The sequence below is a fragment of the Sceloporus occidentalis genome, unplaced genomic scaffold (genome assembly GCF_023333645.1).
Source record: "Sceloporus occidentalis isolate IW3139 unplaced genomic scaffold, rSceOcc1.0.p SCAF_2, whole genome shotgun sequence".
In the NCBI taxonomy this organism is placed as follows: domain Eukaryota; kingdom Metazoa; phylum Chordata; class Lepidosauria; order Squamata; family Phrynosomatidae; genus Sceloporus; species Sceloporus occidentalis.
In genome coordinates, this window is record NW_028316982.1 from 196,329,978 (window position 1) to 196,402,066 (window position 72,089).

At 40.8% G+C, this 72,089-nt stretch overlaps 1 protein-coding gene across 3 annotated transcripts; it reads right to left on the reverse strand.

Moving 5' to 3' along the window:
* Window positions 1-1,526: 1,526 nt before the first annotated feature.
* On the reverse strand, window positions 1,527-46,717 carry NDP (norrin cystine knot growth factor NDP). 3 transcript variants are annotated; one of them, XM_089508088.1, is made up of 4 exons: window positions 46,321-46,717; window positions 32,752-32,909; window positions 10,414-10,769; window positions 1,527-2,433 (listed from the first exon to the last, which is right to left on the reverse strand). In XM_089508088.1, exons 3-4 carry the CDS (start codon window positions 10,588-10,590, stop codon window positions 2,206-2,208), a joined length of 405 nt encoding a protein of 134 aa, XP_089364214.1. In that variant the 5' UTR covers window positions 10,591-10,769; window positions 32,752-32,909; window positions 46,321-46,717; the 3' UTR covers window positions 1,527-2,205. The 3 variants fall into 3 exon arrangements, with proteins under 3 accessions (XP_089364214.1, XP_089364213.1, XP_089364215.1); XM_089508087.1 differs by lacking the exon at window positions 32,752-32,909; XM_089508089.1 differs by lacking the exons at window positions 32,752-32,909; window positions 46,321-46,717 and adding an exon at window positions 38,944-38,997.
* Between the last annotated feature and the right edge of the window lie 25,372 nt (window positions 46,718-72,089).

Below are 72,089 nucleotides of genomic sequence, written 5' to 3' on the forward strand. Positions count from 1 at the left end.
AATGCCTATCTATCTATTATGACCTAATGTTCTTCACATTTCTATCCTGGATGATATCCTGTCTATGAATGTAGCTTCAGAAAGCCACTCACACCTGCCACTAATCTCCATTTTCTTCAGTTTATTGATGGAAAGCCAATAGCAAAGAACTCTGGCGTTCCCTGGATGATCATAGTTATGGGCATGTAGATCATAAAGCTGCTTGGCTACAAATTTGTTGGGGCCATTTCATTTGTTGTTTTCATTAGCCAGGCAACCATTCCCCAAGAGACAGGAGGGACTCCTTCAGTGTGTTTAATGGAATCTCTGTGATGTAATTGTCAAAATCCTGGTTGCTATATATGGCAATTATTTCAGACAGATTAGATGACATAGAACAGATGGGCTGCTTGCCTGCTTTTTTCAGGCCCCCAACTTTACTTTTTTCATATTTAGCATTGTGTTGTAAAACTCCTCTACTTAATTTAGTATCACTACCGTTTTTAGATCTTTATACAAGTGATTGAGGGATTGGGCTGGAAGATGATTAATAATTTCCTCATATGTTCTTTGGAGCTAAAAAAAGGGTCAAAAACTGGTTAATGACTCTTATATCACAATGAAAGCCCATATGAACCATCAAAAGCCAGGGAGAAAAAGTTCTACAATCTATGACTGCATTGGCTTGCCCAGCTTTAATTCATCCAACAAGAAGTATCTGATCATCTTTAAGATAAGAATTCAGACTCATCAATTTGTCTGCTGTCAATGATGACTCTTTCATCCCATTTCATCTCCACCTTTGAAAAAGGTATTATATTCACTGGGAATGCAAAGATGCATTAATAAAAATAAGGCTCCATTATATTATTTTGTATTTGATTAATATAAGCTGTTAATATATAAAGCCCATGCCATGTTGATTTGGTTAGTTTTTGTGGTGTCTTCTTGATTATGTAAACTAAAAGGGCCACTTTTCTGGAAATCATTGCTTTAATAGTGCATATCCTAGCTATAATTCATTTATACATACATGTGCATCACAGTGACTCAATAACTAGCTGATGTGGATGAGAGTTGTGCTTAAGGTAGTGTCACGGGGCAGGAAAGCACATATAACCTGTGTTTTGCCCATGCAAGTATCCACTGATGTTGCACATACCAAGGAGCCTATCACATGAGGAAAAAAAGTGAGAACTGAAGAACTACGATGTCTTGTGGTGAGGTACATAAAAAGATGTTACTAACTGGCTGAACCTCCACTTTCTTTCCTCATGGGATAAGCTCCAAAGTGTTTAATATTATAAGGAAAATCTTTTAAAACAAATCTTGTACCTCCATATCAGGGTAGGAATTTTGTGGCCCATGAAATGCTAACTTCAACTCCCAGCATTCCTTACCTCTGGCTCTGCTGAGTAGGGCTGCCAGGATTTGAAGTTCATCATGATTCCACATGATTCAGACCCCTGTTCTGTGTGAATGAAAGAAGGCCAGCTATTGTCATCTTGCAAACTTTCAGCCCTTGATTGTAAATATGTCTTCCCAACACTATAGCAGCAGCACAAGTATTTCAATAAATTTTCTGTTATTTATTTTGTAACTGCACCTAAATCACAATACGTTGTCCAGCACTTGGCTGCCAGACCAGATAAAATATAACTCTTACCATCAACACAGTCCATTTTCAAGGCCAATATAAACTAAGGGGCACAGTTAAAAGATACAATAGGCTTCTGTATATAGGGATGGAATCTTTCACTTCTTCTAGAACAAAATATTCTGTACATAATGACATTCATGGTAAATATTCTATATGTCTTGACTTTTTCTGTGTGTTTCTTACATTACTGGCAGGACATTCAAATGGTGAGCCATAGTTCCTCATTGGCCCTTATTCAGGACTAAAGAACTGCTGAGACAGAAAATATATCCTTATTATCTTTCCAATAAAAATACATTTCTGAACATCAGTGTTCTTCCACACCCATCACATGAGTTTTTGTCTTCAACACAGATTTACATTCTGATGTCTGTTTCATGATTTGGCACTTTCCCAAGTATTGTCATAGTTGACACACTCTCTATAGCTTGCAAATGAAATCCATATTAATGATCCTGGGTTGTGTCAGAGTGTGCTATTGAAAGGCTGTCCTAGTGCCTGTGAGAGTTCTACTGCTGAGCATGTGTCCCTTTCACTTGTTCTGCTGCAGCAGGTTTTTTCTCCCCCTAGGAGTTGCACTCCTCACAATGGCATGAGAGGATGTAACGATAGGTAGCAGTGAGCCTCATGCCACCTGAGCAGCGCAACCTCATGGCCTTCAGCTTGGAAGTCTGTGGCCGGCAGCAGTGGCATGTGGATCGGAAAGGCTGTTTCAGGACTGTACTGAAGGATACCATTGGCTCAGAGCGTGACGTCTGAGTGCAGCGTCCCTCACAGCGAGCCAGAAGCACCATCTGGAGAGGAGGAAGACAAACAAATCAGGAAAGGTAGCCTTGGAGCAGGAAAAAATTCTGACACCAGTAGAAGAATGTGCCATTTAATAACTGCAGCCTGGATTATATCTCATTATTTTTATAATAATTGTATTATAAAGAAATATAATTGGAATTAAACTGCTAAAAAGCTGAAATCTTGTATTATGACAGCTGTGTTCTGAATACATAATATAAGCAAATTTGCTTTTTAAAATAAAGAATGTTTCATTAACATATGATGATGGGTAACTAACCCTGTGTAATAGCACGCTTGATCATTCCAGAAGGTTTTCATGTGAAGCACCTACAGAAATGTAATATTAACTGTCTTTTCTCCCACCCCATCCCTCAAAAACACATTTTCTGCTCAACCATGGTAAAGCAATACACAGAAACTACTATAGAAAGAAATGAGGTGAGAGCAAGATAAAAATTCTGGATAATGACCTCAAAGCAATGTAATAGAGTGCATTGTTTTCTATCATCTCTTCCTAAAAACTACACTGATAATGTTGTTATTACCTGCTGTCAAGTTTACTTCAACTTAAGGTGGCCCTATGAATGAGAGACCTCTAAGTCACCCTGTCATCAACAGCCCTGCTCTGGTCTTGCAGACTCAGGGCTGTGGATTGAGTCTATCTATTGGAATACAGTCTTCTTCTTTTCCTACTGCAGTGTTTTTATTTCCACTTGGTTATGTAATTACTACTATAATTCTGGCCTGTTCCTATTCTGGTCATAAAGTATCCCTACTCTTGATTCAAATTTCCCTTTGAGTTCTTGGATCTTGTGGAGGAAATCTCTTGTTCTTTTGTTGTTGTTGTTGTTGTCACCTTCTTTTTCTCTGCATTGATTATTATAGTAGTTCTCATTGCCCCTAAGTGTAAACCATTGAACAGTTGCATAAAGGGTTCTCACTTTATTTCTGTCACCTTTTATTTTTGCTTCTCATCTTCGCTTGAAGAGTTTTGTCTGTCATACAATGAAGTGTCTCTTTCTTTTTGGTTGTCTTTTTGCATTCTTCCCTGACAATATCTATGGCTTTGGAGTTCTTCTGGTTCTTGGTCATTTAGGCTTAATAGTGCAAACCTATTTTTCACGTTGTCTTTAAATTTTACAAAGATTTTCGTCAGCTTGTATTTCAGCATGATAGTTGGTTTTGTGTTCTCCTTTAGCTTTATTCTAATTTTTGATATCAGCAGTTCGTGATCTGTGCCACAATCTGCTTCTGATCTTGTTTTTGCAGAGAGAATGGGGTTTCTCCATCTTCTGCTTGCAATTATGTAGTCTATTTGATTTCTATATTGGCCATCAGGCACTGCCATTAGTGGCTCAAAAATATAGCCGTGCATATTTTGCCAAAATTGTGTTTTAAATCTGATTGACTATAATATATGAGGCATCACACTTGGCAGGCAAATCTTTATGCCCTCCACTTTCCACCTATGTTAATGGGTACAAAAGCAGCTAACTTTTATCTGCAAGAGTTGTCATTCCTTTTTACTACCGAAGAATTAAAAATCGATTGACATTATTTCTTCATTCTTGACTGTGTACCCCATGTTCCCTCAGAGTTAGATGATAGCTTCTTATTTGAAAAGCATAACTGAAGCCACCTGTCATCTTGTTGCATCTTTTTTTGGTCATTGCAGAGGGAAGAATTCACAACCTCCCTTGTGTAATTATTCCCAACCCCCTTGAAAATAACCTGGTTCCAGGGTGAGAGGGTAACACAGCCATAATCTATCACCATTATGGTCTTTCTCACCACCTGGTAGGTTATAGGGAAAGGAGAATTTTCTTCGCAGTCGTCTGAGCTAATTGCTAGCAGAGGAGTTGAAAAATCTGGTGATATTAGGTCCAGGACCACAAACATTCCTAGGGTGACTGGTTACCCACCTCTGCTTTAAAAACTAATAGATATGTTATGGCCTATGAGAGCCAGCATAGCACGGTGGTTTCAGTGTTGGACTACAACCCTGGAGATCAGGGTTAGAGTCCCAGCTTGGCCATGAAATCCATCAGGTAACCTTGGGCAAGTCACATGTTCTCAGCCTCAGGGGAAGGCAATGACAAACCTCCTCTGAACAAATCTTGCCAAGAAAACCCATGATGGGTTCACCTTGGGGTCACCATAAGTTGCAAACAATATGAAGACACACAACACCAATGTTATGGCATAAACCTTATGGACTAGAGTCCATTTCTTTAGATGCTTGATGTGAGTGGATTCTAGTTCATGAAAATTCATACCATAATACATTTGTCAGCTTTGAAAATGTCACAAGTCTGCTAGCTTTGCTGCAAAGACTATCTTGGCTGTACCACTGGAAATTTGTGTAATGCTGGTACCCCTTTATTGCTGTTTTCATTTTTTTTCTTCAAAGGAAACTGGAGGAAGCTAATTTCTATTTCAAGAGACAAGAGCTTTGAGTTTTGCATGCCCTATGGAGTTAGGTTTTGCTACCTAGAAAGCTAGGGCAAAGACAAAATAGCAGCAGCAGCAGGTGTCAGGGCTGCAATGGATGATGCTCTCATGCTTTACCCTCCTCCACCCAAAAGGCCACAGCAGAAAACCCAACAGCTGCTATTAAACCATACTGAATTTCTCCAAGCACAACATTTCAAACAAAAACACTTTTTTGGCATTTTCTCATGTTTCTAAATGAAAATGAAAGGTTGGCCAAAAATCACTTGAAACCATATGCAAACCACATTTACTGCATTTGGCTGAAACAAAAACTAGGTCTGAAGCAGTCATGAATGAAGGATGTGGATAAACCTCATAAATGTGAATAAAAGTCATATCCCTTGATAACTGCATGGATTTCACCCGGATTTTATTACCAGCAAGAACAGAAACATTAGAAGAAGCCATGTACCAAGTTAATGGTTCATACTGGCCCATTTAGCACAGCACTGTTTACACCACAAACTGGTAGCAGCTCTCTGGAGCTTCCAAAGTCCTTATTGAAGATGGTAAACACAGAACCTGGGACTTTCCTCAGGTTGAACATGGCCTTTTATCCCAGGTAACAGTCCCTAAATTTCAATCCCCACATGATTATTTTTCAGAAGCATTTACATGTGCCCAATCCCTAAGGAGGTATTCAAGATGCGGGGGATGGGGAGAATTTGTATGATTATATATTTGTGGATAATATTTGGAATTAATACACATGATTTGATTAGCTACAGAAAATACTTCAAAATAACCCAATGGCTGAGTGGCATTCTGAGGATTTTATCACACCATAAAGGGGATGAATACAGTTTTAGCCATGGACACTAGACTGGCAGATCTGGACTTCTCCTCTCATCTTCTCTACAGCAGTGTCTGCAGCATCCCAAAAATTCTATGCAGATTTCTGGCAGAGTAGGAGACAACTGAAGAAGGACAGTAGGGATGGAACAAATGGATGTAACTCTACATTCCCCACGTAGGCTGCTGCCACATAGCAGAATTAATGCAATTTGACACTGCTTTAACTGTCATGGCTCCATCCTATGGTATCCTGGGATGTGTAGTTTGTTGTCATACCAAAGTTCTCTGACAGAGATGGCGAAACAGCTCACAAAACTACAAATCCCAGAATTCCATAGCATTGAACCATGGCAGTTAATGTTGTATTGAATTGCATTAATGCTGCAGTGTGGTAACAGCCTTAGTTGCATATGCATAACTAAGTGGCACCTCTGATGCAACCATCCCAACCTACTTTACCACAATCATAGCACTATTGTCACAACTGTAAATGCCCCCTCAACCTACTTTACCAAACATCACTTGCACTGAGAGAGGGAGGTCTCTTCTGCTGGTGATTTTCATGTTGGTGGAATATGTTTTTACACCCCTCTTTTCAGCAAGCGAGGATGCAACAAAGAACTGAGTCAGAGATCGTGCTTCTGACTGTTGCAGCCTCATGTACTGGTTGGCAAGTAGGAGGTAGAAACTTCACTCATCCATGTGCAGATCACCAGCAGAACAGAACTTATCCAGGTGCAGCTGATACCCAGCAAAGTAGGTTTGGGAAGAGAATTACAATTGTGAAAATAGATTTAGGGTTGTGACTACATGAGAATCATAAATTCAGAGATGTTATGCACCAACTTGAAGGCAATTAACAAGTCAACCACTCTAAAGTGTTGTGGAAGAATTATTCTTAGAAGAAAAAGACTCTTTGTCCGTCCCCCCAGCCTTCCCTTCCCTTTTCTTTTCTTTTCTTTTCTTTTTCTCAAACCATTTTCTACAGAGAAAATGTGTTCCCTGCCTTGAAAACACTATTTCCTATGTAGGAAACCAGAATAATTCCTCAGCATCATCTTTGGACATTCAAATATGGGGAGCACACTGAGAAGGGATATTCTTTTTTCTTTGCTGCAGCGGGGAGAAAACAGTCATAATTATTTGTCCTCATATGTGAGAGCAAACTATTAAAGGATTTACATCCAATGTGCAGTCTCAAAATTTTGTCATGTGTTTCTTCACAATTTTTGGAGATCAACCCTTTCATCAGATGGCACTTTACTCAGCAGGGTCCCTGGCTCTTTATATAGCATTCTGAGGACACTGGGAAATTTGGAAGAGTAGCTAAGTTGCTCAGTTGTAGAGTTCTGTCTCAAGAGCATTCAGGCTACCTACATCTTTACTTGAAGCAGTAATATTTTGCCTTGTCATTCACTTAAAAAAATAGAATGTTTCTAAAGACCAGTTCATTCCATTCTACTTTTATACTTTTTTTTTTTTTGGCTTAACACTTCCAGGCCTGTAATGGGTTGAAATGCAATTTATAGTTTTAATATATTAATTAAAAAATATTTTCCATGTTTTAGTTGCACATATTCATTATTTACTTGTATGCAGTTGGTCAGGTATCTGTGCATCTGTGCCTTCATGTTGCCTACCACATAAGTCACATAAATTAGGTGGAGAGATCACGAATGTATTGTTTTCCCAGTCCTAGGCTGCCAACTCATTCACTGCATCAGGAAATGTGGGAAACATCTGGCCACATTTCTAGCTTCCAATACTTTCAGCCAGCATGTCTGATGTATGTGTATGCACCTTCAAGTTGCCTACCATAGAGTTTTCTTAACCAAATAATGCTCTGGAGTGGTTTTGCCAGTTCGTTCCTCTGAAATATAGCCTACAGCACCTGGTATTCATGGGGGGGGGGGGGGGTGTCTCCCATCCAAATATTAACAAGGGCTGACCATGCTTAGCTTTGAAGATCAGACAGGATCTGATGACTGCAGGGTATCTGATTACAGCAGGTGAAAACAATAGCATATTTACATAGTGTATACATTTTCAATGCTCTTCTGGCATTTTTGCTATCATATCACATTTTCAAATCCATAAATGTTAAGACCAAGTGCAACCTGAAGCATTAAGCCAGTTCACAAATTCTGTTTTATGTCTGCACAGGTAGTCTAAGTCCTTACCAAAGAATGTGCTACATAAATAAAGCTAATGTGTGATCAAAGATATGTCAGCAGAAATTTTTGTCACAGTTGTGGATGGAATTTTTTTAAAAACCATACTCCAGGGAAGCACAGCTGAATAAATTAGTAACTGGCCAATTCATACATTTCTTCATGCATGCATGTACCTGGAGGAACAAAAATTATATTGCCTTAACCAGAGATCACTGGAATTATCATGAGAAAGTTCCTTCAGGCATCAGATTCTAGAATGTCTCTCTGTTTCTGAAAACTCCACAGTCAGAATCCAAAGAAATGTGCAACTAGTCCTGCATACTGAACAGGGATTTGGGGCTTGTGTTTCTTGAACAGCAGCCTTATGGCAAATTCCTTTTCAAACTGAGGAAACAAGCATCTTATAATATGCTGTTCATAGATCTGATAGAGAAAGAGCTCCATAGTCTTTTATGAAAAGCATTATTTTAACATTTCACTTCAGATGCTAAAAGATCTTGCATCTCACCAGGAATTACACCATAAAGGTTATATTCCTTTTAATGGAAGTTGGACTTCTCAAGAATCTGTTGGAATTATCACAGACTCTTTGCCTACTTCTTCATAAGCAACACTTAACATCTGCATGTGTGTAACCAGTCACGGTACAGCTTTACCTTTTCAAAACTCTTTAATATCTGCAGCTCTCAACTTTAGCTTCTTTGTATTTACTGTATAGGATTAGGGAGGCAGATTTTTCTTAATTCCAGAACATGTAAATATTACTTTTGTAAACCCCTCACCAAACATCTTAAAATTGTAGTTAAAAAGTAACTTTGCCAAGGGTTGCTTGATTTGGATGCAATTAAAGTCATGGATAGTGTCTTCCATTTGTCTTATAAGTTGTCCCAACATTCTCACATAAATTGGAACAATGTTGACAGGGGTTCAGCGAATAACATTTGCTTAAGTGTACATTTTTTCCTATCTAGACAGAACAGTTCCCCCACCTCAGTAGTGAATAAGACCCATAATGTTCTTATGAATATAAAAAGATGTTGACCACCCATCTCGAACAGATTGTAACTGTGGTTTCAGTTCAGTTTGAGCACAAACAGAATGCAAAAAAAAAAAAAAAAAAAAAAGCTGGTTTGTCCTTTTCTGTTAAAACAAATATAACTAGACAAATACAATGCTACAACCTTTCAGTTGTAAAAAGTAATTTACTTGAGATATTTGAGATTTGGTATTGGTGCTAATTCCAGAGTATGCAAAAAGTCTCTGAACAATTTCTCACAGACATTCACATATCTCTGCTATCATCATAAATAAAATAAATAAATAAAACTTTTATACCACTTTTCCTGCAGATCAAAGCAGTTTACAGTCATTAAAAACTCTATGATCCATGTCATAGTACAATCTAATATACATACCAAGAGTACAATTAACAATTTAAAACATATATAACAAAAGTCGGGCATCAGATAAAAATTTAATCCATTAGGGACTGGTTTCCCTACAGCAGGTTGGGAGGATATGCTACCCAGAAGAGATAAATTTTCAATGCCTTTTTAAAGGCTTCCAATGTCGAACTGAGTCGAATCTCTTCCGGGAGCGCATTCCAGTGGGTTGGAGCTACTGCTGAATAAGCTGTTTGATGTGTTGCTGCCAATCTCACCTTTGGCCATTCAAGGACTAGTTTCCCTGTTGTTCTGAGGGTGGATTATGTAGGGAGAGGCACTCCCTCAAGTAACTCGGGCCCAAGCCATAAAGGGCTTTATAGGTAACGACCAACACATTGTATTGAGCCCAGAAGCTAATCGGCAGCCAGTGTAGAGATTTTAGTATAGGTGTTATATGGTTGGTTCTAGACGTTCCTGTGACCAATCTGGCTGCAGCATTTTGAACAAGTTGAAGCTTCCGAACTTGGTACAAAGGTAGCCCCATGTAGAGGGCATTACAGAAATCCAAACGAGAGGTTACTAGTGCATGTACTATCATTTCAAGGTCCTTTTGGTCCAGACAGGGACGCAGTTGGCGTATCAGCTGAAGCTGGTTGGTAGCAAAATATGAAGGCATCTGACAAAGCTGTCTCAAAGTGCTGAGGAAAAATCACTATATACCTTCTTGTGAGGCATATAGCACAATGTCGATTTACCACATTTGACAAAATCTCTGACACTGACTTAATGTTGGAATCCATGTACAGTGAGCCCTTGGTATCTGCTGGGATTTGGTTCCAGGAAACCCCATGCATACCAAAATCCATGGAGTCCAAGTCACATTAAATATAATGGGGTAGTAAAATGGTGACACTTATATAAAATGCCAAAATCAAGGTTTTCTTTTTGGAATTTATATCTTTTTAAAATAGTTTCAAACTGTGGATGCTTGAATCTATGGATAAAAGAATCTGTCAATACAGAGGGCTGACTGTATAAAGCTTCCAAAATGGTACTAAGCCTCATTGTAATGCATTTTTATGGAGCTGGCATGCATGTAACTAAGGCTGAGACAATTTTTTTCAGTGGCACATACCTTTGAACTGCACTTGTACAAAGGGTGGCTGATGGAATCAACGTAGTGATGCCTCATGCAGCGGCCTGGATCCGAATCCATCATGAAGGTACTTTCTGTTTTACTGTCTGTGTCTCCCATTATTGCCAAAAGGGACAGCATGGAAATTGAAGCCGCTAGTACATGATTTCCCATCATTGGAGAACTTATCAGGAGTAACAGTAGAGGGCGGTAGATTATCAAAAGAACTTTATAGACTGAGACCCAGTCCCTTCTGAGCAAAGTGAATGATCTGTTGTAAGTCTTTGGGTTGTCATTGCTGGTTTTGGGTCTGTCATTTGTTGAAGTTATAATCCATCAAAACATCTCCTGCATGGCTGGAAGAATATAATAAACAAAAATAAAAATAAATTATGATCCTGCTGAGACAACAAAATTGCCTCTAGAGGAAAATAGGCATAAATAAGAACAAGGCTGGAAAGGGTGATGTTATCCAAGAAATAACTCACTGAGCAAACACTGTCTTCCAGTAGGTGTAGTGAAAGAAGAGGTCAAAGCCCTCCCATGTTTCAGATCTCGTCTATCAACATTTTAATAATGAGGACATTGGCTTTTAATATTGGGATAAATGTTTCTATGAGGCAAAAGACTCCAGAGGGATTCATTTCAGTGTGAGTTATTTAACAATAACACCTGAGGATTTCTGAACAATAAAAAGTGTATATATTCACATGAAATTCCAAAAGGCAATTAGAGAGAATTATTGTTACCATAAAGATGGAATGTTTGGCTGAGGAAAGAAAAGAAGATGAATTCACAGGGTCGTCCCAGTTCCTTGTGAACTGCTTTGCTGTGGTTGTGTCCCTTCAAGTTATTTCTGACTTATGGCGACCCTAAGGTGACTGTATCATGGGGTTTTCTTGGCAAGAAAGGCCTTTGCCTTTCTCTGAGGCTGCGATGATGGGACCTGCCCAAGATCTACCAGTGGGTTTCCAAGGCCAAGTGAGAACTTGAACCCTGGACTTCAGAGTCATAGTCCAGCACTCAAACATTACACCATGCTGGTTCACATGAACTGCCTAAACATTACTAATCAGTAGCTGTCCCACTTGCTTCAGACCTTGAGCACAATTAGTTACAGATAATAAACTGTTCATTTGTTGTTGCTATTGTATTAAGTTATTTCTGACTCATGGCAGTCCTAAGGTGACCCTATCATGGGATTTTTTAAGTAAGATTTGTTCAGAGGGGGATTGCCATTGCCATCTTCTGAGGCTGAGAGAGTACAAATAGGACAGTGGGTTTCCATGGCTGAGGAAGGGTTCATACTGTATTATCCCAGACTGCTGTGTTCATGGTCCATTCCCAGTCTAATGAAGATTAGGTGCACCACTCTTTTGGTGTAACTGTAACTTTTGTATAGGAATAAGGATGTTACCTCACCAAAGGTGAAGGAGGAATATCACATGGTTCAACCACTGGCTCATGCTGTGTTTTGCACTGCTTCGTTGCACAGTTGTGGCTGTTGATGTAACAATGAAATGAATGAGGGAGAATGAGGTAGAATGAGTTTTGTAGATCAACGGCCTGTAACTTTCAAGTGTATTTTTAAAGTAGCCCAAAGCAGTAATTTAGTTACTTTTGAGAAACAGGAAAGTAAATAGTGAATGTCTTTAAAATTGCAACTTTAAACGTAGCTAACTACTTTGTGGGCTGTAGGGTACAAAACATAGCTGATTTATTTCTAATTTCTGACTTTGACAGGCTGCCATTCCATGCACTACTGTGACCACTGAAATGTACTGTGGCATATACGACATGTATATGTTCTTTTAAGTCTCTATAAATTTCACAGAGTTTTCTTATTCAAGGAAAACTTAGAGATGATTTCTCTAGTTCCTTAGTTTGAAATATAGGCCCATTCCTCACGGGCAAAAAGTATGTACTAGGTACGTACTAGGGTTACGAAAGGGTTCCCTTCCGGACACCCTAACCCTAGTACTTACCTAGTATGTACAAAATGGCAGCGCCCTATACACATGGGCACCACCATTTTGATATTGCGGATGCTTAGTATCTGCATGTCGTGGCTCATTTATGATGCCGCAAGTGCGCTGTTGGCACCTTGCAGCGTCATAAGTGCACCGCCAAAAGAAGCCTCTTTTGGGGCTTCTTTTTCGGCCGACGGGAAGCCTTGCCATTTGGAGGTTGAGACTTCCCAGTGGTGGAAACGGAGGCGCTGGCAGACTGCCCTTTTTGGGCAGTCTGTAAAGCACCATAGTTTACAACGCCTGGTATTTAGACTCTGATCCAAGCCCCAACCAGGGATGACCCTACTTAACTTCAAAGATTAAACTGGGCCTGGTGCCTTTAGGATATGAAGACAATATGGAACATATACAGGTGGAATTCCACATGGCATTTTGGCTTGCATCAAGCCTAAAATATAAACACAGAAAGAGAGTCCAGCCAGCTCTTATAAATAATCTTTACAAAGCTATCTTTTTCATGTCTACTCAGATGTAAGTTCCATTAAGTTCAGTGGCCTTAGTCCCAGGGCTGGAGAGCTTGTTTACCTTCCGGATGGCCTTGGACTCCTATTTCCATGTAACACTGACAGCATGGCATAAGTTAACGATATTGGGAATTTTGCTCCAGCATCTGGAGAGTTACAGGTTCTCCACTTCTGGTGTATAGGATTGCAAAACAGATAACTGATCAACTTGCTTTAAGTCACATCAGGAGACAGTTCAATAAGTATGAAAGTTAGACATGATTCTGTTGAATGTCAGCAGAGCACTAAACCCCATGGGGGTAGTACTAAAGCATCACTACTGTTTCACTGAAAATATGGCAAACCTATGCAGAAGATTTGGCTTCCACAAGCACAAGAATGTCCCTTGTGTGCTGGGAGGTAGTTTTGATGCAAATAAAGAAAATTTTGCAAATTTTTTTTAACATCATAAAAAAAGTCCAACAACTTTGCAGTCTGGACTAGAATGGAAGCAAATTGACTTCAGAATTATACTTTCTTTCTTTCCTTCCTTCCTTCCTTCCTTCCTTCCTTCCTTCCTTCCTTTCTCAAGAATGTATGTGGTCTACTGCTTTGCTTTAACTTAACAAAGCAAGAAAACGTACCCAAATTCTATTAACAGTGAAAGGCAAGTGATTCCAGCATGCACTCTTTATTATGAACAAGTTATACTGAATCAGAGCAAGGGACAATCAAGCTGTAAAAAAAAAAAGATTGGAAGAATTTCAGTGACCAGCAAGCACCAACAAACAGACTGTCCATCATCAGGTTTAGCCCATACTACCCCAAATAGATTGCTGCTGGTTTTTCAGCCAATAAGACTGCCACAACACAATGGTAAAGTAGGGGATCATATGAAGACATAGGGTAAGATGAGCATACAGCATTGCATTTAAAAATGAGGTACTGTATAGCATGAACAAATGAGTATGTAAGAGATGGAGCACACACATGCAATAGTCAAGAATCAAATGTTCCTTCATTTGTTCCAAGGCAGGACAAATGATATCTATGGAGTACAGGAAGAGGTTTTTCTCTCTTTGGCTTATATAATAAAAGAAAGATTTCCAAGAACATTCTTCACTGTCAACTACCATTGTCACCCACCATTTTGTTTTTAAAAATCATTATCAAAAATTGCTTTAACAACTATTTTAAAATGGAAAAGCTGTATGCCTTCCAAATATCCAAATTCTAAACTTAGGCCTGTTACAGGCCTGTTACAGACTGCCAAAATAAAGCTGCTTCAGGTCTCTTTGGAGGTATGCTGTTTAAATGACGCATGGGTCCTAAGAGTCCGGAGGTCGCTCCAAAGCCACACTCCATTCCTAAGCACCGGACTGCAGCTTTTGGTGCAGCTTCCGGATTCTTAGGATGCATGCATCATTTAAATAGCATACTTCCGAAGAGACCCGAAGCAGCTTTATTTTGGCAGTCTGTAACAAGCCTAAGTTACTTCATTCCTTGCTAAACCTGCATTATGCTATTATTTTCTATTCCTCTAAAGTAATATTTTTTCTATAGATGAAAGACAGGGCAATATAGCTTTCATGGTTCAGTCCTATAACCCCAGGGATGAGCAGTTATGGAGGGTCTGAGGCCTACACATACTCTGCTTTCCAGGCTACCAAACATTTGCAAATCACACCTATCCATTTTTCGAAACTAGAAGTGACCAGATAGTTTTGAAAAAAGTTTGTTTGAGGCCCCAAAAACATACAATAATCATGCTCCCCTGGGTGTTTCTAGAGGTACAGTTCTCTATTGGGGGGATGAATGGCCAGAATCCTGTTGAGGGTTTGTCATAAGTTGATCTACATATGCATAAATTAGAACTGTGTAGTTGCATAATTTCCATATCCAGTAGAGGGCTATTGTTACAGTACTATGCATCATGGGAAGCAAAGTGTCCAATGTGCATTGATGCCCAACACACAACAGGACCAATGAACAATAGGACCAATGTGCAATTCTGTAGAGTAGAGTTATACATGGAGAGAGAAATCCTAGAGGTCCAAAGGTTGTTCAGGAGAGGAAGAGGAACCAGGGACTACATTGCAAACATACAGAGGGCTGGTGGAATGCAGCAGGGAATTCCAAAAGAAAATCAGCATTTGCTTTATAGATTATAGCAAAGCCTTTGATTGCATAGATCATGAAAGGTTATGGCATGCCCTTAAAGACATGGGAGTGCCAACACATCTGATGAGGAATCTGTACCTTAGACAAGAGGCCATAATTAGAACAGAACACAGAAAAACAGAATGTTTACCAATTGGCAAATGGGTCAGGCAAGGCTGGATCATAGAATCATAGAATCGTAGAGTTGGAAGAGACCAAAAGGGCCATCCAGTCCAACCATCCAGCCTCTGTTTAAAGACCTCCAAGGAGGGAGACCCCACCACTCTCTGAGGGAGTGTGTTCCACTCTTGAACAGCCCTTACTGTCAGGAAGTTCCTCCTAATCTTGAGGTGGAATCTCTTTTCCTGTAGCTTGGATCCATTGTTCCGGGTCTTGTTCTCTGGAGCAGCAGAAAACAAGCTTTTTCCCTCTTCAATATGACATCCCTTCAAATATTTAAACAGGGCTATCATATCACCTCTTAACCTTCTCTTCTCCAGGCTAAACATCCCCAGCTCCCTGAGTCGTTCCTCATAGGGCATGGTTTCCAGACCCTTCACCATTTTAGTCGCCCTCCCTTGGACACGCTCAAGTTTCTCAATGTCCTTTTTGAATTGTGATGCCCAGAACTGGACACAATATTCCAGGTGGGGCCTGACCAAAGCAGAATACAGTGGCACTATTACTTATCTTGATCTAGACACTATACTTTTATTGATGCAGCCTAAAATTGCATTGGCCTTTTTAGCTGCCGCATCACACTGTTGACTCATGTTCAACTTGTGGTCTACTAGGACTCCTAGATCCCTTTCACATGTACCTTATCTTTTCAATTTGTATGCCGAACATATGATAAGAAAAACAGGCTTGGACATGAAGCAGAAGGAATGAAAATAGGAGGAACAAACATCAACAATCTAAGATATGCAGATGACGCCATACTATTAGCACTTTGAAGACCTAGAACAGCTATGGAGGAAGTTCAAAGAACAAAGTGCAAAGGCAGGCTTACTGTTGAACATAAAGAAAACAAACATAATGACCATGGAATATCTTCACAAGTTCAGCCTAGACAAACTATATAAATAAAAATATAAATGTTTTTATGTTCAAAAATCTTAAATATCCCAAAGTTCTTCACTGATTGCTTTGAAATTTTGACACAATGTTCCATTCGAACATGTTTTTATATATATATACCTACTATTATATAGATGTCACACATGTGACAGGTAAAAATATGTTTTTTTTAAAAAACATTGCCATCTGTTGGATGTAACAGCAACACACGCTATACTAAATAGTCTATCGGCATTTGCAATCACCATCAACAAAGCTCAGGGCCAATCTTTAGAATTTTGCAGTTTAGATCTACAAACGGATTGCTTCTCACGTGGACATTTATATGTTGCGTGTTCTAGAGTCGGCAAACCAGACAATCTCTATATCTACACAGACAATGGAACATCAAAAATATTGTATATACACCAGCATTGTGAAATTAAATATTTCAGAAATGTGCGCTTTCTCTTTTCTTTCTTTTCCATTATAATCAGACCAAGCCACAGCAACACGTGGCCGGGTACAGCTAGTGAGGACATAAAAATAGTATAAGAGTTTCTATACCTTGGATCAACATTGATCAGAATGGGGACTGCAGTCTAGAAATCAGAAGAAGATTAAGAATGGGGAGGGCAGCTATGAAAGAACTAGAAAAACTCTTAAAAAGCAAAGATATACAACTAAGCACAAAAGTTAGACTCAAACAAGCAATAGTATTCTTCGTTACCATGTATGGATGCAAAAAATGGACAGTTAAGAAAATGGACAAAATGAGAATAAATTCATTTGAGATATGTGCTGGAGAAGAGTATTGAACATACCATGGACACCAAAAAGAACAAATAAATGGATTATAGAACAGATCAAGCCTGAAATTTCCCCAGAGGCAAAGATAACTAAACTGAGGCTGTCGTACTATCATGAGAAGGTATGAACCATTAGAAAAGACAATAATGTTAGGAAGGGGGAGGGAAGTAGAAAGAAAGGAAGACCATATGCTAGATGGATGGACTCAAGAAGGTCACAGGTATGAATCTGTAAGAACTTAGAAGAATAGTGGAGGACAGGGAGTCTTGGAGACATCTCATCCACAGGGTTGCCTTGAGTTGAGATCAACTCAAGGGTGGTTAACAACAACAACAACAGAGTCATGGCCATTGAAGTGATATCAAACTGCATTATATTTGCAGTATGGATGCACCCTCAGTCTATGTGCCTATCTATGTGCCTATCTATGTGCCTATCTATCTATCTATCTATCTATCTATCTATCTATCTATCTATCTATCTATCTAGACAATGGAGGATTCAGGAGGTCCAATGATCTTATGGCTCATTGATTATGCAGTTGTCCCTCCTATTCTAGCCCAGTGTGCCCATATATCCTACTTTAATCTAATGTGCCAAGTGTCCTACTTGCTGCACCTGAAGAGCTGACACAGGAAAGTCCTGAGTTTGAAGCTGTCATCTGTCCCAAATGCATCCAGCCCAAATCTGTTTTAAAGAGAATGATGAGAGAGAAGAACAGGGGCCTTGAAGTTGCTCAGCATCATAGACTACCTGGAGAATAGACAGAACAGGTAAACAGATAATCTGGCCAAAGTCTTTCTCCCAGTGGTAAGATTTATGCTCAGATTCTTGCAAATATTTCTAAAATTTGTATCCATACACCTGGTAGTTTAATGCAGTGTAAAATGCAAAGGATGACTTCTGAATGCAATCAGATAGATGAAAAGTGTGTGCTCATCTGATCTGGAAAAGTTTCTCTTGAACTGAAAGATTTGTCTTGCTCTCACCCACAATCAGGCAACCTGACACAAGGCTTAAATCTAATAATAGGCATACAATTCAAGAAATGGATTGCTGTGCAAACAGATGGGAGTCATGAATGAAGCAGCCCTCCAGCTCTAAGCAAGTTCATTCTTTCTAATCCCTGTGTGATCTGTAGATATACAGAATATATGCTATTGGATGAGACAACTACCAATATATGCACTTCTTTCCAGAGTGTCTCTATTAGCATATACTTACCTTTGCCATGAAATCATAGGTACCTCTAGGCAAAAAAAAAAGTCTGCCACATCAATGGGGTTGAAGACAAACACTGTTATTCTAGGGATTTCAACAGCAATAGCAATATTATTATTATTATTATTATTATTAAACTTTATTTATATTGCACTGTAGATTTACACAGCGCTGTACACACAATTAAAAAATCGATAAAAATGAAACCTGCCAATGGCATACATTCTACAGGATAATAACAAAATACATATAAAACAATAGATGGATATAAATACAAGATGGCATTAGATAAAATAAGTAAGCAACAAATTGAAAACATTGAATATCACATATCAAAGCAATTATCAAATAACAATCAGATAACAAGTTTATTTCTACACGCCTTATCAGTGCACTCAAACACTCCCTAAGCAGTTTACATTGTGTAAGGTAATTGCCCCCAACAAGCTGGGTACTCATTTTAGGGATCTCAGAAGAATGCAAGCCTGAGTTGAGCGTGAGCCCTTGGCTGGAACTGAACTCGCAACCTTGCAGTTTGTGAGTGAATGGCTGCAGTACAGACATTTAACCACTGCACCACCAGGGCACCTGGATAATGGTCTGAAGCCCATGTTTATTGTTGTTGTTGTGTACTTTCAAGTCATTTCTGACTTATGGTGACCCTAAGTAAACTTATCATGGGGTTTTCTAGTTCTGAGAGTATGTGACTCACCCATGCTCTTTATGAGTATGACTTTATGATTGGATTTTTGCAATGCGCTCTACATGGGGCAACCCTTGTACCAAACCCGGAAGCTGCAGTTGGTGCAGAATATGGCAGCGAGATTGGTCGCTGGTAGTTCCAGGTCTGACCATATAACACCTATCTTAAAGGATCTTCATTGGCTGCCTATCCGCTTCCAGGCTCAATACAAGGTGTTGGTGTTGACCTATAAAGCCCTAAATGGCTTGGGCCCAGGGTATTTAGAGGACCGCCTCTCCCCATACACTCCCCGCACACTCAGGTCAACTGGGATGAAATTACTGGAGGTCCCAAAAACGCGATATGCGGGGACCACACAGAGGGCTTTTTCTGCTGCTGCCCCTAAATCTTGGAATAATCTCCCTATCGAACTCTGCTCCACTGCATCCCTAGCTCTCTTTGGCGGGATACATACCGCCATTTAGTACGTATAGGATACGTACTAGGGTTAGGAAGGGGCGGTGCTTCCCTTCTACATGGGTGCCGCCATCTTTACGTATCGGACGCTGAGCGTCCGTACGTGTCGCGGGCGTTGTGACGTAGCGAGTGCGCCCCTGGCGCCTCGCTACATCGCAAACGTGACTCAAGAAGAAGCTCCATTTTGGGGCTTCTTTTTCGGTCCGCACGGGAGCCGCGCCGTCTGAAGGCTCCGGCTCCCCCACAAATCTACCGGCGGCGGCGGCAGACCGCCGCAAAGCAGCGGTTTGTACCCCGCCTTTAAGAAGAATTTGAAAACATATCTTTTCCTGCAAGCCTTTCCACCCTAAATGATCTTTTTATTCTTTACCCTTTATCATCGACCCCGGAATTTGTACTTTGACTTCCCAACTGCCTGTCCCTTGTATTTGACTTTGTCTTTTTAATTCTGTTTTTAACTTTGTACTGTTATATTTTCCTTGTGTATGTATGCCGCCTTGATCAGGTCACTGGAAAGGCGGGTTACAAATAAAACTTATTATTATTATTATTATTATTATTATTTATATATTTACTTATTTATATGTTGCTTTTCTCCCAGAGTAAAATTCAAAGTGGCTCCCAGAGAAAGTCAAATTAAAAACCTTCACAATAAAATTTAAAAACAATTAAAATTAAAATGACTACAGCATCATGCACACACTCTCACTGAGAAGGAGACAAAGGCACAGTAAAGACCTCTGAAAAAAGGGCAGCCTGCTGGCACCTGTTTTTACTCCGGAGGGAAGCCGCAGCCGCCTCGTGATGTCACCAGCATGCTGTGATGTGTGGATGCTATCTGTCCATTACATCACAATGGCAGTGCCCATGTACACAGGGCACCCCCATTGGAGCGCCGCCAGTCCATGCTAGGGTTAGGGACTGTGCAGTTGCCGCACAGTCCCTAACCCTAGTTGCACCACTGCAACACTACAAAGGGCCTGTCCGTCCCGGGCCAAAGTTAGGTGCCATCTTACCTCAACAAAGGATCTGTTCCCTAATGTAATGCCTTCTTCTTTATGTCCCTGTTCTACCTCTGAAATGACAGATTCACATATTGCTGGTAAATGCCAGCAAGATTAATGTGAGATAAGCCTATATTAGAAACATGAGGAGTGGAGAAGAAAACCTAAAACTCACTGTTGGTTGGTATGGTTCCTTTCTTAAGATCAGTCAAAATGTCACACAGGTTTTTAGTATACAGTAGTAGGTTTTTAAAAAGCAGAGGACTGGTGAAGGAGCAGAAAAGTCAAAAATTTGACCAGATGCTGTGAGTCTATATTAACACTCAAGATGTAGCTGGATTGATTAAGCACAGATAGATATTGCAGGTATCAGAGAATATTTCTCAAAATATTATGGAAGAAAGTAGAAATGGCTGCTCCGCTTTCAAAAAATAAAAAGGATGTGGGCAGAAAGCAGAGGTAAAAAGACAATATCCACCCAGAGCCATCTGTGTCCCATTATCTCTTTGTCAAGCTTTGCATGTGATTGGACAGTGGATTCCACATGTATCTTCACACACTGCACAACAAGCTTTCTCAAAGTTATCTTTGGAGTGTGAGAGAGAGCATAGTGACATGCATTTGGCTTTTGACATCATGAGTACTGAGCCTACAGTACTTTCTTCTTTTTTGTTTGTTTGTTTAGAACTATTCCCCCACAACAGTCAGAACAGCCAAATTTGAATTGCAGGAAATTTTGAACAGAGCTCAGATAGGTTCCAGGCAGAGGTCTTTCCCACCCTTGCTCAGTAAAATCATTTCCAGCATCTGTAACAGAATTAATTTGAAGCCTGAACAGCAACAAGCAGTTTACAACGAGCAAATAAGTGTTAAAAGGAATGCTTTATTCCCTATAATTAATGTGTTTCCTCCTTCCAACAATGCAGTGGTTATCCACCAATTGCCAATTACCAAAACAGAACACACATGAAATGCAACATATATAGGGAGGAAAAACACATATCATGACAAACAGGCTTCTTTTACCACTCGAGGAAGTGTCTTGTTTAAATACCTGTAATGTGTTTAACTTCTAAAATACTTCTAAAATAGAAACTACTTTTAAATCAGTGCAAAGTCCAGCAAAGACTCTCATAAAGCATTCAGCAAAGCCCCCCCCCCCCCCCCCCAGGAAGTATTCCATCCACATGCAAACTATTACATCCAGAATAATTTTTTGTGGCTTCTGTGCGCAGTCATCACATTTAAAAAAAGCTCTCAGGGGGAGGGGGAGAATCTACATATTCCTAAATATTCCCAAACTAAAGACACTTTAACAAAATATACATGTACACAGTATTTGAGTATGATGTATGCTACTGTGTATGCACAACATGAAAACATGGGACAATGAGTATTTATTTATTTATTTATTTATTTATTTATTTGGAAATTTTTAATATTCCATCCTTTATTTAAAGTTCTGAGGTCAAAATATAATAAGATCAGCTTCATCAACTTAAAAACAACAAAATGGTTTTAAAAGGCTAAAACCAAATTTAACACAATAACAAGTTGAAAGAAGACAGATTAATATTGGTTAAAATAGTTTAAAACAATTTAGAATCATGCACATGTATGGATTTTATAAAACCAGTTGGGTCCCAAAGGCATGGTTTCACCTGATGCCAGCATGTTAGCAACATTGATGCCAACCAGGCCATTATTCAGGAAATCCAGGAGGAGGACACTCTTCAGAGATTGCTACAAAGAACAGCAGATGATGATTTTTTTTCTCTTTTGTTCATGTCAGTAAATGCAGTCATATTTATGCTGATAAAACCAAGGTTCAAAAAAAATTATGGCACTGGTAACATTTACCGCTAATGACTAACAAAGATTCCATATGGTTTGTGTCAAGCATTCATTTAGTACAAGATCCAATATTATCCAACATTTATTTAGACAGAATCAGGTTACACTGGGCATGATAACCTGACAGACACATTCCACAACAAAAGTGTGAGGTCATCTCTGCCATTAGGCAGAATGAGGTAGCTATCTCAGACACTAAGGTCTGAGTGTCATAAAAGGGCAGCAAAATTAGTCAGTGAAAATATTCATTGCTGGTGTTCATAGATAACTTGGTGTAGAGGTTAGAGTGTTGGACTAGGACCAAGGTTCAAATCAGCACCCAGCTCTAAGCCCCACTGGTTAACTTTGGGCCTGTCACTGTTTCTCACCCTAACGTCACAGAGTTGTTGTGAAGATAAAAATGGGGAGAAAGACTCTGGATCATTGAAAATCAAAATCAGGATCATCTATACCTCAGTATTTCCTGTTTCTATGTGTGGCTGTATGTGTGTCTGGTTGTGAAAGGTGGACAGTGAGGAAAGCTGATAGGGAAGGAATCAGCTCATTTGAAATGTGGTGCTGGAGGAAAGATTTATAAATGCCATAGACTGCCAAAAAGGCAAATGAGTGGGTCGAAGAGCAAATCAAGCCTGAATGCTCCCTAGAAGCCATGACTGCACTGAAGCTATCATACTTTAGTCAGACCATGAGATGACATGACTCATCAGAACAAAAATGTTAATGTTTGGTAAAGTGGAAGCAGAAGGGAAAAAAGAAGAGCATATTACAGGTGGATAGACTCAACCAAGGAAGACCCAGCTTCAAGACCTTAATAGGGCTGGTGATGGCAGGGTAACTTGGAGGCCTCTCATTCATAGGGTCACCATAAGTTGAAGCCAACATATAATAATAATAATAATAATAATAATAATAATAATAATAATTTGTTTGTATTTTCCCACCTCTCCCAGATGAATCAAGATGGGATTACAGTCTGTTAAAACACATACATCAGTATAAAATACATTTAAAATACATCAATAAAAATAATACAATTAATCTTAAAACTGAGTCCTTGTCAAGTGGGGATGCAGTAAATTCATCCAATGGTCTGAAGGTGACACTTACACAAGGTCAGGTGGATAAGCTTAGCAGTTAAGAACAAACTCTGGATGCCATTTGGAGTCTTCTTTGGTTCATTGCCAAGAAGGAGGAGAGACACTTACAAGATTTCCCCTCCACAACAGGTGAAATAACTCTGTATTGACATCTTGGACAGAGAGGACACCAGTTGCTCTGCCTCAGACAGCAAAATGTTTTGGGCTGGCCCTGGAAAACGTCCGGTGAGTATTATGTACCTTCTTTTCATTTCACTTTTGTCCTCTGCTGTAAATAAACATTACTGCTATGGGTTTTTCTCCCTACCCCCTCCCTCCATGTTTCTTTATTTAAATATTTCTGCCTTACTGATGACTGAGCAGACAATGATGTGAGTGCATTTGAAACCCTTCCTCAACACTGTCATCCAACTTTAAAATGCCTGATGAAGTCATAAAGCAGCTGTGATCCACTCAGAGGGAAAGAGGTGAAAATAGAGAACTGAAGCAGCACAGAAGATATTTCTAAACAAATTATATGATCACACCCCATAGCCCAACACAATTTTGTATGAAAACCAAATTCAACATGTGCAGCTAAGAAGCTGCTCAGTACAAATGGACAGAGCAAAGCTGAAGTCAGTGGAACAGTACCGATTTACATCTGTTGCAGTTCTGGCCCACAATTTACACATGTTAATCCGATACTGTATAAACAACATTCTGTATAAGAGCAAACATGGGCTTTGGCCAGATTGTCTAAATGTTAAGGGTGGATCTGCTCACTTCTGGTTTTTTTTTTTTTTTTTTTTTTTCTATGCTGGTCCCATCCTGACTGATGAGTAGCTCCAGAAGACAGAATCCACCTGTCATATTCTTCAACATGGCCCTGTAATTTATGAAGCCATTAAGACTACATTGTCATTTCCTTGGGAGCCACTTTACTTGGTCTTAGTATATAATTTACTGTCACTTTAAACTTTTTCCCCAAGTAGAGTGAATAGCTCAAAATAGTCTTAACTTAAAATAAAAACAAGGAAAACATTGTCTGAGCCTTTTTAAAAAACATATTAAGTTCAGCAATTTTGTTTTACAGCTTCACCGGAATTAAAAAGACAAAAAAGTTCTGAAGAGCTAGATATCTGAATGTTTCCTGTTCTTCAGTGAGGAATGAGCAGAACTGTGAGTAGTTGGGTACCTTCAGGTTTGATACCTTGTTGCTTTTAATGTCATTTGCAGATTGACAACATTTGTCAGAAGATCAGCCTTGTTTTTGTCAAGAGAGCCAGTAGACATCTTTCAGACTGACCTAAAGAAGCATGACTTCTCACAACAAAGCTTTTTCTGTTTTGCCAGGTTCTGCTGCTGTTCTCATCTCTGTGTCCAGTTGTTGCATTCTGTTGAGGGGCTGCTTGTAGTAATTTCATGGGTTTGCACTAGGGCTCTTCCAATGGTTTTTAAAAACTGAGACGGTTTGATTGAGAGATCCTAAGGTTTGGAGGGCCAATTTTCTCCTCTGATTAAATATCCTAGGACTTTTTCACACGGTGACCTATGCTTCCATCTCAAAAATGGTTAAAGTGTTGGCATGCAAGAAAACCAAGCAAATTTGCTAATCCTTATCACACACAGTGCATGACAAGGGGTTATTTCCACAAGTGCATACACACATGCTCCAAAGAGGGAAGGGAAACCGGGCAGGAAAATCCTCTTTGCCCCAGAAGCTGTTTCAGAGGAAAGAAGGCTGAGGTTTCACTTTGCAAACTCCCATAAAACCACACACAAACACACACACCAGTTGTGACCAGTTTAGCCTTCCAATTTTCCCAGTGTGAAAATGTTCCTAGAGTTGTAGTGTTATAGTGCAAAAGTGTCATTTTAGTGGTGCACTATAAGATTTTTTCCCCTTAAAACAAAGGAAGAGAAGGAGACTTTGGATATGTCTTGAAATTTTAAAAGTAATCCACGGCCTGGTACATACCTTTAGGAATGTCCGGGCTGGCGGTGGCCTATTTCCCTCTGGAGGGAGGCCCCAGCCGCCAAACTGTGTGGCTTCCCTCCGGAGTAAAAAGAACCTGGTGTTTATGGGTTCTTTTTAAGGTGTCAGAGTGACGTCGCAAGTGCGCCACAGGCGCACTCATGATGTAAGCAACACGTGGCACTGTGTGGACGCTGCGTGGTGTTTACATCACAATGGTGGTGCCCGTGTACATGGGATGCTGCTATTAGTATGCCACCACTTTGTAATAGGGTTAGGGACCATGCGGTTGGTACACGGTCCCTAACCCTAGTATCTACTGCCACGTCATGAAGTGCACATCTGTATTGGGTCCACATGACAGCGAGAATAAAGTTTTGCAGCTGGTGCCAGTTATTGTCAGAAAATAGTCTGGAGTGCATCTACACTGTAGAAATAATGCAGTTTGACATCACTTTAAGTGCTGTTGCTCCATCCTATGGAATCCTTGGACTTTTAGTTTTACAGGGTCTTTAGCCTTCTCAGCCAAAGCATGCCAGTGTCTCACAAAACTACAAGTCCCAGAATTCTGTGTGATGAAGCTATGGCAGATAAAGTGGTGTCAAACTGCATCATTTCTACAGTGTAGATGCACTCTAGGACAAGAGAAATGCCATGTGGATATTTTAAAAAGAATAAAAGAAATGCAGCAACAAATATTATAACATCTCCACACAGTGTTTGAAGAAGCTGTTAGTATGGCAGAATAGGACTGAGCCGTTCCAAATCCCATTCATATATAAACTATAATTAGCTTTGGTGCCAGTTGTTTTGTCTCAGCCTGATCTATGTCACAGGCTGTGGAGAGAACAGAACGGTGTGGAAAGTGAATCCATAGACACTACTCAAAGCTCCTTGGAGAGAAAGTTGCATAACCAATAAAACAGGGACACATTGAAGCAGAAAATTCAAAAGCATCAGAACATTTGAAAACTCTTATTTTGTTTCTGGCCTGCAAAACCTACTATTCAATACAATAAGGATGGTACTTGTGGTTGTTGCTTATAGTAATTGGATAGTATGAGATAAGAAAATATCTCATACTAGGGTGGGATACTGTTTAGGAGTTACAGGATTATAAAAAGTATTTCATAACTGCTGGGCATATAAATTAATGGTTGTCAGCAATGGAACATGATGCTACAAACCTACTGATTCAGCCTGGCACTGTCTCATCCAAATGTTTTCCAAGGTACTGCAGTTCAGGGCACTGGGAAACAACATTCTCAATGCTTTCCCAGTCAAAGAGTGCCTTCAGATAAGAAGCTGAAGCTCCACCTGCAGGTTTGTGACATGCCCCATGACTGAAAGAGCATGGCAGATGTCATTGCCCAGTACCCTGATCTGCAGTGGCTACAAAACCCTTCATCTGAGGTGCTGGCAAGCTAAGATTATAGCACAAGGCTTTAAAATTGCTATTAAAGCTATAAAATAGTCCCACACACGCACTATATGTGAAATATAGATAAAAACAGTCATATGTTTAAAAAGACCCTTTCTTTTTCCTTGGAAGGTGGTTCTGATCAGTTAGATCAAACTATGTGCTGGCAGAAGAAAGGAAACAGGAAGCAGCTTCTGATTTATCTATCTGATCTATCTGCCAGCACTTAGAAAGATGCTGAGGCTTAATGAAATAAATGCTTTCCTAAACTGTCTGTTTTGCACTTATATTTCAAGGTTTGTGTGTGAGAGAGAGAGAGAGGCAGGGAGAGAGAGAGGGGGGGGGGGACTCTGGAATGGGGCTGGAAGGGGTGGGAAGGCAGTGTACAAAGTTTTGGCTTCTGTTCATTTCACACCTTATTACTAGACCACCTAAGCCATACCTAAAGCACACCCACTGACCACCCCCTTACCACCGAATTAAACCAGAATTGAACTATCACACTATAAAGGGAAGTACAACAACAGCGGGAAAGAGCCGCCTTGAATCCCTATACCAAGAGAAAGGTGGGATATAAATAAATAAAATAATCACATCATAATAATGATAACAACAACAACAACAATAGTTTTTGTGTTAATGAAAAGAAACACTTTTCAAATGGTCTGCCACTAGGAGAACAATAAAGAGGGCCAACATCTTGTCATAATACCTAGCCAAAGATGTCAAAGACGTGATTATCCTGCTCCAATTTTAATTTACTGCCTTGTGTGATAAAGTCCATAGCTGGCACAGGCAAAACCAAGCACTCTAAAAATAGGATCAACCATAACAGGAGATGTAGCAGTGGTGTCACTAGGGGGGTGTGGGCCACAGCAGGTGGCACCGAAGAGAGGTGACATTTCTGCTTTCCAAACATCAGCCTTTTGGCAGACATGGACAGTGGCATGCAGCTGCCTTCCTTTAAAATGCTGAAGAGATGGAGTGAATGGGGTGAGGCACAGTAGGAGGAGGAAAGAGAAGTCCTAGGGTTTTTTATTTTTAATTTTAGTTTAAATTTTTATATATATATATATATATATATATATATATCTTTTTAAAATTTTCTTTGAAAACATCACATCTTACCACATTTTCATTTTAACCACATGAAACTATGTACATGTAAATACATTTAAACTGTGTGTATGATATTGTAATTTAAAGGTATAATTTTAATTTTGGTTAGTTGTTTATGTACTTTATTGCATAGGGAAAATCGGGGGGGGGGGGGTTAATCAGCAATTAACCTGTGAAAATTGCCCAGTCGTGATTAAAGATTTTCTCACACATCATACTTAAAGAGTCATAATCCCAGGACTAACAAGGGAATAACCAGGCAGTAAACAGTCATTCATGGGGTTTCCCTGGGAATTATTTCCCTGGGAATTATTTGTTGCCATTTATTGCCAGTGTATTCCCAGGATAATGGCACTTTAATGACAACACTGTGTGAAAATCTTCATCACGAATGCCCAATTTTCACCAGTTAATCGCTGGTTAAACTCCTGATTTTCCCCACGTGATACAGTCGTATGTCACAACTATTGGCATTACATTCAGTGATATATGGGAATTACAATTTATGAATAATATTAGTACAAAATACATTACTAAGGATTCTGTATGGTGTGGTATGAGAGGAGGTCAATGGGGCTGGGAAGTGACACCATAAATTACTGCACTGGGTAATGCCACTCTAGTGGGATGCAGAACATCAAGTCTAATGGGAAGATTTTGATTTATTTATTTTTAAATGAGCATTAATTGTGCTCAGACTTGCAGTCAAAATGGAAGAGATCTCCTCATTCTCCATATTTATCCCATTCCCACAGCTCAGAAGCCCATTTCATTTGACAGTTTTCTCACCTCTCACCAAATTTGATCCTCCCTGAAGTAGTAGTAACAATAGTAGTAGTAGTAGTAGTAGTAGAGTTCTTGCTGTTACCAGAGAATGCTGCCAGGAATCCTTGAACAGGACTTCCACATGTCCTACACTCCAGATGTTCTATACACTTCAATTAGATTTTGGGAGCTGGTATTACTTTTTGCTACAGTCATTGGTGAGGCAGTTCAGCAATGTTTTATGTCGGCGTTTAACTTTTAAGAAATTCATGTAATAGAATTTGAAATGGGAGTATGAAAAGCAATTCATAGAAACTATGCAGTTAATTATATGCACAATATAAGTTGTCCTTTGTAGATTGAAACCAAGGAAGAAGGGGAAGAAAAATAACCCTACCTGTCCCCCCATCCATGCCTTTTTTTTTTTTAATGCTTTTCATTTTTTTCAGCCCTTACCTTCATGATTTCACTGTGAGGAAACAAACTCAGCAATAGCACCATTAAAATTTACTCCTGAACCTCTAGTGATTTTTTTTTTTTTTTAAATTAAGACGGCATTGGGGAAACAGGGAAATTCTGTGAATACTAAGATAATCTGGAAACGTATCTGGGGGATTTGAGGGAGCTGGGCACACTCAGATATCATGTCACAAGCCCACATCACAAGCCAGACATCCACAAATGAATTGAAATGTGTTGTTTCTCTACTGATGTTTTTCTTTTAAGGGAAAAAAAGACAACAGAGCATTTGCATTGGAAAGCAATATTCAACAATGCAATGTAAATTGGAACAAATTGCCAGTCTAAATGAGGCCTTTGTTTTTCTTTATTCTTCAGTAATGTTTCCTATTACTGTTATTGTTATTATTTAGGGACGAAGTACTGGTTTCATATATTTTTAGCTTTTCAGAGGCTACAGTAGTCCTGGATACTAAATGGATAATTGCTGCTTATTAATTCATTATCTTTAGATTTGTTTGATCAGATTTCTAATTTCCTTGAAGGGTGGTTTTAGGAAAGCCGGAGATCAAAGATCTACAGATATCAATTTATTTCTTTTTAACAAGGGCAACTGTATCCTTTCTCAGCGCCCATTCAGTCTGAATCTCAATGCTATGGCAGAGATGTGCATGTCACTGTCATGGTATGCTTAACCTTTGCCAAACCAGACTCTGAGTATTAACTCCAATCCTAAACCTGCATGTCCTAAAGGGCAACATAACCCCTTTCCCCCTCAACAATGCTGGGCCAAAGTGGATTAAAGCCTAGTTATAATAAGCATGAAAACCTTATCAGCAGCAGACTCCCTAACAATGATTGTTGTTGTTGAGGATGGGGTGGTGGAGGTTTTTTTGGTGGTCACTAAAATAATATTGATCTAGCGGAATTCCTGGTGGCTCAGACATCCCCTTAGTATCAACTGGCCAGAGCGTTTGATGGACAAATGGTGAGAACATTCAGGCAAAAGAATACGCTGTCTGCCATTTATAAAGCACTGCAATCAGATGAGCTGTGCAATGAAATTCCAGCACACAGAATGAGAGTCGGTGGAGCTTGGAAGTGGTAGTGCCAGTGCTACCCGAATTCTATTCTGAATTAGATTATATGAAAGGGGGGGGGGGGGGGAGAGAGAGAGAGAGAATATATAGACAACCAGCTGCTCAAAGGCTTATTCCAACCTTGCTTTTATTGTTCTGCTAAGTTAGAGGTGGGGCATCAGAAGGATTCCATGCATACCATTACTGAGAAATTTTAATATGTTCCACACTGACACATATAAAAAGGAAATAACAGCTGATCATAAGTCAGACCAGGCGACAGCATCCTTCTCTCCCTCTCTCTCCCATGTGAGAGCAGAATTGTGGGCCCTTGGTGCACTCCACATCCTATTCTGCAGAGAAGCAAGAAAACTAATTCATAGAAGCAGAGCTATGTTCTGTTAGGAAAATGAACATGAACACTATAAATGCCAGAGGCTGCTATCTACAAAGGCATTACTCAGAGGTAATGAGTTGCAGTGACATAAAGGCTTTGACAAACATCCTTCTCCCAATTCTCAGATTACAAGAACAAGTCAACGTCATAGAAAGCAATCACTGGAGAATTGGCATTGAAGAATAATTTGTCTTTGCATGATCCTGTGGAACTCACTGCCAGAAGATTTCTCCTAGACAGCAGTACCTAAGAAGGATTTGAAAACAGTGTGGGTGTTCTATAAACTGCATGGATATAAAGCTTTACCTATAACGATAACTGAAACATTTTAAAGTTATAACTACATACAAAGAAATGTCATAGCTTAAGGCTAGAATAGAGCTTGAAAATAACTGCTTGCAATATGTAGTTATTTGTAATGAATTCCTTCTTCCAGTAGTTGTGTAACCATATTCTATTATTCAAAGATATAGCTGTGTTAGGACCTGTACAGACCGACACTTTGTGCCAGCCTTTGGGCAGAGTCAGGGCACAGCGTCCTGATGCTGGATGCCTTGATTCTGCCCCCAGGGCATATTGATGCCACGCACCATTCCAGATGGCGCATGACATTATGGCATGCCTCTGGCAGTCCATCCAAATGATGCAGCACTGAAAGGGTGCCATACAGCCACACTGATGCAGCTATGGTGCCCTCCAGAGACCAGATCAGGGCCATGGTGTGAGGTCCCGATCTGGATAGAAGCAATGCACCCCTTTGGGGCGGTCTGTATAGCCCCTTAGTCTGTAGAATCAGAGAGATCTTGTAGAACTTTTCAGACTAACTGAAAAGGTGCTACATGATCTCTCTACATACATGTTATATAATAACTGTAACATGTTAAGGAACATGACTTTGCAGGAACTAAGCAGAACAGTGGAGGACAGGGAGTCTTCTAGTTGTCTCATTCACAGGGTTGAGATCGATTCAAGGGCAGTTAACAATAACAATGAAAGAAACAAATTTACTCCATTTGCAGTTTAACTGTCATTTCAAAGTTACTTGTATAGTTATGGTTGAGACACCACTAAATGGTAGTGAAAGAATATCACATGACTGAAATGCTGGTTCATGCTGTGCCTTATGCTGTTGAAAGGAACACTGACAGATTTTTTTTAAAAAAATTGAAGTAACTACAGTGGTCCCTTGGCTTATGGGGGGTCTGTTCCAGCCCCCCCCCCCCCGTGTAAGCCGAAAAACACGTAAGATCAAGTCCCATTCGATTGAATGGGGCTTGTGCTTGCGGAGCGGTGCATGCGCCATTCATTCTTTCATCGTGCGGCTTCCGTGTAAGCAGGAAGCCACATATGGGGGGCCCACCTATAGCGCAGGTGCACTGTACTTATTTATTTTTGAGAAATTGGATGTGAAAGTGATATTTTTTAAAATTACAGCTACAAAAGTAATTATTTAGGGTCTTGGAACTACAATTGTAATTACTTTTTACAAAGCTGTGCTGTGGACTATTTACTATATATATTTAAATCTAGAAACTGTCGTCAATAAACTGACCCCTCCCCCCCAAAAAAACTGGGTTGACCTATCCATGTGTAATTTAGCTCTTACAAGAAGAAGAAGAAGAAGAAGAAGAAGAAGAAGAAGAAGAAGAAGAAGAAGAAGAAGAACTATCACCTTCTCTCGGTGAAGTGGCAAAAGGTAAGAGCTTAGTCCATCCTGGGAACACCTAAAAGAGGTACCAAAGGCTATATTTTTTCTGCCACTGCTCCACTTCTGATCTTTTTGAATGCCTGGCTGGGGAAATGGTGGTGGTGGCAGCTCTTTGGTGCTTCCCCTCAAAGGAGTGCTGAGCGGAATCAGTCTTAGTAAGATTTGAATAAAACATCTGTGTATGTTTGTCAGCTTTTCTGGGTTAAAATCAGGCAACATTATCACATTAAAGTTAAAGGTTATAATCATTGCATATGTAGTTGCCATTTTCTTTGCTTTGCCTTTTAATCCTTTTTGACATGTGTATGTTTTCTTAGCCCTGTCTGTGTCTGATTGCTTCCCCTACACATCACACAGCCACCATTTATCATAACTCCTTCATCATCTATCCAACCTTTAAGGTGAGCACAGATAGTTATGCCTGTCAGAATTTTGTAAGTTCTTTGGCATCATTTTCCTTTGCTTTGTCCTTTACATCCTTTGTTACATGCCCTTATATTTTACCCTTGACTTATCACATCAAAATCCATAATTCTAGCCCCAAAACCTGTTCTCAGTTTATAAATGAGGTTGACTTATGGTATATATGGTAATTACCTTTGCTGTGCATCATTTCCTCTACTGAAGTGGTGTTGGTCCAGTAAAGATGGCTTGCATATGTCCTGCTCAGTAAAATGGATCCCAACTTCTTATAAAGAGTCTTGTGCTACTAGATCTAGATCCGTTTCTCAGTTCCAACTGTAGCTAACTGGATGCTGCCAGGCAGAGATAAGGGAAATTACTTTGGGGGGGGGGGGGGTTACAGCTCCTAATATCACTTAAACATCACTGGCCAGGCTGGCTGAAAGAGTCTGGGAGCTGCAGTTCAAAAAGAACTGTTTGTGCCCAGCATAGAAGGTCCATTTAGCAGTATTTCATACTAAAAAGTAAACTCAGCTCTCAAAGTGTATATCCTTCTGTAGCCCAAACTGTATTATTTGACCACAAATGAATGGATCTGTAATCTTGGAATAACTTTGGAAGTTTCTATGGGTTCAAAATGCTGCAGCAAGGCTGCTGAGTCTCCTGTTGAAGCAGCTCCTGGACCTCTACTTTTGGATCTGTTTTCTGAGAGAATTCAAAGTGCTGATTAGGACCTTTAAAACACTATACAGCTTGGGTCCAGACTACCTGGGAGACAAATCTCTGCTCAGCCACAGAAACCCAGTGGGTTGCCTTGGGAAAGTCACATTTGCTCAGCTTCAGGAGAAGCCAAAGGCAAACCTACTCTCAACAATTCTTGCCAGGAAAACTGTGTGACTGGTTCATCTTAGGGTCTTCATAACGATACCCAGTGTATGAAGAACATTGGCAGAATGTTAAGGAGGGATACATGCCCAGCCAAAAATGGGTGCAGAATGGAATATTTGGAGCAGGACCATGGCTGGTGGGCTGGAATCCTGAACAGAAGCATTCAACACTGTAACATTTTATTGTAGACTTCATTTGCCAAGGCTAATACCCATTGATAGGCAAATCTCCAAATAGTTTGTTTAGTCCTTTAAAAAAACCATCTGGTCTGGGGGCCATCACCACATCCCATGATAGCTCAATTTACATGTTAAAAATGTATCCTGAAGCTAGTATATAAATGGTACCTTACCTCTGTACATCTAGCTAGGATCACAAGAACCACTAGCACAAATTGTTGGAGGAAATTTAAATGCGAAGGAATGTATCTGCACATGTGGCTAACCTGCTCCAAATTTTAAAGTGATTGATGTTTTCTTCTGAGTGATTATTATTATTATTATTTATATAGCGCTGTAGATTTGCACAGCGCTGTACATAAAAACAACAAATATAAAAGAGTAAACTTGCCTATGGCGTACAATCTAAGAAATGATAGGATAATATAAATAAAATACATAGCAATACAGGAAATGGTTCAATAAAACAGGCAACAAAAAGAACATCAGATAGCAAGTGACAATCACGCAATGTCTGGGAACGCTTCTCTGAACAGGATGGTCTTCAACTCCATTTTGAAGCTGGTTAAAGAAGTGATGGCTCTTGCTTGTGGGGGAAGAAGGTTCCAGGAGTGAGGGGCAGCGAGTGAAAAGGGGTGAATCCTAGATGGGGCAGAGGAAATCCTGAGCTGGGACAGCCGACTTTGACTACCAGAACGGAGGGCCCGAGTGAGAAGGTGAGGAGAAAGAAGGTCTGATAAATAAGGGGGGCAGCCCAAGGAGGGCTTTAAACGTCGACAGCAGGAGCTTATACTGAATATGGAAAGGGAGGGGGAGCCAGTGAAGGGATGCCAACAAAGGAGAGATATGGTCAGAGCAGTGGGCGGATGTGATAATGCGTGCAGCTGAATGCTGGACAGAAGAGAGAAAGAGGAAGCCCAGCCAGGAGGATGTTACAGTAATCAAGTCGTGATACCACTAGGGCATGGACCAAAATCTTGGCAGTAGAGGCAGAGAGATATGGTCGGATTTTGGCAATATTGTATAAAAAGAATCTATAAGCCTTGGCTGTGGTCTGGATCTGAGGGGTACACGACAGAGAAGAGTCAAAGATAAAACCAAAACTACGGGCTTGCTGGACTGGTTGAATAGAAATGTTGTCCACAGAGACAGAAAAGGAGTGTTGAAGGGTGGACTTAGGAGGAAAGACAAGAAGCTCCGTCTTAGACATGTTGAGCTTCAAACGCCGATGGCGCATCCACTGCGAGACAGCTGTGAGACAAGACAAAACTTGCTGTTCAAGCCTTGGAGAAAGGTCAGGGGTGGAAAGATACAACTGGGTGTCATCGGCGTACAGATGGTAGGAAAAACCAAAAGAGCTAATGAGTTTACCTAAGGACAGTGTATAGAGAGAAAACAGAAGGGGACCCAGAACAGAGACCTGGGGAACTCCAACAGATAAGGGAACAGAGGATGAAGCCTGACCACCTGTGACCACTGCAAAAGATCTGTCTGACAAATAAGATCTAAACCAGTCAAGAACAGGGTCTGAGAACCCAATGTCAGAGAGTGTATCAACTAGAAGGCTGTGATCAATGGTGTCAAAAGCTGCAGACAAATCAAGAAGGATGAGAACAGAGTAAAGGCCATTAGCCTTGGCCCGTAAAAGGTCATTCGAGATCTTAGTGAGAGCTGTCTCTGTAGAATGCCGTGGGCGGAAACCAGACTGATAGGTATCGAGAATGGAGTTGGCTTCAAGAAACTCAAGACAGCGAGAATAAACAACCCATTCCAAGACCTTAGAAAGAAAGGTATCTTATCACTTTATTACTGTTTGAACTCTAATAAAATATTTTTTAAAATGTTTTATTTCTCTGCCTCTACCTTTGTTCTATTGTATTAAGCCCACTGCTTGGATTCAGGATGGGTTTCCCATGTATCAGAATGGACTTGGATGAGGGCAGGCTAACAGGGCTTCCACACTGGAAAGGCAGAACTTCAATTGGTAAATCTTTTCCCAGGACTGTATCTCTAAGCTAAGGAAGACCCATCTGCTCTCCTCAGTCTAAAGACACAGGAGCCCTACTGGGAAAAAAGTGGCAGACCAGGGGCTCTTTCATGTCATACATTTATCGCACCTATGACTCCACTTTAACTTCCACAGCAACATCCTGGCATTTGCAGTCAAGAGAGGGGAATTAAAAATTCTTTGTCAGAGAGCTCTAGTGTACCACCAAACTACAACCTCCAGGATTCCATAGGATGTAGCCAAAGCAGTTGAAACTGAACCATATTACTATAACTGTGTGGTGCGAAAGAGTTCCTAATCTTTTTGGTTTAGTTGTCCTAAAAGACATTGCTGGCATCTGAGCAAAGCTATCCACTTTACACATCACACAGACACACAGACACAAGAAGGGACAAAAGAGAGCATAGATTTCCAGAAAACACTTCAATTTGTATGTTAGGTACAAATTTAGAAATAATGGGTGACATTCTTGATCAGCTCCTTAGTTAAGTATACCAAACTAGGTAGCATCTCCTGGCCTGTCAAATCCTGACTTAGGCCCGGTACAGGCTGCCACTCTGCAGCAGCATGGGGCTGATTTCAGGGCTCGGGAATGCAGAGCATCTGCACACTCCTGAGCCCTAACACACACACCCAGTGCCATCATGGCTCACCCCCATCCACACGGGGGCCACCATGGTGACGTACGCACAGCACAGCCACTAAATGGCACCACACCATGCGTACATCATTTGTGTGCATGAGGGTGCCAATAGCGCCTTATGTGCATCCCAGAAAGAACCCGCTGGAAGTGGGTTCTTTTTATGCCTCCCAGAGGCCATGCCATTTGGTTGGTGCAGCCTCCGTGTGGGGCAAAAATGGGCAGCTGCAGACCACCCTTTCAGGGCGGTTTGTACAGCCCCATAGTGGGTGGCAGCCACTGTGAGTGAAAGGAGTGTGCTCTGTCAATATGGGTGCAACAGATTGATGTTTCCATCCATCACCACCCTTTTTCTACCAGTGTGGGGAATAATTGCAATAGTGATCCTGCTTCTGACTGTCACACTGGAAGCTGATCATAAGGTGGTGGTGGAAACATCTGTCTGCTGTTTTCCCATCAACAGTAGAACAGACCCCTATCACTCACAGCAGCTGCTTCCCAGTAAGCTAAGAGTGGGGGACTTTATGATTCCTATCTATTCCCTACATTATTGAATACATAGAGATCATGAGAACCAATTAGTTACAGATGTGTAACTATAGGTTATACATTCATAACTGTGCTCATGAATTCTCACCAATTACTATTATCTGAATAGAAACACAGTACATTTCACCATAATGGTAAGGAGTGTGACCTAATATGACTGCTCAGTCTGCTGCCCAGTTGCCAATTAATGACTAAAAAAATTCAAGTCACTTGCTGTCCCTTTTTAGGATTCTTTTCTTTAAATCAGACTTGCATGGACAGTTCTTTGTACAGAGGACACATTAATCCCCTAATCTCAGAACATTCTTTTCTATTCCTACACTGAAGAAAACTCAGAGTTCCATAAAAGTCATCCAATTTATACTGAACCAGCAGGCAGCTGGAGATTCAAATGTCGAGGGGTGTAAATACATTCCTAGCTTGGGTCTGAAGTTCAAAAAACACTATCCATGGTGCTTAACCAATTTTCACTACAGGTTTCACCACTTGGAATAGCAGCTTTAAAGTTTGAACTGAATCTGGGAGTGGAGTAACATGGACCAACCTGCAACTCTACATGTCAATACAGCTCCCCTTCCCTTGTTTCTCACATTTAGCCTGAAAGAGAGCCAACATCATACAGTAGTTTGGAAATTTAGCAATGACTCTGGAGACAAGGGTCTGAATCTCTGTACAGTCATGGAAACTCACTGGGTGACCCTGGAACAAGTCACACACTCTCAGCCTCAGAGGAAGGCAAAGGCAAACCCCTTTGAACAAATCTTCCCAAAAAAACCCCATAAGCCTTAGGGTTGCCTTGAGTTGGAAATGACATGAAGGTGATTGTGAGTTCCTGCATGGCAAGGGGTTGCACTGAATGGCCCTTGTTGTCTCTTCCAACTCTACAATTCTATTTTATGATTCTATGAACAACAACAAGTCTTTAGAAAATGGTATTATACCTGGACAGACTCAGAGCTTGGAAAAGTTACTTTCTGCCCAGTACTCTCAGAATCTCCCCATCTGGCAAGGCCAAAACAACCAGGGGATTCTGTGAGTTGTTTCCCAAAGAAGCAACCTTTCCAATGTTTCTTCAACAATCAGTCAAGCCCATGGTGACTGCTTTGAGAGAAATGAAAGAGGGTTTTATAACTATCTGATCTATTTTAACAAGAAGCTGAAGGTTGAACTTGAAGTTTTAGAACATGAGTTCTACCACAAAGCATAGGTGCCTTCTCACTGTAAGGTCTGTCCTTGCTGCATAGACCATTCGAGACAGAGGCAAGGGAACCTTGATGCTTCCCACTAAGACTAGAATGGGGGCTGAGCCCCCCTCCTGCTGTAATGGTCTGGCCAAATTGGACCACCAAGTCCTCTATTTAGTTGAGCCTCCTCAGGCACTATCAATCAGAACTGATCTAAATAATCAAGCACTAAGAAATATTAAGACAGTTGTTTTCCTTGAGACTTCCCAGGAATATGAAAGGTTGCCTACACTCTATCCCAGGCACACTTACCTGGGAGTATGCTACACTGAACACATGGAGAGTACTTCCAAATAAACATTATGCTTGTAAGGGTCTTCATATTTAAGTATTTTTGCATGAAAAAAGATGGGGAAAGTAATTAGTTCTCTCTCTGAAAGTACCTGCAAGTGCAAGCAAGGATCATGGAACTGTTTTTAAGGTAGGCTGCCCCACTCACAAGACTGGCAAAAGGTCCCTGAATACATACAATGCACAAAACAGTAAAAATGCAGAATGCAGTGAAAAAGAATAACAAAGATATCACAAATTAAACCAGATTACCATTAATGCAATGATGAGATAATAAACAAAATTTTAGAAGATTATTTGAAGCATGTGTATGTCAAGGAAAGAGATAAATGTATAAGGTCTTTTTAAACAAATGCAAAAATGCTTATAAATGAGGTCACCTTTGATTGGTTGTTCCTCAGAGAGCTCAACTACACCTGAGTCTTGAGACTTGTCTACATGGGTGATTTACCCCAAACTCCTCTTGGACTTGCTACATCTTGTTTACACAATGCAGGGCCAAACCCCTGAATTCAGTCCAGACTGTCTTCATGATGGCCACACCTGATTCAGGGATTTCTCTCCTTAACCTTCATTTAAATGACTTACTTTTTCCTGTAGGTTTTCTCTTTTCAGTGACAGTAGTGCTGCTTCATCTGTGGCCCCTGCACAATGTGTAACACATCTGCTGCAGGGATGAATCACTCTGAGGTCAGAATGAGGTGCCCAGTCATGATAACATGGCTGGGTGCCTCATTCTGACCACAGTAGTGGTGCCAGGAGACAAACAGTGACCACATGGGAAGACAGCCACCCATTGTTTGCTACGATATGAAAAGCCACAGCAAAAGAGAGTATCAAATCCAGGGCCAGAATATTCCAAAGGCTCTGATGACTGGTGAAAGGCTCACGCTCTTTCTCAATCCTGGCATCCTGGAACAAGTTGGCAAAATTAATAACAACCTGCCTGCCAATACTGACGTTCCCCATCATTCAAAAAAGCTCCAGGATCTCTGCTTTGCTACTTGTCATGTGTGCAACTGCAGAATGTCAAGCCGAGAGTATTTTCTTCCCCTGATCTACAGTTTGGCACTATAAGAGATGGCAAATCAAGGTTCAGGTAAAAAGTAGCCTTGTTTCCCTCTCCTGAGAACCCAAGACATTTTACTCTTGAAGGCAGCTATCACACACACACATACACATATCCTCCAAGTTAAAATACAAGTCCTTCAAGTATCTCTTGAATTTTAAAAACCTAACAACTTCACATTAAATAACTATCATTCACCACCTTTTTACACTATCCCAAATCTTGCCCTGCCTTTCCCACAAACTGGGTTTTTTCTAGTATCTTAACCTCCTCCTCCTCCTTCTTTTTTGGTAGCTTCCTGTAACCTCTATAGTTTGGCCCAGTGGGTGGGAAAGCCTTGATGAAGGGGCTGCACTTGCTGGTTGAGTTCAGAGAGAGAGAGAGAGAAACGGGAGGAGTGGAGCTGCAGCTGGCAGTAGTAAGCCCCTTGTATCTTGAATAAAGTAGTGGCATTTTCAGTTGTGTATTTAGGTGGGAAGAAGAGGCTAAGTTCTTTGTAGGGTAATTTTTATATTGCATTTGCTTCCATTTTGGGGGGCAAGGCTTTAGGGCTGCAAAAATACTGAACTACATAGGCAGAAGAATCATGCAATCAAGTCATTCACTGGCACATCATTGGATGCTGGGACATTTGGGGACAGTTGTGTATGTGTCCAGTTTAATACATAATCTGTTGTACTAGCGGTAAAACTATATACTGAGATTTAAAGTGCAATTGTGTATGCAATATTCACTTATAGTTAACTCCATAGAACCCAAAAGCCAGTAAGACACTAACAGACCAGAGTTTGCATCCCCACGCAGCCATGGAAACCCACTGATCTACAGTTTGGCACTGTAAGAGATGGCAAATCAAGGTTCAGGTAAAAAGTAGCCTTGTTTCTCTCTCCAGAGAACCCAAGACATTTTACTCTTGAAGGCTTGGACAAGTCACACCCTCTCAGCCTTAAAGGAAGGTAAGGGCAACCTTCCTCTGTGCAAATTTTACGAAGAAAACTCTGTGATAGGGTTGCCTTAGGGTTGCCGTAAATCAGAAATTACTTAAAGGCATACAACAACCACAGAACCCAGAAAGTGGTACATTCACATACATGGGTATGGAGAACCAATGGGACCCACCACCCAGAAGGCTCTGTTGGAGCACTCTTGCTTTCTCAGAGTCTGCGCAAGAGGCAAAAGGAGGATAAATTCCCTGTTAGCCTATGGCTTGGCCACATTTGCAGCCCAGTTGGTATGACATGAAACAGAACATGGACATCTTAAATACTAAATAAATCCTATTATTATTATTATTATTAAATGTCTCTAAGTCCTAACAAGAAAGAGTTCTAAGGAGAACAGAAGGAGAGCTGTTGTGTCTCTCTGTTTCATCACAGTCTTTGCTTACAGGAGCTGGAGCAGATCTCTTCAGGGCAGCCAACAAGTCTATACTAGGTTTGTGTTTGTGGGCTTCATAGAATCAGGCAGCTGTCCCCACCCTGACAATGTGCAAATTGTATTGCATTAGAGGCAGGCAACTTGGATAGCTTTGTATTAACACTCCAGCACAGTGGTTACACTACTTGAAGTCAACATTGCCTTTGACTTTCCTATTTTGAAGCACCGATGTGCAAGTTATTCTGTCTGAAAACTCTGTGCCAAGAAGTCAGTGCCATGTGGAATTCTGCAACCTGGACACTTGATAGCAATTAAGGAATTGTGCCTATTTTGACCCCTTTATTCTGCTGCTGACATTTGTAGAGGCAGCCAGAGAAGGAGTTTCAGAGGGAATCAAACACCTAGACTAAATCTGGTCTCCAAGATTTCAACTACAAAACTTCTCTGCTGCACTTATGTTTCTAAGATGTCCTCTCAGTAGTCCCACATACCACTTACATTTTCACTGTTGAAACAATAAATGTTAGAAACATGTTTTTGAAAGACAAAGGGAACAAATGGAGGAGCTGAGATTCTCAGCTTTAAAGCAGAATTCTAAACTCATTGTACTGAATTTTCTGCCAACCTGTGGCTGTCACAGAATCCACACTGCTTTGCTTTATAAACCTTTTGAGTCACAAAAATTGATAGCCTCTGCAGTCCAGGGGATATTTTTCTGACTAATGCTTCCCACCAGAATGTGATTTCCTCCCAGAAATGTTCCAATGAATATCAGTTTAAGAGAATTTTGTACTAGCAGCCCTCTTAAATAGAAGAATATGATTTGAGTCCAAGTTATTTGGAGGACTGTGGGCTAATCTATACATAAGTGTACTATGTGAATTGATGCTCATTCTCACACATTTGCATTGATGGTTGTCTTCACTTTCCTGCACAAATAAACATCAATTCATATCAATTCACACACACCCTGCCAAAAATGCACAACCATCCAAACCCACATGCAATAATGTGTCTTTCTGTGGATTTCAACAGATTACTGGTAAAAACAGAATCTTTTTGGTGCAGGGAGGGAATGCAAAAAGCCCATACTCCTGTGAATCCCATGTGGCTAGATCATATTCTATAATACTGGAATGAGGAATATTTTAAATGTGTGGAATAGCCCTGTATCTCCCTTTATGAGCCTAGTAGAACTCTAAAATCATCTAGAGAAGCTCTTCTCTCTGCCCCACTACCCTCTCAGCTCATTTGGGGGGAATAAGGGAGAGGGCCTTCTTGGTGGCTGCTCCCACACTTTAGAAATCCCTCCCTAGAGAGACCAGGATGGCCCCATCCCTGCTTTCCTTTTGTTGGCAGGTAAAAACACTTTTGTGCCATCAGACTTTTTCAAACTAACAAGGGTTGGGTACTGTGTGACTCAGATTTTAAGATTTGTACAGTTCACCCTTGCCATACACGGGGAATCCATTCTCCCTCCCCCCCCCCCACCGCGTAAGGCAAATGTTGTGTATGCTGGAATCACATTTAATTGAATGGTGTGCACCATTTTGTCCCTTGCCTCTTGCCATCTGCATAAGCTGGGATGCACGGATGATGAGGGTGCATATGTGAAGGGTGGATTGTATGGAATTTTTAATATGTTTAAATAATTCAAATGTTTAATGTTTTTAATGTTATAAATTGTTTAATTGGCTTTTTAAGCTTTATATTTATACTTTTTAACGCTTTAGTATTGTTTTTAATTTGTATTGTTTTTAAATTTGTTCTTAGCTGCCTTGGGTCCTTACATTGGAAGAAAGGCAGGATATAAAGAAATAAAATAAAAATAAATAAAATGCATAAATAAATCCTGCAAAATCCCATATAGTTTGTGCAGTATAGGCATTTCATAAACACTACAAAGTATCTGTGAAACTGTCTAAATTTAGAAGGTGGGGGACAAAGACAGTTTCAGAAAATGTGACAACTGGGAGGAAAGTTACTGAAAGTGAGACATATGACTGCTAGCTACTAATGTGTTTAGGTTTATTATGGAGAATCTGGATGTTCGTGAAACTGTATTTCTATGTTATTTTTTATCTCGACTCCTTTTAGTTCTGAACTCTTGGTTTAGTTCAATTACCACATATACTCGACTATAAGTCGACTTCATGCATAAATCGAGGGCAGGTTTGGGCACCAAAATTTTTAAAGATAACTGCTCAGGTTAGTCATGTGGCCAGCATGACTGCACCAAACACTGTTCCCTTCCTATCCACCCCAAAGTGTTACCTATTTTGTTATCTACTTGCATTTCCATGCTTTCGAATTGCTTGGTTGGCAGAAACTGGGACTAGTGATAGGAGCTCACCCCATCATGTGGAACTCAGGCCTCGAACTGCCAGCCTTCTGATCTTTCGATCATCAGAATTGGCATCTTAACCACTAAATCACTGCATCCCTCTCTTATATGCTGCTGACAGTAAAACGGCAAAAATCTGTGGCTCTTTAAAGACTGACCAATTTGTTATATCATAAAGCTTTCAGTAACTATACTCTGCTCCATCAAAGCATGAAGTTTTACTTATAATTTCAGATATACAAACACATTGCTTATAGCTGGACTGTATGCAAAAGTATTGCCAGTAGTGCATCTAATAAAGTGGTCTAAAGTTCCCAAATGATGATGCTATAAGAAATGTGTTAAGCTTCAAGATGCACCACTCTCAAATGCACCACTGTCAGTACTTTCTGCATATGGAACTCATTGTTGCATTTCTTCTACCAGACTAACATTCCCATTTTGTCTGGAATTAGCAAAACTGGTTCTTAAGCATAATAGCTCAGTGATAGGGGACATGTATTTATGGTTTGATTCTTCACATCTCCAGGTAGTGCTGAACAAAAGGAAAAAAGACTCTTCTCTGAATGATGCAAGCTGCTGCCAGTCAATGTGCAAACAATACTGAGCTAGAGAAACAAACTGCTTAACCCAGTTTAAGGCAGCTCCTTAGCTCAGAGGGGATATCTCTTCTTTGAATCCCTACTCTTCAGCCCTTAGAGTACAGGAACAATTGTATACATGTAATAAATCCCACTAAATTCAATAGTTGTTGTTATGTGCCTTCAAATTTTATCCAACTTAAGAGACCTTAAGGCAAAGCTATCATGGGGTTTTCTTGGCAATATTTGTTCAGAGCAGGTTTGCTATTGTCTTCCCCTGAGGCTAAGAGAGTGTGACTTGACCTAGTGGGTTTCATGGCCAAGCTGAGAATCGAACCCTGGTCTACGGAGTTGCACTCCAACACTCAAACCACTATACTACATTACTCCCAGAGAAACAGGAAAAGGACTGCAGCCTCCACTATTTTACAGTCGGAGAACATGATGAAATGGACATCTCCTTTCTGTCTCAGTACATGGATAGTAACAGGAATAATGGTAGCAAACCTTTGCCATTACAAGTCCATTTGAAGGGAAGCCTAGACTGCATGGCTTCTACGTGAAGCTATGGAAGAGAGGGGTGGAGAAGTTTTAGTGTTCCAGGTGTCTTTTCTGGGACTTTCAGTTTCCAGAAAACCCAGTCAGCATTGCCCAGTAGTGGCAGCTGTAGAGCAAAGCATCTGGAGGGTCAGAATTTTTCCATCCTTGTTGTGCAATATACTTTTGTTATTAAAAGGTCATTATTTTTATGGCACTTTCCTAGGTAACATCACTCATCTAACAGAATCAATAGGTAGCAATTACAAGTATCCAGAAATACAAAAATGAGGGAGAGGGGTCCTATGGGGAAAAAGTCACTCAACTGCTCTGCACTGCACCTATTATTACTGCACAATTACACAATGAACTTGGATGACATGCTTGCTTCCATTAGTGAAGATTTCCTTGACTTCAAATGTAAAGCATTTTTTTCCTAAGGCCATTTTAGAATAAATGCTGCCCACTATTTCTGTTTGCCTTGCTAGAGCTCAGAAACTTCCACTAAAAGCATCAAATATTTCAAACAGGGATAGGAGGATGTTATCTCTGAAATAATATTTTATCTTTCCGAGTACACTTACTCTGCAGTGCTTCTTCTTTCAGAAGCAAGATTATCTTGTTTTCCTGATTAGCTAAATGGCAGAATACTTCTTTCTCTAAAATTCAAATATAGCCTATAATGAACACTTTAACACCCGTAAACTACAATATATTATATTTAAATATTTAGCCCTAGCTGGGTGACACTAGGTGTCTTTAACAAAGTATTGTTTGAGGATTGGTCCACTATCACTGCTTCAGTATGTTCCTCTGCCATTTCTCACACTTTTACAGTGACATTGCAATTATATTGTTCACCCTGGCCTTTTAAACTGTTTTAATGTTTGTTTGTTCATTTGTTTGTTTGATTATCCTTGATGGTTTTATTATTACATTTGATTTTAGAGATGTTAACTTCCTCAAATGCTCTGTGTGTGTGTGTGTGTGTGTGTGTGTGAAAAAGGTAGTTAAATGAATAGATACACACAACTAAAAACCTGTTACATTTTGTTTTTAACACTTTTTAATTAATCTTCACCCTGCCCACACAAATGGAGAGAGAGATACATCCCAAGGTAGGGGAGAAAGAAACCTCTTCCAGTTGTTAGCATCAAAGGCCTGACAAATTATTTTTGAATATGATGCCCTGCCTGAGCATCCCCAGTTTGATCTGCCCAATAGACATCCCAGCGGCATTATTGGTTGTTCTGGAGGGGGAAGCTGCCTGCTCAATATATCTCCTCTGTTCTACAGCCAAGACAAACACAGTGGATTTCCTCACCATTTTTAACCAATCAAACACACATATTAAATCCCTCCTAATCCATAACCAGTGCTGTGCACTCCACAGAAAAACTTCCCAGGAGTTTGGATAAATACTACAGTTTTAAAAGGGGAAGGGAGAAGAGGAAGGAAAGAGGAGAGGCAAAAGCTCCAACAAAACCTAAAAGTACTCCCTGCAAAGGATGACACACAATGCTAGAAATAAATATTGTCTATTGTTTCCAATTATTCTAAGCACTCCAGTAGATGGACTGGAAGGCAACCAGAACACATAAGTTATATTAAAAGTAAATATCTCCATTTTTAATCTCCACTTTTCCACTACAATGCAAAAGACAGTGATGAAGATACCCTGAGCTCCCTTTAATTCCTATAATGTTTCAGCATTTCTCTTTTCTACTTCAGTTTCTGTACAAATGAGAATCAGTGAAAAGTCACAAACAGAAAACCACCATAGAAGGCATAAAATTTGTACAGTCGTTTTATAGCCAGGGGCACTGTTGGTTTCCAGTTGAGTGCCCACTGGCATCATCTTCAGAAGGTACACAATTAAAGGCTGCCTGGCAATAAAAAGATGTAGGCAGTGAATCTTTAAGCCATCTTTAAAACTAGAATGCATTAACAATAAAATAAGCTATTCAAAGAACATGAGTTTGCCAAAAAATAAATTGTTCACATTAAAGATCTAGAATATTGTAGGTTCTGTACAAAACCCTTGCATGCTTGCTTACCTTTGCAAAATGTGCTTCTCCTTCCCTTTTTTGGACTCCTAAAGAAGTAAGAGCTAAAAAGAGGTCTTGTTACTTCCAAATGCTTTTGTTCTCCTCTCCCCCCCGTCACATGGCTTGCCTTTTATATTTGCAACACACAAAAGTTAGGGCTGTTGTTTAAGAGAGAGAGAGAGAGAGAGAGAGAGAGAGAGAGAGAATGTCAAATGGAAAAGTGCCATTGCAGTCATATATCAATCAGGCTAGCGGCGGCAGCAGCTCACAAGCAAATGGGAATTCCACAGAAATGCAAAGCTCTTGTTATCTGAGAAATCACTAAACACCACCAGTCAAGCTCTCTTCTGCAGGGACTTCTCATTGGAGAGCTGAAACATGGGATGCAAATACACTGAAATTCAGGATGTCTCCTTTGATGGCATACAAGGCTTTTGCGTTCAGGTCCAAATTCAATTCTGCTGTTCATGAAAGGGATTTGGGGCCAGATAACTGGACCACCACAAGGCAAGCTCATTCAAGCTCCTGCTAACCATTTGAAATGTCAAAAAGAAAAATGGAATAAGTCTCTCTCTCTATACACAGTGCAGCTTCTTTCACACACACATTATTCACATTTATGTGACAAGTCAGGTTTTGTCTAAAGAGGGACTGGGGTGATTTACACTAGATTTATGGCTTGGATCCTAAATGTGAGGTGCCCTGACTTACTGCAGTTCATCAGACAAGATATATTATGTTGCCCTATCATCAAACCTGAATGAATAGGCATGCATTTTCCAGTTTGCCAAATGCTTCTGCTTGGTAGTTTGAAAGTCTGCTTTATTAACAACCAGAGCACCAAAGTTATTTCATCAGGATTAATGTCTATTTGCAAACATTTTGTTTCTAGTATTTTCCTTCCCCTGGACTCTCTCTTTTAATTTGGGAAGCGTCTTTTCTTTCTAAAGTATATTGTATCAAGGACAAAATTACAACCATCCACTTTCAGTGCTGATGAAGGTGAAACCAAATCACAGAAAATGCACCAGATACAATGAATTAAAAATGTAGCTCTGGAAGATTAGTATGCAAAAGTATCTCATAGCACCTTTGAGACTAACTGAAAGAAGGAAATTGATAGCACAAGCTTTTGTAGACTCCCTCAGACACTCCCTCAGACACACTACATGTTCTGTTGTTTACTTTTCTATACCACTTTTCCTCCAATGAATTTGAGAGGACATATCTCTCCCGCCTCCTCACTTTATCTTCAGAACAACCTTGTGAGGTAGATCAGGCAGAGGGAAAGTGACTGGCCGTGAATTGTATGGCTTAGTGGGGATCTGAAGCATGTGTGTCATTATGTCTATGCTGCATCTCAGATTGAGGAACAAATGTAAAATCACACTCTTTGCTCCCATTAGCCTAACTGCAGTTTCTTCTACTGTCATGGACTTTTCACTTCCTGCAGCATTAGCTCTTTGGTGTCTCTAGAGCCTCAGTGGTACAGCACAAATGACAACAAAGCAATCAAGCTAATTAAAAGTAAACGCTTGGGCTCTAGTCTAAAGAGAGAGGAGGAAATCTTTCCATTCACAAGAGCTGTATGACTAGAAGACTGGACTCCCAAATGGACAGACATCCCGAATCAGTGCCATCACGAGCCCCTTTAGAGTTGGACAGGCTGGCTGTTGTTAATATCTGAGCCTCTTATGTGGTAAAAGATCAAAAGACAGATGGAAATTATGCTATAAAAATAGACTCCTCCAAAAGGGGAATGGCGTGTAGATGAGTAAGCATGGTGAACACAATGAAGGAAACATACTTTGGCTTGATCTGTACAGTCAGATTTGGCTGGAAAGAAAGCAAGTGGGCCATTTCAGTGTTAGATGGGTTTAACATGAGATGCTGAGCCATTTCTCCCACCCAGTGAGTTCTTTATGAAATGCTTAGTGTACTGTTTTGCATTTATAAACAGGATATGGAAAGGTTGCTTTTTAGACTAGAATTCCTAGAATCCCATAGAAAGGATACTGGCTGGAGGATTCTGGCAGTTGTATTCCTCCCAAAATGTAAGTTTTGCCACACACTTCTTGAAAGTTACAAATCTGGAGTTTCACCCATTCTTCCCATTTCATTGGCAAAGGGCTCATTAATTCAACCTAAACTTTAGGGGGAAACTCTTGATAGTTAAAGCTGTTCAACAAAGGAATAGACTGCCTTGGAAGGTGGTCTAATTTGCTTCACTGGGAGACTTTAAGCAGCGGCTGAATGGCCATCTCTCAGAAATACTTTTGTGTTTATCACACTGAGCTTTTTGCAGCTCAGATCCGATGTGACTGCAGGTCCAACGATGCGAATTTACATGATAAAGTGAATGTTTTATCAGACGTGATTCCTTTCTATGGGGGCTCCTTCCATGGTGCTTCCACAATGATTCCAAAGTGACCCCTCATTTTGGTGAAATCAGAAAAAAGTGAATTCACAGAATTTGCTTTCAAGCTCACTTTGATTTCACTCCGAATTGGTCTGGTGTGGAATGTAACTTTGCTTCTGCTCTGGTACACCACAGCAAACCCCCCAGGTTGCAAAATTTCGCATTATGCAGCGCTGCAATTTCTCCCCATTTCCTTTTGGTGGTCTTTTCACTTTCAAGGCAACTTTCAGGGCAATTCATTTTTTTTAAATATATACATGTGTGTATGTGCATGAATGTGAATATACAGATATGTCTGTCTATCTATCTGTCTATCTATGCATGTGTTGAAATTGCTGAAACGGAAGGGAAAATAAAAAAAGGGGATGAAGAAGAAGAATATTCACAAGGCAAATATTCACGCAATCACGCAATCATGCCATTATGCAAAACAGGGAACAAGAACTTGCACCCCTTTTCACCCCGGACATGTAACAGGTCATGATGCGTTCAGACCCCCACTGAGCATGTGCAAGGGTGACAATTCGAATTGTTGAATCCAACTGGTGTGGTAATACAATTTGCACTCACTCCATTTTGCTTGAATCCGCATCACATGACTTGCTTTGGATAAACACCTCTATCTGCTTGGGGCTTATATACCCTTATATACCCTTCAACTGTCCTGGCAGGAACAGACCCACTTAATCCTCTACTGTCCCATTTTCTTGCCTGCTTTTAAAATGTTCCAGTTTCTCTCATCCTCCCAGGCTGCATCTACACCGCAGAAAATATCCAGTTTGAAATCACTTTAATTGCCACGGTTCAGTGCTGTGGAATTCTGGGAATAGTAGTTTGTTGTGTCACCAGAGCTCAGACAGAGAAGGCTAAATGTCTTGCAAAACTACATATTCCAGAATTCTGTAGCATTGAGCCATGGCACTTAAAGTGGTGTGAAAGTGCATTGATTCTCCAGTGTGCAGATGCAGCCCCACTTCCCTCTTTCATCCCTGATTTGCTTTGGTTGTTGCAAACTGAGTTCAAAGTGTAAATGTAGTTTGTAAAGTGGTCCCTCTGAATTAATTGGGGTTCAAATTTAATTACTTGATAATAATATGCTTATTTGTTAAAACATGCTATGTTTAGATTAGAGCATGTGGGCAAGAATGACAAAGAAAGGAAGAAAATCACACTGGCGGTAAATAATAAATAAAGTTAAATGTGAGTATATGTGCACACACATGCACTTTCAAGGGGCTGTGCAGATCGCCCCAAAGGCGTGGCCTGCAACTGCCCCTTTTACAGACAGAGCAGGGCTGGAGCAACAACACGCCACAGCCCCAATCTGGCCTGTGCAGGGCACAAAAAGGAGCTGCAAAAAGCAGTTCTTTTTGCGGCCTGCAAAGGATGCGATAGCCTCGGTGCCATGGCTTTATGGCACTCCTTCAGTGCTGCCTTGTGCACATGCAGCGCTAGAAAAATGCCGTGATGTGTGTGTGGTATGGCGCACAGCGTCACACCACTCTGGAAGTGGAGCCGGGGCATGCGTCATATGGATGCTACACTCCAACCACCCCAACCCACTGGTGTGCACAGCCCCCAAGTCACCTACTGACTTATGGTCATTCCATGAGTTTTCTTAAGAAGGGAATACATAGGGTTTTCTTAAGAAGGGAATACTGAGAGGTGTTTTTGCCAGTACCTTCCTCTGAAATAGAGCCTATAGCAAGTGGTAGTCATTGGCAGTTTCCCATCAAAGTACTAATCAGGACTGATCCTTCTTAGCTTCCAAGATCAGACAGCATCTGGAGTCTTCAGGCTACTAGGCCTCCTAATAAGGTTAAATGTATATTCCCCAAAAGAGGAAGAATCTGTCTTCACATATACAGTGATGGCTTTTGAGCAGCAATTGACTGATTAATAATATAATCTTAGAGTTGTAATAAATAGCTCAATGAAAATGTTAACCCTGTTGGAGCACTGGAATAGGAATTGTCATCATCATCATCATCATCATCATCATCATCCACTGCCAATATCATGCTACCATTATATAAATCTGTGATGCAACCATATTTGGAATACTGTTTAGAATTTGGGCAGCAGATCTCAAGAAGATGTTGCATTGCTGGCTGAGATGCAGAAAAGGTAACCAAAACTTTTGAAGGATGACAGCAACTCTTCTTGACAAACCTTTGCAAAACATTTTGCCTGTAGCTTAGCACAAAAGGCAAATAAGATCAAGCATTGTCATCTTCCATTTACAGTCCTGTGTTTTTTCCACCAAATCTTACCAGGAACACCTAAAAAGGGGGCACAATGCCTTGTAGCATTTAAATCAGCCCATCTGGAAGTATCCCAATACTCATGCTGCCTGGGGCATTTGGAGAGTTGTAATCCAAAAATGAAGAGTTTTGGGTGTGAATCACTGTCTACGTCTCACTCTCTGCAATGCTAGAAATTTGGGCAATGAAGGAAATTGATGGACCAGAATTCTTATGGGAGGTAATATCCTAATTCCCTCCCCACTCCTATAGCTACATGCATGACTGACTGCTTTATTGATCTGAAAGACACAAACCAACCATCCAATTTTTATAGTCTTTAACAAGTTTTTGCAACAGTCCAGCAGCAACCATAATTATAAATATTTTTAAAAAACAAACCCTCCCTACAGGTTCTACACAAGGTCTCTATGAAGAGAATATACAGGGATTTAAGAGACAACGAAGAAGAGTGATTGAAACCTCTAGGTAGCTGTGAAGGAATTACTTTAGAAAGATCCTCTAGGTGCTGTGTTGTTTGAAAGTAGAAGCAAATTGCTTACTGACTCTAAGGAAGAGAGAGCTAATAGTATGCCAAGCACTACATTTAGTGAAGAAGATGCTCTCACAGCATCACTGTGGATGTGTGTGTTCATGGAAGAGGGCAAGGGATTAGTCTTCCCACTAATAAATCATAATTCCCAGATTCCTAACTTTCTCATTTTTTAAATGTAGAAAGCAAGATATTTGACATAGTAGGTGAGCACTATTTCACCTACATGTTTTATAAGCAAATTAGACTACTATATTTCAGTGTGCTTTTAGTCAGTGAATTATGAGTGATAGCAATAAATGACACACTTTCACTCTGGAGAAAAAATGTCCTGGTTTATTTTGAAGTTATCTGTTTGGTTTCCCTAGGTGGGAAGTCGATGAAGTTTTTTGTGTGGTTTAAGTCATTTCTGACTTACGGCAATCATAAGAAGACCCTATCATGGAATTTTCTTCAGACAAAGGGCTGCCATTTGCTTCCTCCATGGTTGAGAGAGTGTGACTTGCCCAATGTCACCCAGTGAGTTTCCATATCTGAGAGGCTATATGAACCTTGGTTTCCCAGAGTCACATACTCAAACCCCTAGTTCATGTTGGCTCTTGGGGAAGTAATTAGTGCTCCATTTTTTTAAAAAAATCAGAAATCGAATAGTTTACTGTAGTTGCTGTGACTGAGCACTAATGTCTATCCACTCCACTTGAAATGGTAGTAGAAATCCCCAAATGGTAGTAGTAAAGACAGGAGGTTGTGATCTTTCTGACACAGATCTTATTTAACTTTTTTAAAAATGTAAAATTTGAAATTGGCTTGTAAATAAAACCCATAATTTTTCTACTTGTATTTCAAGAGTTAGAGATGTGGTCAGAAGACTGTAGAATATGCTAACCCTGCAGCGGAGGTCAGTGTTATGTCAATTTGTTGTTGTTGTTGTTGTTGGGCATTAGAGTGCTCTATAGAAGAAACCTTCCAGTGTAGTTCAGTATTTGTATTGAGTTTCCTGGTGTGCTTGGTTCTAAGGTTTGTAGAGTTGATTGTAACAGAAGTACTATTAAGGAACAGGCCATTTTTTCATAAACAAAATGTTCACTTCCAAAAGAACACTTATAGTGGCCACAACTCACGTAATGCAAGAATTATTTTATGTTAGGTGGTGTCAAACTTGAACAATGACAATGTGAAAAATAAAAAGAACAGTCCAGACTTTTCTAGAACTCTGATCAGGAATAGCAATTCCCTGCCAGATATAATCCCTGCAGACCCTCACCACTGGTTTCCAAGTGGGTTCAGCAGTATTTACAAGATAAACTAAATCAGTCTAGAACATGATGATCCTTTCCCTAAACAAGTCTTGTGAAAGTGCTACGAGAAGGGCAGTGAAGTTAGAACACACCCAAAATATTCTTAAATACGGTACTGAGTTTTATTCAAAATTTTTCTCACACCCCATAAAAGTTCCATTGGAGTTCATGGTGTCTCTGGGATTCTGCATAAATTCCAAATTGTAATGATTTTTCTCCCACTGTTTTAGGCTTCCATGTGGCACTGAACAGGGTCTGATCTGCACTGTGAAATTAATGCAGCTTGACACCACTTTAACTACTATGACTCAGTGCTATGGAATTCTGGGATATATAATTTTGTGAGAAATTTAGCCTTTACTGTCAGAGAGCTCTGGTGCCACAACGAACTACAAATCCCAGGATTCCATATGTTACTATGCCTAGCAGGGCCCCTCCTCTTTTTATATCAGAAATGTAATAAAACAGAACTGGGTGATCCTTCCATAACCCTCATTGTGGAAGCCATAACCAGAGAATAGCTTTTGCATGTAGGCTAGCAACAGGAGGTACATTGGGGTCCTGTGATGATGGATTAATTCCAGAAGGTGAAGAAGCTCAGATTCAGAGAACAAAGGGGTGCAGATATGATAAACAAAGTCCAGACGATCTTGCGTGCTAATCCTCTTTGCCTGTAAGTGCATGGGTCTTGCCCCCATTCATACCTGATTATTACCCCTTTTGGAAAGTAAATGAAACTACTTCAAAGTATTTCCTGACTACTTCAAAACCCATTTCAAAGAACTTCAAGACTATTTGGTCTTTTCTATAGCTTGGATTTTGCTCCAAGGCATAGTTCCACTATATATATGGGTACCCGTTCTGTGTGTCTTCAGCTAGCACCTCTTTTGCTCACCGCCCTCTGTTTGCCAGGGAGCGATTGAGTCCTCACTCCGTTCCCAGACCAACAACTTTGGAAGCATGATATGTTCAGGTGCAGTATCACCCTAGTAAAGCCTCCTCTGTTCCCATATAACATCTTTAATCTCCATAGTTCTTGTATGTGTGCATGGTTGTCTGTGTGTGTTTGTGTGTTGATTCCCCCCTTTGAATAAAAACTCATTGCTTATGGAAACTTGTCTCTGGATTTCTGTGTACTTTGGGACCCTGTAAAACTGGAATAGATCCCTAAGACTGTGTTGCCCCGGTCACTCCACATCTACTCATTTCACCTAAGTATTAAAATTCCCCTAAATTCAGATTAGTGGTAGTGTGTCCTCATGGACATGCTTGCATTGTGGGTAACACATAGCATTGATTCATGGCAATTAAAGTGGTGTCAAGCTGCATTAATTCTGAAGTGCAGGTTAGACCATTTTCTATGGCAGATGGAAGCCTAAAAACAGTGGGAGAAAAATTCTTACAACTTGGAATCTGGAATTTATGCACAACCTGAGAGACACCATGAATGCCATACTGTATCATTTCAGTAGTACAGATTAGGCCAGAGATGCCAAGGAGGAGGTAGAGGGTTTCAACCTGCCATTTTAGATCTTGGAGCTTCTAGGAACTCAAGGAGTGTCAATGAAGTGTTAAGTTCTGATTTCCAAATTAAAAATTTTCTGGCCCTTACTGCCATCATCCCAGTCGTTTCAATCTGTCTGTTTAGAGGAAGAACTACAACAATTAGAATCAAGTGAGTGAGGTGAGTAACTCTTGTTTTCACAGAGCTTATTTCTCTTATTCATTGCATTTATACAGAGGCATGACTAACTGTAGACACCCAGTTCCTTTCCAAATACAAAGGTTCCCTCATCTTTTTTCTCCTTGAGAGTTTGAAGTAGTATGACTAATCTGCTTCCGTGCTCAGGCTTCTCAGTTCAGTAGACAGTAATCCTTATCTGTATTATCTGTCATGTGGCATTGGTCTTCACTGTTGATTCCACATTACAGCAAAAGACCATTCTAGAGCTCTAAAACTTTGTATCATGGATTTTGTTGTCCCCATCTTCAAAAAGGGAAAAAGAGGATCTCAACAATTATCATCCAGTTAGTCTCACATCAATACCAGGAAAGACTCTAGAGCAGATCATTAAACAAAGAGTCTGTGAACACTTAGAAAGCAACACCATAATCAGAAAAAGTCAATATGGGTTTCTGAGAAACATATCATGCCAGCCTAATCTGATCCCCTTTTTGGTAAAATTACCAGCTTGGTAGACAAAGGGAATGTTGTAGATATAGCATATCTTGATTTCAATAAGGCCTTTGACATGGTCCCCCATGATATTTTTGCAAACAATAAAATGTGGGCTAGAAATACAACTGTTAGGTTTTGTAATTGGTTGTCTGGCTGAACCCAAAGAGTGCTCAACAATGGCTCCTGGAGAGAAGTAACTAGTGGGGTGCCACAGGGTCCTGTCCTGGCCCAGTTCTATTCAACATCTTTATCAATGACTTGGATGAAGGAATAGAGGGCATGCTTATCAAATTTGCAGATGACACCAAATTAGGAAGAATAGCTAATATCCCAGAGGACAGGATCAAAATTCAAAATGACCTGAATAGTTTAGAAAGCTGGGCAAAAGCTAACAAAATGATCCTGGAGAAATGTAAGATACTGCACTTTGAAGAAATAAAATGTATAGATATAGGATGGGGGACATCTGGCTTAATCAGACTACATGAGAAAGTGATCTAGGAGTCCTAGTAGACCACAAGCTGAACATGAGTCAACAGTGTGATGTGGCAACTCAAAAGGCCAATGTGATTTTAGGCTAGGTCAATAGAAGTAAAGTGTCTAGATCAAGGGAAGTAATAGTTCCACTATATTTTGCTTTGGTCAGGCCCCACCTGGAATAATGTGTCCGGTTTTGGGCACCACAATTTGGAAAGGATGTTGAGAAGCTGGAACATGTCCAAAAGAGGGCAACCAAAATGGTGAAGGGTCTGGAAACCATATCCTACGAGGAGAGATATAGGAAGCTGGGTATGTTTAGCCTGGAGAAGAAATGGTCAAGAGGTGATATGATAGCCCTATTTAAGTATTTAAAGGGATGTCACAATGAGGATGGCGCAAGCTTGTTTTCTGATGCTCCAGAACAATGGATGCAAGTTATAGGAACAGAGATTCCAGCTCAACATTAAAAAGAACTTCCTGACAGTAAGAGCTGTTTGACAGTGGAATACACTCCCTCAGAGCGTGGTGGAGTCTCCTTCTTTGGAGGTCATTAAGCAGAGGATGGATGGCCCTCTGTCGGGGATGCTTTGATTGTGATTCCGTGCATGGCAGGGGATTGGACTGGATGGCCCTTGTGGTCTCTTCCAACTCTATGATTCTATGATTCCCTGTCCACTGCTCTGCTTAATTCCTGCAGATTTATGGTCCCTCAGAAAGTTGTCACACCTAGTTAGCATAGAAAATTAGAAGCAATGGTTGGAAGTAGGAGCTACTTTTCAAGGAGACCTGGAGGGCCACACATTCCTCACCCATGCTATACACCTTTGGCACACCCTAAGTGTCTAGTCTTTAGGGCAATGGGGAGGAATCTCAGGCAAAGAACACTGCCTTGAACGTCGTGCATTTGGTTTCAAGACATTCATGGATACCAAAATCTGTGGATGCTCAAGTACTATTATATACAACGGGGTTGTAAAATGGTATCTCTCATAGCAAAATAAATGTTTGCTTATTGAAATATAGCCGTGGATGGCTGAATTCGTGGAGGCAGGATCTGTGGATCAACTGTATATTCCTCATTTTAAAAAAAACTTAGTGCTTTTTATTTAAATGGCATACATTATATAACTGTGGTTGATGTTTAATGACAACATCAGGGGCTACCCCTTGTCACACAATCCTTGTAACACTTAGTGTGACATTGCATGAAATCATCCCTTGGTCTCAGGTTTTGACCTTGAAATCTCAGAACCTGGGATAGTCTTTACCTGGCAACACTCCTACACACATTCATCTGGATGCTATGTCCCAGAGAACTCATTAGGGAGTGGTAACTTAGTAGATATTCATATACTTGCACTGTAACCCATAGGAGTACTGTGGGGAAAAACAAGAGAAAACAGAATTTGGAAAAGTTACTTTGGGGATTTCAATTGGCCATGCTAGCTGGAGAATTCTGAGAGTTGTAGCCTCACAAACTAACTTTCAAGTTTGCATACAAAACTACACAAGTGAGGACTACAGTAAAATGTCACAGTGTGGGGTGTTTCACAGTTTAAAATTCCAGCCACTCTTCTTTTCATTTCCTCTATTCAACCCTAGATTCCTGTAATCAAAAACATTAAGTATGTTGAGCAAGTGCAAAAGAAGACCAGGCTCTTTTTCATGCAGGTTACACTTGTAACATGCAATTTGCACCTCTTTTCCACACAGCTATTAAAAGTCCAAGAGCTGTGCATCTTTTCCATATAGCCATGTTCACAGTTTGTCAGCACACCATATCCAATGAGCATATTTTATTCTCACCAGACTTTCTCTAAAGTATATTTTGGATACTTATCAAACCCTGGAGATCCTTTGTGCCTGTGAATAGGTGGCACCATTTTGACAATATATGTCAGCACGCATTTAAAATTGCTATTAGTATATATGAATATATGATGGTTGGATGTGGTGGCTTAGTGGTTAAGATACCAATTCTGATGATCAGAAGATCAGAAGGTTGTCAGTTCAAAGCCCAAGTGCTGCATAATGGGATGAGCTCCTGTCACTAGTCCAAGCTTTTGCCAACCTAGCAGTTCGAAAGCATGCAAATGCAAGTAGATAGATAGGTACCACTTCACAGTGGGAAGATAACAGCATTCGGTGGAGTCATGCTGGCCACATAACCACCAGAGCAGTCCTCAGACAACACTGGCTTAGTAATGGAGATGAGCACCACCCCCTACAGTTGGTTACGACTAGACATTCATGTCAAGGGACTCCCTTAACCTTTTAATTTACACACTAAGGCGGGTTATAGACCGCCATTAAAGTATGCGCAGAGTGCGTACTAGGGTTAGGAAGGTGTGGTGCTTCTGCACCTCCCTAACCCTAATACGCGCTCTGCGCGTAAAAAATGACGGCAGCCATTCCAGACGGCTGCCGTCATGAGGACGTCACAGCCATGCCGCCTGTACACAGGGCGGTGCGGACGTGACATCCTTGCTCCGCACCAGGGCGCCTAGGGCGCCCTTTGCGCGAACCAGGAAGGAGCTCCGTTTCGGAGCTCCTTCCTGGTTTGAGGCGCCGCTTTGCTTTGCTGGGCGCAGCCTTCAGACGGCTGCGCCCAGCGAAGCAAGGGAGAAAGGGGCCAAGCGGCCCCTTTCTCCCCCTCCCCGCCACCGCGGGGTGTCCTTGGGGCTTGAAGCCCCAAGGACACCCCTTTTCAGGCTGCGGGGAAGCGGCGTTTTGCCGCTTCCCCGCAGCCTGAAAAGCGGCAGATCGGGGCCTCAGCGGCTGCTGTTCTGGCCGCTGAGGCCCCAATACACTGGGGAAAGGGGCGGGTACAGCCCGCCCCAAATAGGCAGTCTGCAACCCGCCTAAATTTCCATAGAAATGTGTAATTGTAGTAGCAGCAGTAGTAATAATAAATGCAACTTATTGTAAATGAAGTAAGCATACTGTGTTAAGTCAAGGTACGGTATAATTACACAGTTCTTTTTAGTTCTGGAGATATTGTAAATCTATGTCTAGTTTCAATCCTAGGATGTTTCAGCCTAGATTATCATATAATGTCTTCTTCTTATTCATCCCTTTGTGCCCATTCTCACATTTCTTGCTCACCCTGAACATTTTTGTGCAAAGCCCATGTCAGAGATACCACTATAGGAAAACCTTCCCACCAACCTATCAGAAATGTAAAATCAGGCAAAGCCTTGCTACTCTTCTGCAGGATCGCTGTGAGGAGCCAGATTTAGAAATCAGGACATGCCATCCCCCAAATCCTGTTGATTGCCTCTTTTGTTCTCCTAATGCTGCACACTCATTATCCTTAGCAACTGAATAACATCCTTACACCATGTCTGACCAGCATGTCTTGGTTCCTCATTGGTTGCCCTGGGCTATATAAAACGGCACAGAGTAAGTAAGAAATGTTTAAGCCACATGACAGCTGCGGTGCTTGTTTGTTGCTCAGATGCCAGACCGGTTTGTGCTCTCACCTTGACCCGTCCTTGCTCCTGCTTTTGAACTTGCTTTTTGTGAGCTTTCCCCCCACTGTCTGGCTCCTGCTTCTCTTTTGTTTGGGAGCCTGCTGAATTCTTGCTCCTATCCAGGTACGGTGGCTTGTCTGTGACCCCCCAGTCTGTCCTTTGTGGTCAGTCATTGATTTGTTGCTTTGATTGTTCTTGTCCTTCAAAGCTGGCAGCTGACAAGAAGAGGCATGGGCAACATTTTCAGTCCCATGTCAGCTGGTGGGGGAAGGGGTGCTCATGCATGGGCATACATGTGCGTACACACAATAAGTCACTAGCACACATCTCAGTGTATAGGCCTGGGAACTTTGAAACCTCCCTTCCCTGCCTGCTAAATGTGGGGTAATGTGTTTAGGCAGAAAGAATGAAATGCATAAACACAGGATGTGTGACACCTGGCTTGTCGGTACCTGTGAAAAGTATCTAGGGGTCTTAGTAGACCACAAGCTAAACATGACTCAGCAGTGTGACAGAGTAACCAAAAAATAAATACAACCTATCAATAAGAATATAGCATCCAGATCAAGGAAAGTAACAGTAGCATTTTATTCAGCTTGGTTTAGACCTCAGCTGTTTTACCATGCGCAGTTCTGGGAACGATAATTCAAGAAGAATATTGATATCTTGGAAAACGTCCCAAGGAAGCTGGCCAAGATGGTAAAAGTTCTGGAAACCAAGCTGTATGTAGAATGGCTTAGGGACCTGGATATTTTAATTTTGAAAAGACAAGTTAGAGAGGTAATATGGCAGCCAACTTTAAATATTTTAAGAGATGTCATGAAGAAGATGAGGAAATCTTTTTTTCTGCTTCTTCAGAGGCTAGGACATGAATCAATGGATTCCACTTACAAGTGAAAAGATTTCACCCCTTTTTTTGAAGGTCTTTAAACAGAAGTTGGATGGTGATCTTTCAAGAGTGTTTTTGTTGTGTATTTCTGCATGAGGTGGACTACATGATCTTTGCAGTCCAAGTCTATGACTCTATGATACCTAGGTGGGGTGTCAAAGTATTACCTATCTCCATTAGATCTCTGAAGCAGTTTTACTGGTACTACTAGTGGCCTCAGAGGTCAAGGCACAACATTTTCATGCCAATCAGCTATGCTTCCAGGGGAAGGAGGTGGGGTCCTCCCAGCTTCAAGGACCATTTAGGAAACAGCAAATGCTTAAGGCCACAGGCTGTGCAGCCCAGACTAAAGCTGTAATACCATCACAGTGGCTACACTGCCTGTGGCCTTAGGCTTTTGCTGTTCCCTGTATGGCCCTCTGAAGCTGGATGGACCCTACACCTTTTCCCAGCAGCCCAAGACCTTTTCCTGCCTGAGGCAAAGATGGCACTCTATTCTCCACTAAGATGAGAATCGTACACTAGAATTGTATTCCACCAGACCTGAGGAACTAGGCTAATTTAGTATAGCATGCCTTGCTCTCTCCTTCAACAGAGGAAACAGCTGGAGTTCAGGAGGACCAGTCAAGAAGCAGCCACTATTATCCTCAGCATCTGCTATGAGGCTGTTGCTTTAACCTGCTTAATGGTAAGGCCAGCCCTGACTCCTAATACACGTACTTGATGAAGTACTGGCTCCAAAACATCCTGGCCATGAACAGAAGAAAATATTAAAGAGAGCCAGCTTTTTTCGGACATTTGTGTCACTTTACTTCCTCCCTCCACCAACTCCTTTTTTAATCAGTTGTAACTGTGTACCTTCAAATTGTTTGACTTGTAGTGACTCTAAGGCAAACCTATCAAATGCTTTTCTTGGTAGAATTTATTTGGAGGAGAGGTTTTCTTGCCTTTGCCTTCCTCTGAGGCTGAGAGAGAGTGACTTGCCAGCGGCGTTCCATGGCTGTGTGGGAACATGAACCCTGGAATCTAGAATCTTAGTCCAACACTCAAACCACTATATCATGCTGCCTCTCTTTTTAAACAATTGCTTTTATCAATTGATCAAAAACAGACAAAATTCCTCTTTCCTAATATTCAGAAGAGACCATTCTTCCATATCCCAGTATAAGCTGTCTTCATAACCAGTTGAGTTTAATTGTTGTGCATTACAATAGAACTCTAAAACAATGGATTAAATAGGAGCCATTGTTCTGGCTCAACTCAACATAGCTTGTTTTGACCCCTACAGCAATTTTTATGAGGTTCTTCAAAGTAACAGAATGTTATTTTAATAATACAAAGCATCCTTCTGACTTCAAACATAAATCAGATAGGGGATTTATGGAAAGAAGTGAGTAAAGCCCCACAAAGTTATAAATCTGAGCATCTTTGAACTTCAGGGAGAAAACACATCCCTTCCATTTTAAAGCAATGCCACATTGCTGCTTAGAAAAAAGGAGTATTTCCTTTTTGATCCATTTTTGTCTTTTAGTGAATACAGTTCAGTTGCCTCAGTAAAAGCCAAGACTGTTCACCACCTCCAGAAGGCACTGAGCCATAGTGTTTGGTCTGTATCCCCCTCAATGTTGCATTTGCCAAAAAAAAAAAGGGGGGGGAATGGTCACTTGAGGATGACTAAGATAACCGGCCCCTCGCTGCAGGATGCACTGCCAGGCAGCAAAGTCTTATGCTTCTGGAGTTTCAGGGAGAGTAGGTTAATTCTCCACAGTCCTGTCCTGTTCATTTTCTCCAGCTGACTCCTTGTGTCTTATAATGGAAGGTCAGAGCATAGGTAGAATGGCTGGATACTTTGGCAGCAATTCCAAATCTTTTTCCAATCAAGTATGAGCCTGCCCTATGGAAGGTCAATGATCAAAAGTAATGCAGCTGGATGCAGCCAGGGTCCTGGAAGCTGCTTTCCACAGCCATGTTTAGAAGTCAAACTGCCTCACGAATTAACAATGAATTTGGGAAAGGTAAGCTGGTCTGTTAACCCAATGTGATAGGATCCCTAGTCTGATTCTTGCAGTGGAATCCAAGATGTAGAAGCATGGATGGATTGAAATAAAGGTTCCCTTCATTCTCTGCCTATATACTATAACATACTATATGTAGTCCCAAGCAGAGTAGACCTAAAATCCCATAAAATTGTAACTGTAACTGGATTTTTTTGTGTTTTTTTCCCTACACTAGCACATTTGATGCTGTTTTAGTGTATGAACAGACAATTAAGGTTGCCAGGTACCAGCTGGCGTTTCAGGAGGCTGCTATGCCTCAGAAATTGGAGAGACAAAATCAGGCACTGAAGGGGGGAGATTATTGATTTTTGGATGTTAGGTGGCTTTAAAGCCTGGGCACCAATCTGGTTCATTGGTTCAGCACCCAAAAGCCAAGAACAAGGGAAGGGAATAAGGTAGAAGAACAGTGGGTTTGTGCAGCTGGACCCCTTGCGCCACTTGGGCCAAGGCAGAAAGTGGAGTGCCAGCATCATGATTCGTGAACCTTTTTGTTGTACAAGATGGCAGCAACAGTGTAGAAAAATGGGTAGGGAGGATTTCCATAAAGGCTGATGGTGAACCTTTCACAAGTGCTACCCCACTTAGAGTTCCACATCTCATGGGAGCTGCAGGTAAGATCACGCAAGATGTGAGTCTTAATGTGAATGGTGGTAACTACTGCAACTGCTAGGATAATTTTAAAAAGTGTTGTTGTTCCTTCCGCCTTCTGCCTCCGCCATCTCTGGGTTGCCATATTACTTGAGTCCTTCCCCCTCCTGGGATGTCACCCAGTTGCCTGTCACCTGACAGCTGTGACTTTGCAGAATTGAAGCCTGCTGGTTTCACCTCCTGCCCCTCTATCATCAGCTTCCTGTGACGCAAGACTCTCCAAAGGTTGAGCGATCATGTCTGCCACCTGAACTCAGGTTACCTTGCCACCTTTGTCCCAGTTCCAGGCTATAGCCACATCTCTGACATTTTTTGTGTCAATATATGATTGTGAAAGTTGGACAGTAAAGAAAGAGAATAAACAAGAAGAGAATAAACTCATTTGGAATGTGGTTCTGGAGGAGAATTCTATAGATACTATACACTGCCAAAATACAAATAAATAAATCCTAGGTCAAATCAAAGTTGGAGTCACCTATTGAACTAGAACTCTGGGAGACCAGAGTTTGAATCATCATTTGGTTGTGGAAATGAACTGAGTGACCTTGGACCTCTCAGAGGGAAGTAATGGAAAACCTTCTGTGAACAAATATTGCCAGGAAAACCCATGATAGGTTATGATCACTATAACCTAGAAATGACTTGAAGGCACACAGCAGCAGGCCAAATCAAGCTTGAACTCTCCCTGAAAGCCTAAGTGACCAAACTTGGGCTATCATATTTTGGATGCATTATGAGATCACATGAGAAAAGACAATAATGCTTGGTCAAGTTGAAGGTGGTAGGAAAAGAGAGAGACAGCATCACAGGTAGATAGATTCAATCAAGGAAGCCATGACCCTAAGTTCACAAGTCCTAAGCAGGGCTGTTTTGGAAGTCTCTCTTTCATAGGGACACTAAGTCTACACCAACCTGATGGTTATTAACAACACAACAATCACACCGCAACTGTTAAACTGAAGTTCATCAAAGCATAAGCCTCTCCTTAAGTCTGAAAGGAGAGAGGAGAAGTATATAAGCCCCAGACAGATCTAGACTCACCCCATCTAGGACTAGGAAACACGTGACTCTCCAGATGTTGTTGGGTAGCATTTCCCATTAATCTTCACCATTGATTCTGCTGCCTGGGGCTACTGGGAGTTGCAGTCCAATAGTTGGAGAGCCATACTTCTCCAGGTCCCACCTTAAACCATTAGTCACTGTAGTCTGAATGTACTCACAAAGTAGTAAGCACACCCCTTGCCAAAAATTAAAATGCCAAGTAGAATTTTTATGCAGGTGACATAAAATAGCTGACTGCATGCAGCCAAGATTTCCCATGGATATTTTCCACTAAAATTGGAAGCATATGCTTCCCTGGAAAGAGAGAAGTGAGTTAGTGAAATGGCTATAGAAAACAAGGTGAACTGATACTGAACAAACTGTTAAGCAGCTTGTTGAAAACACAAATAGCAAACAATAATTTGAGTATTATCAATCTGCCAACTGTCTCAGTGGAATGTGAGAACAAAGTTCAACTTGAAATTCAATATAATTCTTCAGATTGCCATCAAAGTGCCAATTAGGGTAAGAGGAACCATGTAAACATTTGACATGCAGAAAATACTCCATGTGTTCCATATTGTTGTGAGCAGAGGCCTCTAGACAGAAGAGGACATTCTTGCTAAAAATAAAAGTAATAAAAATAAGCAAGGAAAAATAAATGTTTTGATACAAACCCAGATTATTTTAAAAATAAGACAGAACCACAAAAATAAATAACAGAAAGCTTTGAGAGGAAACAGACATGATTTTGGAGGGGTTTCTTCCTGAAAAGATACCAGTCTATAGACATGGTGAAAACTTCATAGGTATTACTGTTTTTGAAATGTCCACAAGGGATCTGAAATGGTCTAGGAAATACACAAACTCCACTACAGGAGAACTTTCTCAGAAGAATCTCTCATAATAGACAAAATTATATATTATCTAGTCAGAACCCACAGTGGTGCTGACTGTGAAATATTTTACCTGGCTAGTCTTTTCATTAGTTCATCTTTTTTCTTTTTTGAAGGCTCTATATTTTGGTCTATGTTTACAGAATCCTTACAGAAGTAACAAATCACAATAAGGCTTCTTGAGCTCAGTGGGAATTCAATGTGTTTTGAATCACAAGGAATAAACTACACAATACGTGAAAGATTTGTCATCAGAGGCCTAGATCTAATTGTTAGGTTAAATTAAAGTAGCCTCATTGACTCAGCAGAACTAACATAAATATTAATTTACGAAATTCCCATTGATTCAGCAAGCCTTTTCCAGATTGGTCTGTCTGGATTTTGGCCAGACTATCTCTGATCATTTTTAAAAATTCAGACACAGAGTCGAGATTGGCTCAGAGCATCAGTGCTAAGGAAGAGAAATGTCATCAGGCAGCAAATTTTGGGTGCTGTGAAAGGATAGCAGCTGAGACTCCCCCTGAAATGGTCAGGCACCAGGGAGGAGAATGACCAATGGAGTTAATCACTGTTTAATCAAGGGTTAATCGATCAACGTTTTCCCCCATGTGATAAACTACATAGAATCATAGAGTTGGAAGAGAACACAAGGGCCATCCAGTCCAACTCTCTGAAATGTAGGAACACAGTATCAAAGCACTCAGACAGACGGCCATCCAGCCTCTATATAAAAACCTCGAAAGGAGACTCCACCACACTCTGAGGGAGTATGTTCCTCTGTGAAACAACTCTTACTGTCAGGAAGTTCTTTGTAATGTTGAGCTGGATTTCTTTTCCTGTAGTTTGAATCCATCACTTCGGGTCCTCTTCTCTAGAGCAGCAGAAGCTTGCTCCAGCCTCAATATGACATGTCTCCAAAATATTTCAACAGGGCTATCATATCAGCCCTTAACCTTCTCTTATCCAGGCTAAACATACCTAGCTCCCTAAGTCTCTCCTCATAAGGCATGGTTTCCAGCCCCTTCACCATTTTGGTGGCCCTCGTTGGACTTGCTCCAGTTCCTCAACATCATTTCTGAATTGTGGGCCCCAGAACTGAACACAGTATTCCAGGTGAGGCCTGACCAAAGCAGAATGGAGTGGCACTATTACTTCCCTTGATCTTGACACTATACTTCTATTGATCACATTGGGTTTTTAGGCTGCCACATCATACTGCTGACTCATGTTCAGCTTGTGGTCTACTAGGAACCCTAGATCCCTTTCACATGTCATCTTGTTAAGCTAGGTGTCCCCCATTCTATATCTATGCATTTCATTTTTTCAGCCTAAGTACAGTACCTTAGATTTCTCCATGTTGAAATTCATTTTGTTAGTTTTGGCCCAGCTTTCTAATCTATTAAAGTCATTTTGAATTTTGATCTTCCCCTCTGGGGTATTAGCTAGTCCTTCCAATTTGGTGCCATCTGCAAATTTTATAAGCATGCCCCCTATTCCTTTATCCAAGTCATTGATAACAATGTTGAATAGCATTGGGCTCAGGACAGAACCCTGGGGCATCCCCCTGGTCATTTTTCTCCAAGATGAAGAGAAACCATTGTTGAGCACCCTTTGGGTTCAGCCGCTCAACCAATTACAAATCCACTAACAGTCTAGCTCACATTTTACTAGCTTGTTTGCAGGAATATCAAGTGGGACATAGGATTAATTGGAAGTATCCCTGCAAAATTGGGACAGTTGGAGGGTATGAAAGTGCCCAATTTTAAAAGAACTTTCAAACTGTAGAATTTTACTTATGGGCACTACTACAAGAAACAGCCCTCTAAAAGCTTGGAAAGAGTGGACACAGAAGTGACAACAATTGCAAAAACCCACCCAGACCCACAGAGCTATACGGAATACAGTACTCACCTGAAAATTGTATATTTTTTTACTTGGAAGCATCTCAAAGTCACCCCAACTAGTCCTCTCACTGGACAATTGTTTCTCTGGGTCTCTGATACTCTTCTGTTAGTCTGAACCCAATAAATGCAATTTAAAACCATCACATCATTAACCATTTGTTTACCTGGTTGTTAACTGCCCTCAAGTCAACTTTGATCTCTGGCAACTCTGTGAATGAGACCTCTCCAAGACATCCTGTCCACAACAAACCTGCTCAGTTCCTGCAAACTTAGAGTCGTGTTCTCTTTGATTGAGTTTATCTGGTGTGTGGTCTTCCTGTCTTTCTGCTGCCCTCTATGTTTCCAAGCATTATAGTCTTTTCTAGTGAGACATGTATTCTCATGATGTGCCCAAATACGGCAGCCTCAATTTAGTTATTTTGGCTTCTAGGAACATTTCAGATCCAATTTTCTCTTGTACCATTTGTTGGTCCTTTTAGCTATCCATGATATCCACAGAACACTTTTCCAGCACTACATCTCAAATAAGTTGATTTTCTTTCTATTAACTTTTTTCACCTTCCAGCTCTCACAAGCAAACATAATGGTGGGAAATAGAATGGCATAAACCATCATCACTTTAGTGTTCCATTGCATATCTTTGCACTTTAGGATCTTGTCCAGTTCTTTCATAGCTGCTCTTCCTAGTCCTAGTCTTCTCCGGATTTCTTGACTGTAGTTTTTGTTCTGGTCAATGATTGATGCAAAATATAGGAAGTCTTTGACTGTTTCAATTTCCTCATCATCTGTATTGAATTTGTGAATATCCTCCATGGTCATTAGTTCAGTTTTTTTTTTAATGTTCAGCGTTAAATGTGCCTTTGCACTTTCTGTTTTGACTTTCCTTAGTAATTGTTCCAAGTCTTTGTTATTTTCTGGTGGTATCATGATGTCATCTGCATATCTTAGGATGTTGATATTCCTCTCTTCAGTTTTTTCCCCTCCTCCAAATCTAAGCCTATTTTTGTATAATATTTTCTGTTTATACGTTGAACAAACAGAGTGATATGATACATCCTCATCTAACTTTGGGCCCATACAGACAGGCCAAAATAAAGCTGCTTCGGGGCACTTTGGAGGTATGCTGTTTAAATGACACATGCATCTTAAGAGGCCAGAAGCAGCAACCAAAGCTGCGCTCTGGTCCTTCGGACTGGAGCATGGCTTTGGCGCGGCTTCTGGCCTCTTAGGATGCACGCATCATTGAAACAGCATACCTCCAAAGTGACTCGTAGCAGCTTTATTTTGGCCTGTCCGTACAGGCCCTTACTTTCTTTGTGAACCACTCTGTTTCTACATATTCTGTTCTAATTGTAGCCTCTTCTCCTGAGTATACATTGTGTATATAATTAAATGTATTGACACATTCCGCTCTTTAATTGGAGGGGAGACTATCGGTCTCTCTTGTGTTGCCCAAATAATGGGAGGGCCCATTAAATATACTAATACAGCACATTTTCTAAAACTGTACACAGCTAATGAAGATGTTCCATCAGTTGCCAATGAGCACATTGTATAAGACAGAACCTGCTGCTGGCTGGAGATGATAGACGTTAGGCTCCAGCGATGAGTGGAGGGCCACACATTTCCCATCCCTGTTATGACACCAGTTCTGTTGCCAGAGGCATACAAAATAAAATGATAGTAATTAAATGGGCAAAAGTATCACACCTAACTTGCTGGCTACTGTCAGGACAGAGGAAAGCAAAAGCTCCTAAACTTGCATTTTGAAAGACAGACTGCTGGAGACATTCCAGACTCCAGATGTGATAGTATTTGGATGTTTGTGCAGAACTAGAGAAAACACTGTCTTCTGGAAGGCTTAGCATTACAACATAACTTATAAGAATGATTTTAGTCACTTGGAAGCAGAATTGAAGGAATCTGTTCCAGTTCCCCAAATTGCTTCCTCTGGGAAGCAACATTATATTTTATATGTGAGATCAATTTCCTGTAGATTAAGGTGCTTTTGAACTTTCTCCTCCTGTAGGTGTCATTGAGTGGACTAGAGAAACATAGGCCCCATTACCACTATAAAAAGAATCGGATTGCTGAGCGAATTAAATGACCTTAGTTCCTATTTGAAACCGGTTCCTGTCATGATGTGATTGAATCTGTCATGATGAAGCCAAGGCAAAAGAACGGGTTTTCCAGACACCAGCCAAAAAGAGGTTCTTTTGAAAAAACGCGATTCCAAAGCTTGTCCAGCAAGTGGGAACGACAGATTGGAATCGCAGCATTCTGGAGGGGTGGGACTAATGGCAGAGGGGTGTTTACCATCTGTCTCCATTTTTGGGGAGATGTCATCCCCCCCTCCCCAAGTGCTGTCTTATCATTATTGGTGTGATGTTGGGTTCCTTTTTTAAAAAAAAAATAATAAAAATAAGTGCTTAAGTGACAGAATGGTTTAGCAACTACTTGCAAAGGTGCTAAACCACTCTGTCACTTAAGCACTTAATTGTATTTTTTAAAAAAGAAAGAAAGAAAAGAAAACATGCCCTATCCTCCTTCTCACAAGCCTCCTTGGGTCCTGGTGCCCTCCATTTCCGTCCTCCTCCTCCTCCTCCTCCTTCTTTTCTCCCTTTCTGGTCTGGAGATATCCCTTCCCCGGCCCCCAAGATCCCTTCCCAGCCTTGCCTCCGTCTCCTCTTCCTCCTCTTCTGTGCTCCCCCCACCTTACCTTGCTCCATTGCCATCCTCCTTGTCACACTATCTCAGCCTCACACTCTCTCAGCCTCAGAACACACTCTCTCAGCCTCCAACCTTCTCCCCCCAATTTCCAAGCTGAGCTTATGTCAGATGATTGACAGGAGTGTTTAAAGGGATGCTGTCAGTGGGAACCACAGTCGCATTAAAACAAAACCAATCACACAGGGAAACTAGACAAGATCCTGAAGACATATCACTGAATTCTAAAGTTAGGATGGTCCATGCCATTGAATATTCGATTTCTATATGTGAAAGCTGGAGAGTGAAGAAAGCTGATAGGAAGAGAATCAACTCATTTAAATTGTAGTGCTAGAAAATAGTTCTGTGGATACCGCAGACTGATAAAAAGACAAATAAATGGGTCCTAGAGCAAATCCAACCCGAACTCTCCCTAGAAGCCAAGATGACTAAATTGAAACTATTGTACTATAGACATATCATGAGAAGACATGACTCACTAGAAAAGATAGTAATGCTTGATAAAATAGAAGTCAGTAGGAAAAGAGGAAGACTTCATTCTAGAGGAATAGTGTCAATTGAGGGATCTACAGCTCAATCTGAGCAGGGCTGTTGATGATCTAATGACTTAGAAGTCTCTCATTCATAGGGTTGACCTTAAGACAAGGTCAACTTGACAGGGGCTAACAACAACCTTTCTCCCTCACAACTCAGTCTCCAAATACTTCATTTTTAAATAGAACTGTAAACCATAAACTACAATCCTACATGTACTTACCTGGGAGAATGTTCTACTGAGCTGAAGAGGGATTACAGTCCGTCCTCGCCTTACGCGGGGGATCCGTTCCGTATCCCTCCGCGTTAGGCGAATTCCGCCTATGCTCGAGCCCCATTGGAAACAATGGGGCTCGTGCACGGCGGCGCGGGCGCGTGGGTGCGCGCGGGGTGCAACGGGCGCGTGTGCCCATTCAATTGAATGGGACGCGCCGCCCCTTCTGCCCCGCGTGCGCCCCGCGGCTTGAGCGCATATGCTCAAGGCTGCATATGGTGCGCCCGCGTATGGCGCGGGCGCGCTGTACATCTGAATAGAGCCCTACAGGGCTTCAGTGTAAAGGGTCTTGTCTATATAGGATCAATGTCTTCTTTTCCTTTTAAAGAAAACATTCAAAGCAGGCACTGTAAAAATGAAACAGATAAAAATGATTGTCTTGTATTATACAAGCCCATTTGTTCCTCTAGGGGCTTAAGGATGGGTGAATGGGAAATCAGGCAATAAATAAAGATAGAGCTACATGCCATATAGCAGAGTTATAGCTGAGGTACATCCTATGGTATTATGAGATTTCTAGTTTAGCAAGATCTTTAGCCCTCTCTACCAAAGAGTGGCAAGGATTCTGTAGGATGGAGCTGTGACAATTAAAATAGTGACAAACTGCCTTATTTCTGAGAGGAAGGAGACTCCGCCCTCCATAACTGCCATCTGCCGGCCTGAGAGGGAGTTGACCAGGCAGGTCCAGCTCCATCAGGACCAGCCTGGAAGAAGGAAGAGCCCTCCCTCCAATCCATCTGCCTTTGTCCAGGCCTCAGAGGGAGAGAAGAACCACTGGACCTCATCCCCTTTCCCTCCACCATTCCCTTCTCCTTTTGTTTCTTGTCTTTTAGATTGTAAGCCTGAGGGCAGGGAACTGTCTGATTAAAAACAATAATTGTAAGCCGTTCTGAGAGCCATTAGGGCTGAAGGGCGGGATATAAATGCCTAAATAAATAAAAAAATAAAAATTATTTCTACAATGTGGATGCACCCCAGGTTTGTTCACCAGGCACTATGGGCTGGATATGCAAGTGGGAAAATGTCTTTCTCAGCATTCACGGGAGGAGTTATGATGACTTTTAAACTGAGAAACGCATAATATATATGTAGTCATTCGGACTACATTGCTTGTCATTGAACACCTGGTGCATATCCCCTCAGAAATAAGTCTCATTGTATTCAACAATTCTTGCTCCCTAATTAGAAGTATGCCTGAGTGAAGTAGAGGTGTTCCTGGGTAATAATTATTTGACAGAAAATTTGATATCAGAGGCAGAAGGGTCTGGGGAGCAGAGACAGATTCCCACACCACAAAAAAGAAGAGCAGTTCAATATGTTTCAGCAAAATGTTTATTTAAAAACTAACAAAATGCACATGTAAAATGAGACAAGCAGGTTACATAAGTTAACATTCTGAACCATCTAGAAACTACCTGACAGCTTCTTGCAAAATGCTCCAAGGTTGTAGTTTTTCCCCTTTCAGCCGGCTTGACTTCCCTAATGATTTCCATTTTGATGGCCACAGATATAGATTTATGTGCCCCTTTAGTTCTTTTAACATGCTGGGGAAGCTGATAAGGCAGGCTTGGTAGCTCTCCCCTTTTGTCTGATTTGCTGTTCATGCATGCTGAGTAAGGAAATCTGGAGGCAGCTGCCACTTATTTTGCCTGTTGTATGCAGGCACTCACAATTAGAGTAGAATTGGCTAGAATTCTCCTCAGCTCAAGGTTTACTGCATTGTTTACTGGAGACACGCTGCTGTGATCTGACACTGGAGGCCTAGTGCAACTTGAGGTTATGCCAAAGAATGGCACCGACAGAATCTGAGCCATAATCTTTGATAGAGGTAAACATATATGGCCAGCAAGAATCATGTCTCTACTCTTTATCCCCCTTTTATGTTTGAGTGAAGATGTTGTTTCCAATTTTGGGTGACCCTCAGGCAAACCCATCATTGGGTTTCTTGGCAAGAATTGTCCAGAACCAGTGTGTTCCCCTGAAGCTGAGAGTATGTGCCTTGCCCAAAGTCACCCATGGCTGAGGTGGGAGTCGAAGCCTGGGCTCCAGAGTTGTAGTTCAATGCTCAGACCACTACACTACACTGGCTCTATGAAAAACATATATTGAAATGAAAATGAGGATATAACCACCACTTGTTGAGTGTTTCATATTATTTCCAAG

What these genes read in the sequence shown, in the direction of transcription:
- NDP (XM_089508087.1), bottom strand. Translation starts at nt 10,590, where the DNA reads ATGATGGGAAATCATGTACTAGCGGCTTCAATTTCCATGCTGTCCCTT. An exon ending in TGTACAAGTGCAGTTCAAAG is followed by an intron (nt 2,434 to 10,413) that starts GTATGTGCCACT and finishes CCTCCTCTCCAG; the next exon opens with ATGGTGCTTCTGGCTCGCTG.